We start from the raw sequence: 72,089 nt of genomic DNA, 5'->3' as shown, positions 1-72,089 counted from the left end.
CTCAGAGTTAAACTCATCCAGTCAACAATGAGTAGTACCACTATGTATTATGGGTCTAATACAAAATTTAAGAGCAACTTGCAGCACACTGAATAGGAACAGTATACAGCCCCAGACCTTTTTATAGAAATATCTATTATTCATGGAATAATGTTAGTTAATATATTTGCATATTTCTTGTAGACAACTTGTGAATGGAATAAGAGGCTACATTCAGTGAATACGTTATTTTGCTACAAATCATTCAGTTGTTTGTAATGCCAATGTAGGCCCTGATCCACTGAGCATTTAACTTAGTGGAACTACTCAGGTGCTTATTGTTACACACATGACTAAATGTTTCACTGGATCAAGGTCCTGTTTGATGATATCCTCTCCTTTAGGTTGATTTAGTTCATTCTGATGCTGATTACAGAGTATAGAAGAAGTGTATGGTTTTGTCAAAAGTCTTGATGGAACATTTTTATTCCATCAAATCAGTATTTTCCAGCAGAAACTGTTCATCTGGAAAACTTTGAACCAGCTTTCCTTTGGCACCAGGCAGCTCTGGGAGGAATTTTGCCTTCTCACTGGAGTTCTGTGCCTCTGACCCATTTCCAACCCAGGGAAGTGCCTATGTTTCACAGTTGAACCCTTTGTGTTTCTAAATAATCAAGGTGCTTTCAACCCATATGTGGACATGGATTGGTGCACTGATCTGTGTAGTACTGATGAAGGGTATGGATTTCAGTGATTGTGGCCTAGAATAACTGATTTTTTTTCTAAGTGCATTTAAACTTTTTTGTAGTATTTGATATCCAGCTATTAGATTAATTAGGTTCTCTGCTTGATCATAGGTGACCAGTGCTTAATTTGTAATGAAAGAGGTGCTGGAGCTCAAGCAATTAGGTGCTAGGGAGCAAGCAATTTTTTACATTCCTAACTGATGCAGCAAGCCCAGAGATGCCAGGGCTATGAACTGCCAGGCCTACCGGTGCTGGGGCTCAGCCCTGGCAAGCCCTGGAAAATATTAAATGCTGTTGGTGACATTTGGAAGAGCCAGTTTCTGGTTTCCTAGTTATCCTGCCAAAGCTTGTGTTTGATTCTGCTCTTCTCCTGTGTTCATAATCCTCTTTCCTGAGAGAGATTTCAAATAGGTTTCAGAAGGGTCTCTAGATCCTGAACATACAGCAGAACCTCATCTGCATGTGTGTAGGTGTTACATTCTGATTTGTCTCATTTGAATCCCTTAGTTTGAGATTCACCTATAGACATATAGTACAGAAAGAAAACTGCCAAATTAAATAATAAGGGCTTAAAAGGGCATCTCAAAATTGGTGTGCCTTCTAAATAGAAGTTTTTCATTTAACCCAACTGACTATCATTGAGTACTGAAGACATCTGTCCAGTTCCATGGATTTGCAGGAGCCCATTGATTAGAATTTAGGAGAATTCAGGTTCAGAACCCATATAGCTTGTTTTTTTATTTTCCCAATAGTCTGTCTTTCAGGGTTTCTCTTCTGTTGTGTGGTCCTAGAGTAGCATGTCTCTTACTCTTGACATGGTCTGGAGGAGAAGAAGAAGGCTGTTTGTTTTTACTCCCGACACAGACATATGCATTTCCAGAAACCTTGACCCAAGGATCACTGAGAAATCTGCAAGCAAATTGTCAACTAAGCCACCTGAAACTTTTCATTTTCAAATAGTATGATTGTTTACAGCATTTCATTCTTAATTCTCCCTTCTTGCATATCTTTTTCACCATCCATTTTAAAAACAAAGTTTCCCACAGTTTCAAGTTACTTTATCATTTTAGAGTCACATTTTCCATTTTCTATTCTTTATTTTCTGTTCACAAAATCGATCAGACTTGCTAGACAGCACCAGCAGTATCCTAAGCTCTAAAACACTTCTTCATTGCTGAGTGGGAGGGATTCAGCTCCAGACCAAGAGTTACAGATATTATTTTTGTATTTTGTTAGGAAAGTCACTATATGCTCTGAAGCTAATAGCGGTGCCTAAACAGAAGTCAATTAACTTGTGATGGCCTAAGTGTCCTCATTGAGGCATTTCTTTGGAAAGTTAGGGACTTTCCTTTGGTCATCTGTTTCAATATTACAGTCAAAAACAATTAGGTGCTAAGCTCTGAGCTAATGAGTTTGCTTATAATTTTTTTATTGCAAGAATAAAGGGACTCAAGTTAGAAAAAAATGGATAGGAGCATTTATTGGTATGTAGGAGGCAACACACTGAAGTATGCACTGCAAATTATAATAATTTATTAGCAAACATACAAACTCTGCTTGTTCGCCCTCTGTAATAACTGAGGATCATGACAAAACTATTGATATTGTCCCTGTTTTATAGTCAAGTTTTTTTAGATGCTGTTCAATATTAATCAACTTTTTATAGCCAGTAGGGGTAGATTTTTAAACAATGCTTAAGTGACTTAGGCTATGTCTATACTACAAGCTAGAGGTGTGATCCCCCTGCTTGTGTACACCTATGAGAGTGTCAACAGCAGTGAAGCGACAGTAGCTCAAGTAGCTTCAGCAGACGCAGGCTTGAACTATGTTGAGGACATACCTGCCTGAAACTCACGCCTCTCCTGCTGCTCCCTGTGCTCCTGCAGCTACACCGTTATTTATACTCACGCTAGCTCAACGAGAGTGAGCATGAGTATGTGTATGTGAGCTGGGGAATCACACCCCTAGCTCCTAGTGTAGACACAGCCTTAGAAGTCTAAGTCCTATTTTCAAAAGTGATCTAGGAATTTAGGAGCCTATGTCCCACAGATTTAGTAAGCAGATACTCCATAGTAAGCGTTTGCAGTCTCTGACCCTTGTTTCATTCTGACATGTAGCAAGGCAATAGTATCCAAAGGAGTTCTATGGTGTTTGTAACAGTAATCGGACATCTTTTTGATCTTTTTTGATGAACAAATTAACTTCACACTAAAAACAAAGGCATACACAAAAGCACATAAATAACTTTACGTGTAAATTATCCATAATGTTCATATGAACATTGTCAATAAAGCTTTCAGGATCTGTCCCATAATTAAAATATATTGGCTAAAATTTTCAGACATGATTAAATCTCATTGAGTTTTAATGGGAATTAGGCACCTAAGTCACCTAAATGCTTTTGACAATTTTACCCATTGTCCTCAACTTTGGCATGCTAGGATTTTCTGAAGAAATTACCTTGTGAGAGAGGATAGTACTTGTCTTTTTTATTAATAATATAGAGTGATAAATTAACATCCAGATTGAGTTAGGTAGCTGCTTTTTATCTTATAATAAACTTAGGATATGACTAGTTAGCTATGATGGCTTTGGATATTTCAAAACAATTGTTTATAGGGAATCTTGGTTAGCTGTCTGATTTTTCACGAACCTAGTTACATTGCAAATAATAGATGCATCGAGAAGTAAGAGTGCAATTTATTTGGTTTCCAATGTATTTCAAAGCAAATGGCAGTTCATGTCCCAGGCTTCTTGAAGGAGCTATATTTACTCAGAAGCAGAAAAGGTATAGTTTGAATGGACTCTCAGAATTATGGGAGTTTAAGACACAATGTAGTGCAGTGAGAATAAATTATCTGTCTTTTGATAAACTAGAATAATGGCTGGTACTTGAAAGATTAAAACTCTTTTCCCCTGAAAAAATACAAAGCAACCCCCATTGGCAATGTATAGAAAATGTATTACTTTCAGATAAACTCTCATGGTCTAGGGAAAGCCTTTTGGTGTGGAAGCATCTCTGAAGTTGAAAGAGAGCTTTCCAAGTAACATTACCCCATTAGTTTAAAAAGATATTCTGGCTCTTGCATTTTGGTTCAGGATTCATCTGGTAAAGATGAGCATCTTACCATCTTTGCTATAGCTCTTTCAAGACCTGTCAATTTTTAATCTCTGAAAATAAAATGTAAAAAATCTTAGACTGCAGAAACTTTCTTTGAAAAGCAAAACTCCCTAAGCATGACTAAGATGCAACTAAATTAAAGATACACAGAAGACATCCACACATACACAGAGTACTCTGTAACGCAGGATTTACTTTTTCTCTTTTATTTTGTTGGTCTCATAGTCTAAAATAATAGTCATTTTGCTCTACCGTATCCATTTACAAAAACATAGTATTTTCTCCCCTCATGCAGCCATTTGAGAAAGCAGCAGGTAGCTCCATGGCGCTATCCTGAACCATCTCTTCAAGGGTCATTCTTCAAGTAGGCCTGCTGCCCCTTAAGCAGTGTCTCCCATGAGTGGAAACTGGAGGCTAACTGTCCTCTGCCCCTCCCCATCCTTCTCCCTGCATTCAGCAATAACAGAGCAGTACAGTTTCCTTCTGCATCAATCCATATGGCATCTTTGGGCCTGAGATATCTCAGGCTGCCCTGGGATTTCCTTACCAATCTTTATGGTAGCTGTAGGTATCTCAAAGTGTATACAGTAGTAGCACAAGTAAATATTCTGTCTATTTATACCATGGATGTGAGAATGTGACCTTGAGATCTACTTACTAAATGGAGCAATTTATGACTAATATGATAATTGATCCTGTATCCCCAGTCATGTTTGCGTGTGACATCCACATATTAATGATCTGAAAACCACACACATTTGGTAGTCATTCTGCAATATTCATTTCGCTCTTTTTATTCCCTGGAATTCACTCTTTTTTCCTTTGTAGATTTCCCTTTAGCAGTTCTAAATAAAGAAAGAGAAACATAGTAGCACATGCAGAATGTAATTTGCTGCTTGCTGAGAGCAAGCACAAAGCCTAGGGGCCAGCTAGGTCACTCTTAAGCACTGTCTTGCTTTTAAAAAAATATTCCCTAGTTACTTCATATTCAACCTGCATAGATTACCATAAAAACTGTCATTACACTTCTTTTGACCTGATGGGTACTACAATTTGTTAGAGCACATTGGAGAGGGATCAGACTACAATTTGAGAGAGAAGCAGAGGCAATTTTCTATAAGAGTTTCTGCAGAAGACGTGAAATACATTTAATGAAAGGCTTTTACCAGCAACATATCCTCCATTAGACTTCATCATTAATATTCATCTATAACATTTTACTAATGGCATATTTGTTTTTTAATGCATTTAATTAGCACATATTTATCTTGATTAACTTATTGTGCAATTGAACTCCATACATCCCAAAAGCAGTACACATATTTTCAGCTGAGTGTAAAAAGAGGAATGTTTTGCATGCCAAAAACATAGGGTGTCATGTGTGTAAAATGTAGGGTCCATTGTAGAATCTCTTTAGTAGTATCATATAATAGTCATGCCCATAGTTGTGGTGTACACCAGCATGATACACCTCAGATTGCCTCATCAACCTGACTGAGTTTATATCCTACCCAACATCAGTTTTTATGTTCAGTCTGTGCCCTCTTGATTTCTGGGACTGCAGAGGTGTCAAGACTAATCTCATCTTTCAGTATAAAGGTGCATTAATGGTTCTTTGTGCTGGGGAGGTAGCCTTGAAATATAAATAATTTTTTTCTGTTCTCTCCTTCCTTCTTTTTCCCCTTCACATTTACCTTTTTGTCCTTGTTAATCACTTTCTTGCTCTCTACCATGTTACGTGGACTTTCTTCCACTGTTTCCCTTTTTCTGTCTACCTATCTCCTATATCTTTTCTCTCTCTACAGAAAGATCTGGGACTTGATACTCCAAAGGCTAGTGTCACTGGATTAAACTTCATGGTAATAATAAAATCATGCAGAAAAGACTATTCCTGCCTAATCACTGAGTTTGGCTTTTAAATGATAATAGTAAAGAATCAGTGACATGTTTTACATCTATGTACAAAATAGTAAAGTAATGATATTTCTGTCCATTTATCTGTCTGTAGAAAGCAGGTGTTGTATCTGATTTAGTCTCTACAAAAGCATTCACTGTTTGTGCTACATGATTAAATAAAAAACATATGTATAATTTTAATGTATATAACACTATTCTGTACCTATATTAGTCTTTTTTTATCTTCTGGTGATATTCTCTATTCATATGCCAGAAATTAAATTTAAAAGGACAAATGTGGTATTATTCCTGTTGTATTAAAGAAGTTATAACACTGTGTCATTGTTAATGTACCCATTATATGAATTTTTAATGACTTACATCAAGAATAATGGCTGAAACTAAACATAGATAAAGCCAGTGGGGGAAAAAAAACCCACATGAAGTCCTAACATTATTCTAGTGAAACAAATTGGAATGTTGAAGAGGATTTTTTAGCAGTGTTGTTTTTTTGATAATGCTTTACTGAAACTTAAGTGTGTTTGTGTGTCTGTGTGAGAGAGAACTGAAGAATAATATGCAATTAGAATACACTCTTTTATACATTCTTGCTTAAATTATATGTTAATGGATTTAGTCACCGTGAGTGAAGGACTGTAAATAAATACCTATATTTTCCAATGCATCTAAGCTAATTAACTCTGCTTCATGAGCAGTGACAGTAAGTTTAATTCTCTTTTCTTAATATTTTATATACTTACACTGCAAAAAAATACCACTGATGCTCTTATTTTCCATATTAGTATTACTCATCATTAGGTTAAAAAGATATTTTACAGTTAAACACAATTTCAGCCCTAATATTTTCAATTAATTGTTCTACTGTTTTCTTCCTTGAAGGCTAATCATTGAACACTCAGAATCCCATTTCACAAAAGGAATATCATGCTACTTCCATGTATTTTCCACAAAAATTCATTCTAAAATGTGGATTTAAAAAAATCAAATTAAGTGGGACTTTATTTTCACCAAAGTTGTCTCAGACTTCCAAAGGAGCTCAGAAAGAGACCAGAGCTTGCATAACAATCTGAGCACAAAATTCATTCATGTAATTAAAAGTGGGGGAATGCTTTAGCTTAAGTCAGAGAGTTCTGTGGGCTGTCTCAATTTCCATTCTTGAGTATGCCTCTGTCCTGAGGGAACTCTCTTGACCAAAGTCTGTACAAATACAAGAGGATTGTCTCAAGTACCCCAACCTCAGATATGATCAAGGTTCTCCCTCATCTCGAATAAAATGTCCACAGTTTTTCATCAATCCGAGATTTCCTTGTATATTATAGAGTCACCATTATTTATGTAACTGACTCTCTGCTTTGTTGTCTCCATCCTGGTCTTAAATTCAACAACTATATCATTTATGTTGACCACTGATGACTTAATTTATCCAGTTTCACTTCTGCCTGGGACGTTCTAATTTATTTCTGTACCTTTCTGTCAGCAGGACACAGCAATGTCTCACCACCTCCATTGGTCACCATCACTTGAAGAGTCTCAGAAAGTGCCTGCTGGAGGCCAACATGGGAATGCTGAAAACTGCTGCTAGTGAGAAGGTCTCTTTAAAAAAAAAAAAAAAACGGTCAGTCTTTTCAGAGTGAAGTATGGAACTTCTTTTCAAGCTAATTTGGGTACATCCTTTCAAGTCTCTAGATCAAAATGTTTTTTTGATATCAATGGACTTTGTTGATTTACACCAGGAGACAGGACCTGACCGTATGTTTCTATCCAATGTGTGGTTTCAGAGGAACAGCCGTGTTAGTCTGTATTCGCAAAAAGAAAAGGAGTACTTGTGGCACCTTAGAGACTAACCAATTTATTTGAGCATGAGCTTTCGTGAGCCACAGCTCACTTTGAAGTGAGCTGTGGCTCACGAAAGCTCATGCTCAAATAAATTGGTTAGTCTCTAAGGTGCCACAAGTACTCCTTTTCTTTATCCAATGTGTATATTTTGTTTTTAGCACTGGAATCATTTTAAAAGAACATTCCTTATGAGAATTTCATTTCTCATTGTATACCATTTCATTACAAAAATGTTCTCTTTCATAACAGATTTCGGGTGAGGTACCACAGTAGATCAAACAGCTTCAATTTTCTTATCTGGAAATCAGAGTTAAAATGCTCAACTACAAATAGAAATGAATTGTATCTTGAGAAATGAGGATGATCTCATTTTGGATTCCAGTGATTTGTCTATCAGCTTCTCCCCTTCCTCTAATAAAGCAGATGATCTTTCATTTTGCAGGTGCAATGAAAGTATATATATGTGCTTATATAAAATAGAGCTAGTCAAAAAAAAAGGGAGAAATATTTCACAAAAAACTTTGAAATTTCAAAGTTCCTTCTCTGTGGCAGAGTTTGAAATGGATCTGTTCTCCATTTTCTCTGATACAGTATTTTTCACTGAGTTTTTCCTGCAATCATTTTCAAAAATTCTGATTACCAAAAATCTGTGTTTTTTTAGTAAAGAAAACATTTAATTTAAAATTGTAAATAAAAATGTGGGTAAAAATACAGAAATACTGGAAAATTTTGATAATGTCAACAAATTTGTGTGAACAGTTTCATTTTTGGAAAAAAGCCATATTTTGAACTAAAATTCATTAGTGGGAAAACTTTAACCAACTCTAATAACTTTTCTTATTCATGCTGCTGTCTGTGTTAAAACAGCTAAGTAAACCAAAGCAATAATCAGAACCCTGGGCCTGCACCTGTAGTGAAAAAAAAAATGCCTCAGAAATAGAAAGAAAAGCTGGTGTAGGTAGATGGTGATCAGAGAATCACATGTTGGTCTTTACTACGTCACAGTTGCCCTTCCACAAAGGACTGCCTACAGGGCTAAAAATGTAAAGGATTTTCAATAAATTACAGCTGCCTTTGGGTGTTTTTTTTATGGAGCTTGCTTGTTGTGTATCAAATGTCACAGAAACCAGAAGGCATTAAACTTGCAGATAGATCTATAAAGAATGAATCTGTTCAGTTCCTAGGATCAGAGGGGCACAGAGAAAAGCATCACAACCACGATATAAATATGTTACAGCTTTTCAAGCAGTTGCCTTTTATCTTATATGAAGGGACTAGCTGATGGAAAGTGACAGAGAGAAGATGGAAAAAAAAATGCTTTGTTGTTTGCAATAAGACAAGCAAGAAAAACTAACCAGGCATCAAATAACTAAATCACTAAAATAAGAGATGTTGTGGCTATTTATAGCTGTACTTATTTGCATGTAGATACATATACATTCTGCCAGCAAGTTCCAGTTAGTGTAGAATACAGCTGTCCACGTTGTGAGCAATCTTGAGCAACATGAACACAGGTCTTCCCTCTGCATTGACTTCCTGTTTGCTTCTGGGTGCAATGTGGAGTGTTTGGGGTGGAGGCTGACAGCTTGTGACCCCCCATGTAATAACCTCGCGACCCCCTGAGGGGTCCCGACCCCCACTTTGAGAACCTCTGATTTAGATTATCATCTGGGAGTCTGTGCTACTGGTTCTTAAATTTGCACAAAATTACAGCTGGCTTCAACCCAGCAACAGGTTGGAACTAATTTCTGGATGATCCACACAGAAACAACAATTTAAAGTTTTAAGGCAGGAAAACACTATATTCTTATATAGCCACGTTATTCATAAATGCCAGCATGGGGAAAAAGTTGTCAGAAGAAATAGAAAACTGAAAGGAACAAGGTGGGAGGAAAAAACATCATAAAAATTAAGTAAAAAAGGTTGGGTTTCTTCACTGGAAGACCAAGTTAATCATCCAGAGTCTGATCCAAAGCACACTGAAGTCAGTGGAAGTCTATCTGATTTCTTCAGTGGACTTTGATTAAGGCCATATTATATTGTATCTGGAAGCTAGAGTTCTGCAAAAGCAGAGCTGCTTATATTTTAAACTGTACTTTAATACATTTTACAGGGGGAGGTATAGTTTTATTTTTGAGAAGGATTGAAAAGTAAGATTTAACCAAAATAGGAAATTTAAATTATAAACTCATGGAAAAATTAATCCACAAGATCATGTTATTGTTTATATTAGCTTTTGGACTAGAACTACTTATTATCAAAAAAGCATCTCTCTGATTAAAGTCCTGTTCAATGTGCTATACTTACAGCAATGGAGGTGGGGAAAAAAGCCTTCTTCAAAACTAGAGAATTCAGTGGAGCTATTCTGGATTCATGCTGGGGAAACTAGAATAATATTCTAGCCTCATACTGTAAACAGAACATTTTATCCATAACAATATGCAATAAGTTTAGACATAGTATTCCTCACATCAAAAGCTAAGCACTTTATTTTCATTACATTTCTAAGGTATTTCCACAGTTTATAATAGCGAAGGTTTTAGATGTTTTCCTGGCACTTAGTAGCTGGCTGAGTTAAAGGCCTGCTATTTTCCCGCCAGGTATTGATTGTTAGAGTTCAAGTGAATTTCAGATGACAAATAGGGATTATGACTCACTGGAAATTTCAGATTAGTGTAAGAATGACTAACTAACATTTTGGTGAAAGGGAAGAGAGAATCAACCCTGTACCTGTGTAAGTTTTATATTGATGGTTCTGTGTTTATCAAAGATTAGCAGCTAGGATATATTCCAAATTAAAAAACCAAAAACTAACAAAATTCAGGGAAGTAAAATGCAGAAGAGAAAAATTGGCAAAACAAAATTGTAATATTTTGCAAAATTCTGCTGCTCTGCTCAGTTCACCTAACTTCTTGGATAAGATTCCTAAATTATAGACCATTTCTACCTACATCCTTGAAGTCAAAGGGAGTTTTGCTTTGACTTCAGTGAATGCAGGATCAAGCCCTAAGTGCTTAATGAAAGCTAGTTTACACTGAGTGCCAATTTCTTAACCAAAACATTTTCAAGGCTTATAGTACAGTATATGAATAGAATCACTTATGCAAAGCAATTACCTTGTTTACCTTATGCTAGCAGTTTAAAGCTTAACTCTTCTGTGTTATATACAGTGCATTGTAAATGAAGTGATGATCTACACAGGATGGCACATCATAACATTATTTAAACATTATGTCCAAGATGTATTATATAAAGTGTTTGTCAGCAAAATTTTCTTTAGTCCCTGCAGTCTTCTTTACACTTGAAAGAGCAGATGTTCATTCTGGCTGATGAGGTGAGAAATAATCACTGGTTGCATTCAAAGCAAAATAACCTTGGATATACGGTAGGTATTGTACCAATTCCAAGTCCACATGCTTACAACTTTTATTGCAAAATTAGTGAGGTATGATAAACAGTACCAATAATAACATATGCAGTGGGAATTCTTCTTCTTAGTGTGTGCGCAACTTGCCTCAGGTGGCACGTGACCAAGATTCATCACCGAATTTGGTCCATTGGTTGGATCATTATTTTCCCCGGCCCAGCCTGGATACTGACGGGGCCTGTGGCATGCTCTACTATGAGCCATAGGCTTAAATTCTTGTCCCTTACCTTTGAACATTCCTCTCAAAAAAGATGATCTTGCCAAAAAGTACATATTGGTTCACTGTAAAGTGCTGTGCTTGCAGGAAGGAAATAAACGTTAAGTTACTTAACATGGAAAATTCATTTGAAAAAATGAGGTGCTGTACTTAAGCAGGGCTATCTACATTAGGGCTTTTGGCGCATAATATGCATTAATCCAGGAGCAGCCCCAGGAGGCATTCAAAGTCATAATTCTTCCTCAGCTTCTACCTTGTTCAAGGAGAGGGAATAATTTGCTGCAGGCTTAGAGAAAAAGCAAATTATGATTGCCTCCCACCCCATGCCACTTTAGCTGTACTGGTCAGTAAGTCAGAGGGATGGAGTCATTCCCTGCCCATCCCTACTCACCTAAACTGAGGGAGGAGTAAGCCAGTGCGCAACACCTATTTATTCAGCATGCCCAGATGGATAAGTATGTGTAAGTATAAGGTGGGGCTCTTACACTGTATGATTGCATAGCACAAGTCACAATTTACCTCTAAGAGAGAAGAAGATTGAAAAGTCCAAAGGAAGACATTTAACTTGATAGAAGGCATTAGTAGTAATAAAAACAGTAACATTTCACACATAGAAGGCAATTTCCATCTGAAGATTTCAAAACCCTCTCTCACTTTATGGTTAGGCTGCTCTTTTGGTGTGTATTTATGAACTTACTCAGGGTTGTACATAAAAGGCTAAAACTGGCCAAAAATTTTCCATCTCAACTTTTTTAAATGGAAAACTGGATTTCTAGCTAAATGAAAATTTTTATAGCAAGTGTCTGCTTTCCTCAAAAAAATACCCCAAAAATGAAACATTTTCAGATGAAACAATAAAGTAAGTTTTCAGGTTTGGGGGTTTTTTTCCTCAGAAAATTTAAAATTTTCTGAATGGGGAGTGTGACAGGGTATACCAGCCCTGCAGTGGTTCAGCAGGGGTTAATCCCACTTTGTGGGCTGAGGAGGTCTTGTCCCCTTGGCTCTGCTAGGCATGCTCTAGCTGGAACCCGGATATAAAAGGGAGCAACTCAGCTCTGCACTGCAGGTTCCTGCAGAGGGACTGCCAACACTCCAGGACACAGAGGCCAGTCAGACTCTGACAGCTAGTGACCCGCAGACACCTAACACCATTGTGGGAGGAGAAGCCGTGGGATCCCCGAGACGACTAGCTGTGAAGGAAAGGGTAGGAAGTAACCCAGGGAAACTTAATGGGTAACCCGTCATAGAACTGGGACTTGGCTCAGTGCGTTTCAGCAGGATCCCCGCTGAGCAGGTGGCAGACAACCCCACCACTGCCAAGGCCCTGGGGTGGGACCTGGTGGAGTAGGGAGGGCCTGCGTTCCCCTTCCCTGCTGCTACCAGCCCTGAGGTAGTGGCCCACTTCCCCAGCCACCCCAGCTGTCTGGCCATGCTGTCCCTGCCACTCAAGCCCCATTGACTATGGCCATTGAACCACCCAGCCCTGTGAGGAAGGCAGCCATATTGACTCTGGTCACTGGGCCATGCAGCCTTGTGAAGAAGGGCAACTCTACAGACTCTGACCACTAGGCCACACAGCCCTGTGAAGGAAGGGATCCATATAGACTATAGCCATTGGGCCATGCAGCCCTGAAAGGGAGGGCCTCCATATTGACTCTGGGCACTAGGCCACGCAGCCCTGCGAGGGAGGACACTCTATTGACCCTGGTCATTGGACTGTACCGCCCGGAAGCCAGGGGCTGTCATACAGCCTCACCTGTGGGGACACAACATCCCTCCCCCCCTTCTTCCCCAGGGGTGCTGAGGTGTACCAGCCCTGTGACAGGGAGACAGTTTTCCAGGTATCCACATAGCTGTCTTTTAAGAATAGAGATAGAATCTGAGGAAGCAGAATCGGTCAACAAAGTAGGAGGAGGGACATCAGAATAATAAAGGCAGGTGAGATGAGGAAATAAAATCAACAGTAGATTCTGATATGGGGAACTGATGAAAGGGTAAATGAAATAACTACATTGTATAATAGTTAGGGGGAGAAGTTCTCCCATCTGCGTAGCTAGCATCTTCACTAAGTGCTACAGTGGCGTAGCTGCGCTATAAGTGTAAACAAGCCCTGGGTCTGTCTAGTGCTTGACCCTAGTGTAGGCCTGCTCCTGCCATCTCAGATTTGGAGACTCCTGGGAAGTGCTGTGTGTTCTTTGAACTTGGTCAGCAGCTGGAAATTTTCTGAGATTGTTGCTGTTTTGAGCAGAAGCAGCAATCAATTTAAGCAGATGTCTTCTATTTTTAGCAGCAAATATTATCTCCTGTTGCATTTTCAGTGATGTCATCTTCCTGGATCCAGGAAGAAAGGAGAATGAAACCAAGCACCACAGTCTCTAAATCAATATAGTCAACACATTTTTAATATGTGAGCTCATAGAAAATAATACCTTCCAGGATTTAATAATTTTAACTTGAAAATTACACTTTGGAACAAATTCTAATCCCAGATGTGCAATGTGTTTAGGTAACAGGAAAAATCTACCATCAGGGAGTACTGAATGTTTCAAGATTTGCAGCAGTGGGCACCATGCACTTCAGATTCTCATCTCGTCCTTTGATTCTTAATTGCCTCCAAAATACCTGCCAAAGAATAACAGCTGTAGAGAACACTCAACAATAAGAGCAATTTATCAGTATGTACAACCAACAATCAGCAAGCTGAAGTTCTTGAAAGGCAAGAATCAAATGATATTTCCATGGTTCTTTATTTTCTTTTATTCTTCTTCTTTTGCTATAATACCTCCATAATATTGTGGCTTTTGATTCTTCTGAGTTTTAAATGGCCACGGAATTCACATGATTCCTTTTAAATAACAATATTACATCCAAGCCTTCATTCCTCACTCCCTTCTCTTTGACTCTTGATAATAGCACTGTCCTGTCTACCATCAGTAAAGGTTGTTGAGGTGGCTTCCCAACCCTGACTTCCTCTTCCACATTTTTTGTTATTATTCACCTCTCACATCCAGGTTCTTTAAAAGTCCTGTGACTTTGGGTGTGTCTACACTGAAATGTAAGTCATCTGATCCATGTTAGGGAACTCTGGTCTTGAGCTTCTGCATTGTATTTTAACTCTATGTTAAGATTTTTTTTCTAGCCCATGCTCAAACCTAGGGCTCTGGCAGTCACACTGCAGTGTGCAGACCCCAGTCAAAGTAAAGGATGTTCCCTAACATCCTTCCATACCCTGAAATGTGGCCGTTGTAGCCCTAGGACCATGTTACACTGAGGGAAAACTTTGCTGCCCACCTTGCATGTTACCAGGAAGCAGCTCGATTTGCAAAATGCTTGATCAGTTTGCTCTCTATTGCAAACCCAGGAGGCTTTCTGATAGTGCTCTTGCAGACTGGTGATCAGAAGAGAATGGGTTAACGCTAACCTGAGCTGCTGCCATTCACAAAGAAGGTGGGGTGGCTTCCATTTTTGATACAGTGGACTGCAGATTGTTGGGATAGAGAGGACTAAGGAAATTGTCCCATGGAATTGTGGGATACTTCTGTCTGACTCCCAGAACCCAAGTCAAGTGGGTTTGCATGTACACAGCAAAGCATAGTGCTCAAATTCTGTGTCCCATCTTAACTCAAGCTCAGACCCTCCAGCCCTGCAGAGTCCTGGAACTCTGGGTCTAAGCCCTGGGTTAGGACAACTGCAGTATAGACACCGGTGGGGTGGAGGGGGGGTTAGGTTTGAGCCTGAGCTCAAGTGTGGGCTTAGGTTGCAGTGAAGACACATCCTATAACATCTCTAAAATCCATTACTTCCTCTCTGTTTCAAATAAAAATCTGATTCATGCCTTCATGACCACATGCCTACTGACTACTATAATCTCCACATATCTACCTCATCACCTCTCCAGATTGTCCAAAATACTAGTGCCAAAATCTTCTCCTGTCATTACATCACTTCCCTAGATTCTATTTCTTTTCCACATCAATTTCAAGTTCCTTTACTTTACCTGTTGGGCATTACACATCTCCAATTGTCTATGTGTATGTCTCTTGCCACCCATACACATTATCCTTTAATTGTATTGTTCCAACCAATTTAGACTGTAAGTTCCTCAGGGCAGTTCGTGTTTTGTAAAGTGATGTGAACACTTATAGTGCTATCAAAGTAATCATAACCACAACCCACAGGGCATCACACATGTCAAAGCATATTGTTGTCCACCAATCACTAAGGATAGCTGTTTTTATATAGTGAAGTGGGACTACAGGGCCTGAAAAAGAAGAAAAAGTCCTGAATTATGAATCTCATCAAAACTGGCCTATATAAGTAGATATAGGTAAATGAGGCAAAGACAAAAACTCAGTAGCTTTGCAAGTGAATCATTCCTAAATATATACAAATTATTTGTCTCTGTCAAGATAGAATAAGCCATTCCACAATATTATTAATCTGTGATACACACTGTAAGTATGAAAAGGTATCAGGAGAAAAGAACATTTCATTTACTTCTACTGGAAACCACTGTCAGGATTCAATAAAACATTCAAAAAGCTATAGCGCAGTCCTGAGCCATCTTCAAAATGGAATGTCCTACCAGGAATATTCCCGTTTCATTCTGTCCTTTCTACTAAGGCCAAATCTTTCTCTGATTTTCTCCACCATATAGCTGGAGTGACTCGGGTTAAGCCAGTGAAGTTACTTGTGATGTACTGAGAGCAAAATCTTGCCCAAATGGATATGCACAGATTTATCTAATGGCAGAATGGGGTGCTTTCTACGAAGGTGATAGCAAAGGGAAATTTTGAGGTGACATAACTTAGCATGGGCTCAGTTCTCATTTCACTTACACTGATGTATCTCAGGCATAACTCCATTGAAATAAATAAGAGATAAGATGGTGTAAAACTGCTGGAAGTGAAGGAAGATATTACATAAGTCATACATGCGCCTAGGTTTTTTACACCCTCCTCCATCTCCCCTGTTAGTATAAATTAGTTATTTTGCATACTCACTGGCCAGTCTCTCCATTCTGCTGCATCAAGATGGCTTTGAACCAGAAGATGGGGAGCTGTTTGCCTTGCACCACAGCAGCAGATGGACCTCTTGGATACATGAGGTTCCTTCTGGGCTGTGGGGATATACGACAGGACATGCAGATGTGTGAGTATCATGCAGGCTTTGTGATGTTGCATCCCTGGGTTGCTGGGGCCCCTTTTAAGAGTACAAGGCAGTTCAGTGCCCATGTCTATATAACTCATGAGCTCTTTGCTGAGATTACCAACATTGGTGCTAATTAGCACTCATTGTGATGCTGGATTTTATTATGTGGATACCTGTCCACAAGGGACTAGTGATAACCCCAAGCTGCAAATGCATGCAGATCCAAACATTCATAGAATTCTGGGGTGGTCACATCCAGCATTGTGGTTTAGGCCATTATAAAAATAGGGCCCAGCCTGGAAGTTTAGATTTGGATTCAGATCCAAATTTCTCCAAGTTCAATCTGTTTCAGCATTTCGAGCCATGTACTTGGAACTGAAATGAAGCAAATTAATTTCACATAGGCCACTGAACACCCTCGCCATGCTACCACTCAACCACAACCAATCTTCAACAAGTACAGGACCTAGAAGAAAACTCCAAATACCAATCCATTGAGCTACTCACTTTACATGTACATCCTGACAGAGTAGTTGAGTTTAAGCAGAAGCTGACATCAAGTGATTAGGAGCAAGAACCTGAGGAAAATGGTGAAAAGAAGGAAACAACACAGACCTTTTAAACTGTTGTTACAGCAGTAAAAAAGTATTTTCTTTACTGGGGTAACAGACAGAGGGAACAGTTAGCAGCTGACAAGTCCTCTCCACTTTTGCTAGTCTTGACTTTTAGGTATAACATTGGAGGGAGGATCTAGAAAATGCCCCGGAGCTGTAATAGATATCTCTGCTAAGACCTCTGCTAAGCAATAATGGTAGCTAATTTAGTAGTGCCTAGAGCTGATTGTAAAATCACAATCCAGTTACGTTTTATCTGACCAGAATCTCTTCGTCTATCTTGCTATAGCTAAGGGTACATTACATTGTTTGGGAGTCTGTCTTCCAATTCCATTTCAGTCACAGAGAATTTTAAAGTATGTATATTGCTTAATCACGCATACTGCATGAAATTGCCTCTGGAAAAGTGAGACGTTGAGAGATTTCGGAATGAGAAGCTGCTGTATGTCAGTTTTCAGTAGGGCTGCTAGCACTAATAATAATATCAGTAACTTGTCTTGATAGCCTATTGTAACTGTCCCCAGCTCATGGGCAATTTTCAGATAACATGCAATACAATATTGTACTGTCTCTTTACTTTATGTAGCTCTATGTCAGGTGGCAGATGCTAAAACTCAGGACCCTGCACAGAGATGCTGAGTTATTTCTGTTGACATCCTCACAGCCAGGTCAGGAGGGTCCTGTTAGCTTCCAACCCAGACACAAGGAAGGTTTGAGAGGTGTCTGATGCTGAGGCGGAGGAAACTGGGGCAAGGAAGGAAGGATCCTGAGGGTAAAATCAAGCAACTAGTTTAGGCTGATGTGTACAGTAAGTTTTGTTGTTACTAAACAAAGGAAATCTCCAGAAAAGAGGAGAGTTTTGAACAACTAACCCAGGGGCTGCCAATATAATGGGGTGAACATGTGTTGAGAACAGGATGTATCAGCTCTTACCATTTCACTGAACTATGAACAGACATTGGTATTAATCAAATATGAAGTACTATTAGTTACCCTGCATAGTTAGCTGTTGATCGCCTCCCTGCAATGGACAAAGATAAGGCACCATATTGATTCTTTTAAATCTGCAGCAGCCTTTGTGGAATCCTGGCCCCTTGACTTCAATGGAAGTTTTACCATTGATTTCAATGAGACTGGGATGTCACCCATGGCCTTTTTTCAAATCTAGTGTGATTGCCACTAGGTATACGTACATTACATCTGTTCTGGGGTTTTGCTGTCTGGAAATGTTTTTTTTTTTACCCTTTCTCTCTCTCTCCCCCATCTCAATCAATTAATGTCAGTTTCTTTACCCTTTTTTTAGTGGAAAATAAATGTAGTAATTAAAATGTTGTGTGCCACAACATTCCCATTTAACAAAAATTAAAAATATGAATTTTGCATTTTTTGCCATGTCAAAACCAGGACTTTTCATATTTGCTTTCCAGGATAATCTTATAAATAGTTAATGCTCTAGGACCTAGTCACAACATCATTTTATGATGAAATTTTGGTGGCAGCCCAAATAAATAGGATTCCTGGAACATCAAATTCCACATTCATCTCCACATACGCAGACACAATGAAGTTGTGCTACTGCAGCATCTGATGAAAATCAAGACTGCAGTTCATTGGACAAAGTCCTGGACAGGAAGCTGGTACCTGGGGTGGGGGTTGAGGTGAGTAACTGGAATAAAAAGGATCAGATTGCTAGCTGATGTAATTTTTCCATAGCTTCACCATCTGAGGATCTGGCCCCTAGATTTAAGGCACTGACTAAAGGACAATTTCTCCAATACTGTATCTTTGAATTTCTTCATTTTCTGGGCTCAGAGCCAATCCTTACAAGATGAATTCCTATTTATGTGTTTTAATATACTATTATAGTATTTAATATAAAGCTAATGTATCCAGCAAGTAGCATTTAGTCTACTTATAACTTATAGTTATTTCTATGAAATATAGAGGTCTAAGAAATTCAGAATAATAATATCCTGTAACATTTAAAAAAAACAGATTATTGATGTTCTCGTAGTATTGCTGAAAGTATATAATAATCTTGGCTCTTTAAGTCTAAAATGTATCATTTTAATTGTCTGGAATTATACCCTTTCTGATTATATTAATGAATAGTAGGTTTCTTTTTCTTTTTCTTTTCTTACTTTATGTTGGAAGAGAGAGGGTTATTTGTAATGATTAGTTTTTCAGAAAGATAAAAAATAATTATTTCACTCTAATGTTCTTTGGATATCACCGTATTTTATATAAAATGAAAAATACTAAAGATAATACATTGGCCAGAGAAAAATATGGCACTGAAGTAAATGAGGTCAGAGAGTACTTGGTAATGAAGTGGAAAATTAAGAATTTAGACTATAACTCATTCTTTTTTTGCAGTGTCCCTGAATTCATACACCTTTTGGGTGTATAAATTGAGAAACAAAGAGAAGTCGGAAAGAAAATTAAAAATACCTTGTGTCTCAGCAGGCAAAAGAATGTAAATCCTACTTCACTCTACATCTCTGTTGAAGTGTTAGAAAAAAGATTAATTATTTTAACCCCATTATTAGATTACATTGATGTACTTGATAGATTCATGTTTGCCTTATGATTGATTCTCTTAACTATAGGTAGAATTATTTAATATGCTTAACTATAGGTAGTTATTTCCCTTTCCTACAGCAGTCATTAAAAATTGAAAACAGCTACATTAATAACCAGATCACATCATGCTTCTTTTGGGCCTGATCCTACATTCCTGGTTCACCCCCCACCCTCCAAATCCAAGTAAAATCCTCAGAAGTTTTGGATAAGTTAGGATTCTTTGTATATAAGAAAGCTTTCAGAACTCTCATGCATTTATTAACCTCTTGAGCTAGAGGTTAGGTTATAATTGCACAGCTGCTTCTTCTGCAAGAGAGTACTGAAAGTATACTAAACTATCAATGTCACACATTAATTGCTACTCAGTAGTTCAAAGCCACAATACTTAGAACTAATTCATTTCTTTCCACTTTTCTTCCCTGATGATGTAACTTTGTTCAAGAATAGCCTCCTTCCATGGTTTTATATATATATATTTTTAAAAAATCTGTTAATGGGGAATTGGATTTTCAACCCAATAAATAGGGCTAAAATTAAACTATACATGTCCCATATCATCTGCTCCTCCTGCCTCATCTATTTTATCACTCTGCAAGACCATCTCCTGGCAATGCTAATTAATTCAAAGTGGAGTGAGTAGTTGGCTTGACTGAAACACTTAGAAAGAGACAAGAATTAGGCAATCCAGGCATCCACACATACATAATATAAACTGGCTTTCACAATTTTATAAATAATGAAACCCTAGGGTAAATTTTGGCGGATAATTCCTCTGCAGAATTTGGAAGTGGCTTGTGTTCCATTTGGAAAGTGGGCAGCAATAATGAAAGGAAAGAAGAAAAAATTAACAGTGCTAACATTTCCCTCCCCCGTTACTCCCCCCCAAAATATTTTCTCAGCTGCCTAAGTGGACATGAGAAATATTAGGCTTTTATTCAGTTACCATTAACATAATAGCACTAGAACTGGCATTACACATGATATCCTGCATCTCTCACTTGGAGAATATAAAAAGAAATCTGGACATTTCAATTTCTTCACACCCCTGAGCGAGGTCATTATACTGATATAAGTTTATACGGTATACCTGGTTCCTCTCGCAAAGCTCTGGCAATGTAAGCCCCTTGAGGCAGGGACCAACTTTTTGTTCTGCGTTTGTACAGCATCTAGCACATTGGCATCCTGGCCTCTAGGCACTAGAGTAATAAATAAAGGGTTGCCACGGCTTACTTCCACCATGAAGCAAAGGGGAGGCAGGGACTAGACTGTGACTGCGGGAGTCACAATGTAGCCCCTCCTCTTGTTCTACACAGAGCACATTGCAAGGTGCCACCCAACCCTTTTTATAAGCAGCATAGGAATGGATTAACATGCCATAAATTTGTGTACTTTGGTAGTCCCTTCCAGCTGAGAATGTCCAAGTGTCTTACAATTACGATTTAACTGAGCCTCATCACACTTATGCTCTAATAAATTTGATAGTCTCTAAGGTGCCACAAGTACTCCTGTTCTTTTTGCGGATACAGACTAACACAGCTGCTACTCTGAAACCTCATCACACTGCTACCCAGGGCTTTCAGAACCCAAAGCAGTGGTAACTTAACTGTTGCAGTCTAGGCAGTGTCAGGAATAAGTCTGTGGGAACACAACAATTCTCTCTGATGAAAGATTAATTCACGTAAGCGTGCTCTTATTTAAAACTACAATGTATTAGATTTAAGCACACCCAGACATAAGCTAAAGGTTACTACTCATCAACAAACATTCCTAACAATCTTAGTCATAATAAGATGCTATATCTAAGGTGCCCAAACCTCAATGTTTACATCCATATATTTTCTTTCAGCCTCAAATTATTGACTCTTTTTCTCCCCTCCCCCCATTCTGATTAGCAGACCTGCAAGCCTACAGCGAATTTTGACCTTGCTTCCAAAAGCCCCGCTTATTCAAATTAACCCTTAACTATGTGGTGTTCTATTTTATTAATTCATGGTGGCTGAATGCACACAATATGGTTGCAGTTAGCTTGATCAAAATCTGGGGTACACACACTCCCGTCAAATCCAGGTCAATGTCACCTGTTTGAAATAAGTGTTATTTTCGCCATATCATAGATGGAGACGTTGATGCACAGTGTGCTTACGAGATTTGTCCAAGGTCAAAATGGAAATTTGTGGCAAAGAGCGTGGTTCGCCTGATTCCAAGTCCTGTGCATTAACCATATGACCAGCCATCCTGCCACAGAAAATATCCAGCTGACAACAGAGAAAATTAAATTAAAGTAAATTAAATTAAAGTAAAACTAAAAGAGACTCCATTCTTCTGGAATTGCTTCTGACTGAGGAACTTGTCAAAATCAGAAAGCATTTTGGTACGTATGTGAGTACAAAAAGATAATGTCTTTCTCAGGGTTTTTCACTTTTTTCACTATGTTTGGACTTTTGTGAGTAAGATTATTAAATAATTTCCTTCAGCTTCAATACAGCATAAAATAGATAGTAAAAAGTGACTTGTTTGTCACTGCTATACATTTTCTGATGATGGGCCTGATCAATAACAAAGAAACAACAAGGGGGGAAAGATATGGGAGAGTTTCTCTGGAATGTATTTTTTTTTTAAAAAGTCCGATTGGTGGGGAGAAGGGAAGGAGAATTAGAGACATTAAAGAATCAAGCCAACTATTTGTAGCAACCCTGATTTAAAGGATCTCCCGACTCTTGGTAAAATCCTGCCTCCATTGAAATCAATAGCAAAACTACTATTGATTTCAATGGGACCAGGATTTTGTTCTCTGTGCATTTTTTCCCAGTTTTCTTTTATTGTTGCTTATGCCTTTTAGTGCTTTCTTATATTTCACTGTGTCTATCTGTCCTGTAAATGGCTGGCTGAGAGCCAGGTGAATTCTGAGTGAGGATTAATTTGTGCAGTCATGCGCTCAACATTTATTCTCGCCAGACTGTATCTATCTTAGCGTATCATTTAAATGAAGTAAGATCAGTGAACAAGGAATTGAGCTCCATGACCCAGAGTCTCAGGTACCATAGGTCTGGAGCACCCACAAGAAAAAAATGGTGCACGCTGAGCACACACCAGCAGCCCCCTTGTTCAGCACCTCTCTTTCCCCCCATACCTCCCACCTGTTGGTGGCCCCGCCAATAGTGTCTCCCCCTCCCTCCCAGTGCTTCCCGCCCGCACTGTTCCACAGCATGCAGGAGGTGCTGGGGGAAGAGGGAGGAGCGAGGGCAGGAAGAGGCAGGGCAGGGTAGGGCTTTGGGGGAAGGAGTAGAGTGGTGGGGGGTGGGGCCTGGAGCAGAGTTGCAGGGGGTCAAGCAGCCCCTGGCACAGTAGAAAGTCAGCGCCTCTATCAGGTACTATTCATAAAAAATAAAAATAAAGGCTCCATCAGCGGAGAAGAGAGATGTATTATTAGCAATTTCTGCCTAATAATGCCATCAGTTAGAGATGGTGGCGAAACTAGTAGCATTATGATATGGGATCAGCATGATGCTTTCATAAATTGTCAAGACAATGTGAAACTATACAAAACTTTCAAATACATTTGGAAGATATTTCTAAGTCTAGTTTGTTGAAACGGGCCTTTTATGTCCTCATCCTAGGACTAGTCTACTACAGGGATGTGAATTGCAGAGCTCACTGAAGAGTTGTACTCCAACTGCCCCATTTGGATACTGTTGGCATGAACTTAAAGATGCCTAGTTCATGTTAAGGTTGTCCTCTTTCAAATAGGACTTTTAGTTTGTGAGAGCAGAGTCCACACAGAGCAGTTCGAGTACAACCCTTTGGTGTGCTCTGCAAAATACACAACCATAGTCTGCACAGTGTAGCCACAACTCAAGACTTTGTGATTGGTTCATGCAGAAATAATTGTTGGAACTGGCTAACCTGGCTATATTTTTTTCCAGAGTGGAGCTGTATGAATCATCGAATTTTTTATTTATTTATTTATTTTTGGTTTGGGCAATTTTGAAAAAAAAAATGTTTCAGGTCAAACTCAAAGCTTTTTTTTTTTAAATTCTGTTGAATGAAAAAGTTTTCTTTAAAAAATAAAGCACTGTATTCTGAAATGTTTAATTTTGATTGTGAATGCTTTCTTACATTTAGAATGTTTTAAAATTAAATTTGAATGACATTGATAAAAAAATCTATTTTTAAACTGAAATTTCAAAAATAAAATTTGTTTTGAACAGAAAAAATTAAAAGTTTCATTTTGAAAACGTCCAAACAAAACATTTTGACTTTTTTCCAGTTTTGTTTGTTTGTTTTTTGCTTTCACACACATAATTTGGCAAAGCTCACATGAATTTGTGAAACATATCAGTGTCACTAAATTGGCAATTTCACACAAAAATTTTGCCCAGCTCAACTGGAGAGCAACCTGCATCTTCTTTAAAATGATAATACAGGCAAGTATATTTTAAAAAGTAAATAAATATCCACAGATTAATGGAATAATATAAACACTTTCCAGGACTGATATCAAATAAAAATGAACTAAATGTCTAACATTCAAGAAATCTGTTTTCTTGTTATTTTAATAATTAAGAATGAATTAAAACTTGGAATAAACTTGGAATAAAAGCAGTCTTGACAGAATTTATTTTTTAATAATTTTGACAAATATTTTAATTTTTTTAAAATTGATTTAAATTTTCACAGTTGCAGGAGATTAGGGGATGTCAGAGAATAATTATTTAATGAAGTAGACATTAAATTCAAAAAGTTAAAGCTTTATATCTGTTAAAAAACAAATTGTCAATGTCACATATCAAAATATACAAAGTAAATAAATATCTTCAAATCAAACTCTAAAAAGTTCTCAATCATATTGTTCTTACTTTGGATATCTGTAAGTTTCCATTATTAGAGTAACCACTAGGTCCCTTTTTTCTAAGGAATAGAAGATTGTATGCAACGCACTGGAAATAAACCTAGGTTAGCAACATCATGGACATATTCATCTCCTCTTAAGAGCATAGAATAGGTTAAAATATTTCCACCTGGGAAGTGTTTGAGGAAAGGGAGACTTTGCAGGTGTGGAGGGTCAGAAAGATATTTAATGTAAAAGGAAGCCAGGAGAGATTTTGAGCTTTGAAGTAACAGACCCTGAATCGCATAATAGCATGAAGAGCTGTGCTATCAGGTGCTTGAATGTTGTGCTTTTTTCTCTCTTAACGCCAGTCACTTTTAGTTCAGAGCAGCTTTTAGTTGTTGGAACAGCTTTTCAGGAAATCTATTTTCGTACAGTTATTTACTATTATTATTTTCCAATTATATCATATTTTCAAGGATAGCTGGAAAAGAGACAATGAAGCATTCCAAATAACTGAAATGAAAATGTACTTTCTAATTCAATAATACTAGGAATGAAATTGATTTTATTATATTCTGACTTTAAGTCTTAGTTTCAGTTCAAATAATCCTTCGATAATAATCCCCTAACTCTGAAAGTGATTTGTTATAGCAATGTAACAGAACAATTTATTTTAAATAAGTAAGATATTAAAAAGCATTCAAGGATCTCAGACTAAAAGCTGAGACCATGGTACAACAGATGTTAAATTTGTTAAAACAATATTGATATTAGAGAAAAGCATGTGTATGTATGTAGGAACTGCAAAAAGTTCAAAACTATAATTATTGCTCTCTTTTCCTTGACAGAAAAACAGACAGACACAATTTCTATCTATCTTGGTGTTTTCAGCCATCTATGTGCTGCATGGGCAAATCAGTTTGGCATGACAATGTCCATATTAGAATCTATTAAAGAGCTCACCTAGGTTCTGTATAGCTCTGTCTTTTCTTTTAATTCTTTTCTTTTAAAATACTGTAGATTCACGGGATATTTTCAAAGGCACAAATAGGACTTAGACACCTGAGTTGCAATAAGATTTGGATGCCTAGTTGTTTTTTGTGCCTTGGAAATTGCCCTGTGCAGTCATTGTAGGAAAGTTTTAGCAAACGTACAGGTTGCATTGTCCAGGAGACATGCATCTTCTCTGGGAGATAATGAATGGAAAGGTGTGCCTGGGTCCTATGTACCGTGGTCCTGACCTGATGATGGTTGGAGGATCAGGACCTGGTCCTTCAATTGACATGAAAAGAAAACAGGAAGTCAATGAAGAGTATGAAGTACAGGGGTGATATGCTCTTGGCACTTCATTCCAGTATTATTCTATTCTGTGTAGGTTCTTAATTCACTGAAGAAGACCATCTCAGCCCACTATCCTGAGGCTTTCTCTTGTCTCCTTTGAAGCCCGACCTCCGAAATGCATTGCACCACTCCTGTGAAATTTCCTAAGCTCTGCATACACGTGCAGAGCCAAAAGAACAACAGGTTGTTAGGGTTTGCATTACAAAATCCAGTGTGCATGTTGACTCTTTAAACCCCTGTACATTTGGCTGATCACAATAAATTTTCACCTGATCACAGAAAGGCCCAACAGAGGTGTAGGGCCCATTTCTCTGCCAAATTTCAAGTTACTCCTCTGACTCCAGAATTGGCTACTTGCCAGATTTCAATATCCTACTCTAAGCACCCAAGTCACTAAAGCTATTTTTAAAAAAAAAGTTAGGAAATGTTTTATTAAAAAAAATCTTTAACATTGACAAAACCCAGGATCAATCACAGAAACAGTTCTCTAGTTACTCGGTAAAATTTCTAAAAAAATTTGGCAGGATTAAGGATGAAGAAACTCCACCCTCAATCCTGCATTGAGCATAATGTGGATGATCCCAGGTGTCTGTACTAGTATCTTTTATATATAGATGTGATGTGAGGTCAGATAACAAAAACACTTTCAGTGATAGGTATTCACTCAGGGAGCTATGTTCCTATTTATTGAATCTTAATGATAGCTGTATCTATTCTTGTGTTTTCCTTTGCTTTCATTGGCTTGCACTAGCTCCATCTGTTTTACTATATTCTCCTCCCCATTTGTGTCCCTGTTATCTCAAATTACACAGTCTACTAAAAATTCCCTGCCTTTGCTCACTTCAAACATGTGCCACCAACTCAGCACACATGTTCACAGCTGATTAGTTTGGATGAAAAATTGAAGTGTTTTATAATATTTGGTGTTGCTACTGCCAACTGGCGTCTTTATATCCTTTCCACCCAGGTAAAGAATATAGTAATATATCTGAACATAAAGTAAGGAAATGCATAGGAATCTCAAGAGTGTATCTTTGTGTGTGTGTCACTCTTGGAAGATGTCAGTGGGAAAGGAGTTGAATGAAGCCATAAACATATACAGTACCTCCTCGCTTAACGTTGTAGTTATGTTCTTGAAAAATGTGACTTTACGCGAAACGATGTTATGCAAATCCAATTTCCCCATAAGAATTAATATAAAAAAGTGGGGTTAGGTTCCAGGGAATTTTTTTTTGCCAGACAAAAGACATTATATGCATTATATACATATATAAGTTTTAAACAAGCTCTAATCAGAGGATTAACCAGGGACCTGCTCATGAGCTTCATTTAGTTTATAAGAACAGATGATTCACTACTGTCATCTGTGTTTAACCAAGTAGACCTGAGCAAATGATTCACAACAAATACCATATCTAATGACTTTATCCTTTGTTTCTACTTTCAGAATATCCAATGAGGTTGTGATTTCCTCAGATGAATTTGTTCTTTGGAATTATTTTAGGTAATTGTTTAAAACATTATGTATTGTTTGTGAACAATTCATTGGCCAGGTGGACATGAGCTGGAAAGGTTTGAGTATGGTGTGTATTGTGACTGGCTAGATAGGAGGCCCGCAAGGAGTAGGTGAATGTGAAACCAACATGAATTTACCCCATATCTCCCCTAAGGGTTGTGGAGGGACTATGAAACGATGATACTGGTTTGAGGTTTGCCTTGGAGGAAGAAGACAGATGCCTCCATCTCCAGAGGAGGGCTCAAATCATGTTCACTGAGCAGAGACAGGTGTGCCCATCAACCTTGGGGAAATAGGGAACAAGACTATCAATGTCAGAAAGAGAATAAATAATCAACCCTGCAGGTGGGGAGTTGAGAACATTAAGGGTGAGACCATCAACCCAGGATGGGAAATTGGGAGAGACCATCAACCTCAGGTGGAAGGTGAAACCATCAATTTCGGAGGAGGAGTAGAAAGTGGGATCCCCTACCTCAGAGAAAGGGGATAGGTGAGACAGTCAACCTTATGGGGAAGGAAGGATGAATCTGGTCCCTGGCATTGTAATCTCTGACATAATCTCTACATTATTTTAATCACTTGGTAACACTTGGTCCCTTGAGTCTGATTGGTGACTGAGCCACAGATACCAGAGTAATTTTCATTTTAATACATTTGTTGTGGGTGCAGTATCAGATGCATTACATTTCAGCATATTCACTGTCCAAGATGCATTCAGATATGATTTATAGGGTTGGTTGTCAGTCAAGGAACAGAAACAATACCTTACACAGCAAAATACTCTCTTCCACTCTTCTTTTCCCAACCCATGAAAACAAATCCCACTACAAAGAATCAATTATAAGATTTAATTTCAAAATATGACTGATCCATTTATCAAAGAATGTGTGTGTGCTTTTGCTCTCTGCCTCTGTAGTCTCTGGCATAATTCTCATCCCCCACTTTGGAGAATATCTTAATTTATTGTCCGTAATGGCTTATTCCCCATCATTAAAACTAAGCTTCAAATTTAATTTATTTATACAACTAGAGAGCAAAAATTCCATATGCTCAACTGCCGGTTAGTGCCATTTGCCTTTGTGTGAACATCTACCTTAACATAGGATGAGTTGAGACTTGCAGTCATAGCTTGCAGATTATCCAAAAGATGGTTTACCACAAATACCCTAACTAAACATACCTACCCTGATCCTGTTCTCACTCATGCTGGTTTTAGCAAAGATACATCTCCAGTGAGTTGCCCCTCATTTACGCTGTGGATGTGAGATTGTAATCAGCCACACTAACTAGAAGAGGAAGAAAGCACAGAGCTTTTTTGAGTTCATTGTTGGACAAAGTAGCTCACTTAGTAAACCAGATTGGCCACTGTCTTGCATTTTGTGTAGTCATTCATGCAAATGCAAAGTAGGTGTAAAATGCTACCTCTCTGATCTGGTAAGCTCTTACATCCACTTGGCACAGGTAAAAATGATTGCACAAGGTGAAAGACAGTGGAGAATCAAGCCCATTGTTAATAAAGCAGAGCTTTTCACCTTGGAAACATGGGGACAGTGTTTCAGAAATGCTCAGTAGCTCCTATTGTGACACACATGGCCAGATTTTCAAAAAGGATCCACACGCTGAGCTCTTCCGAAAATCCGGCTTACAGTGTGTAGTTTTGGTTTTTGCATTTCTGATTTTCTCTCCTCTGGTTTCTGTAAAAACCACTGGATACTCAGAGATCTGCAAGAAAAAAAACAGAGCAAAACCATAAACATTTTCCAGGAGCTCCTAGAAAAAAACTAATTTCCTTCCAAAACTAATTTTGTGTTAAAATGGACATATTTCCCACTGGATTTTTGCACCTCACAAATTCTCTGATGTCTCAGTTAACAAGCTGAGGCTGTGTGGTCAGTTTAGCTTTTGGGAGTGGTATCTCTAGGAATAATGACATGGAAGGGTATCTGTCTACTCTGCAAAGAAAAACCCATGGCACTGAGCCCAGGACCATTGACTCAGACTTGCAGGGATTAAAAATAACAGTGTAAACATTCCCACTTGGGCTGGAGCCCTAGCACTGAAACCCAGTGGGAGGGAGGGTCTTGGAACCCAGGCTGCAGCCTGGGAGGGAACATCTACACTGCTATTTTTAGCCCCGTAGCCCAAACCCTGCAAACCCAAGTCAATTGATCTGGGCTCTGAGACTCCGCATCATGTGTTGTTGTTTGTAGTATAGACATATCCTAAGATAGCACCTGCAATCAATTGTAAGTAGCAAGAGGGGGTGGTTCTGAATATGAACTCCAATCTAAACTTTTTGAAATCTAAACACTTTGAAATGTGGCTATCAGATGTGTGATTAGAGTGTATATAATTTGCCAAACTAGATTATCAGAAATGACCACTGTGACAGGGACCGGCCAGATGGCTACAGGAGGGTGATAGAAGGCAGATATATTAGCCCCAGGTTAAGTAGGTCCCTTTCCCCTGGGTTAGATAACAGGGAAGGTTCCAGAACAATCAGGAACTTTCTGGAAACAATTAAGGCAGACAGGCTGATTAGAACACCTGCAGCCAATCATGAAGCTGCCAGAATCAGTTAAGACAGACAGGCAAATCAGGGCCCCTGGGTTTAAAAAGGAGCTCACTTCAGTTTGTGGTGTGCATGCGAGGAGCTGGGAGCAAGAGGTGCAAGAAGCTGAGAGTGAGAAGGTGTACTACTGGAAGACTGAGAAGAGGAAGGTGCTGTGGTGAATATAAAGCAGGTACTGGGAGGAGGCCATGGGGAAGTAGCCCAGGGAGTTGTAGCTGTCACACAGCTGTTACAGGAGCCACTGTAGACAGCTGCACTCCACAGGGCCCTGGGCTGGAACCCAGAGTAGAGGGTGGGCCTGTCCCTGTCCCTCCATCCCCCCCTGTCCCTCCACCCCCCCCAACTCCCTACTTGATACCGGAGGAGTTGACCTCACCTGTGGGTTCCACCAGAGGGGAAGGTCTCTGGCCTGTTCCCTGATCCACTAGGTGGATCAGCAGCGACTGCGGGGATTGTTCTTCTTCCTTTTCCCCATGCTGGCCAGTGATGAGGCTAACTGAGTGAACGGCACATTTGAGCCACGAAAGTGGCCAAACTGAGGGTTGCCGTGAACCTCTGAGGCAAGCAAATCTGCCAATAAGCGCAGGACCCACCAAGGCAGAGGAGGAACTTTGTCACACCACCTTCATATTTTTCAGGTGACAGACATTCAGAAATGAATCCATCAGTGATGTTTCTTATTTGGGGCCAAATCTAAATAACACGACATTTGGGATTTTTGTTTACTTACCAATTGATTAGAAAAATAGATTTAAGGCTGTAACCTATTAAGTTATCCAATGACTGAATTATTCCAAATGTAGGAAAATACATTGGAATTTGCTATACCAAATTAGACCATTGCTCTGGTAAACAGCCTCCGCCAATGATCAATACATGATGCTTTAGAGGAAGGTAAGAAACAAAAACAAATAATAAACCGACACTGCATACTCCACAAAACCTCTAAAATGAAACTGTGGCTGTCCTCGTTGGATTGTACAGAAATTCCTCCAATCAAAAATGAATATAGTTAAGTATTTCTCACATAGATCTGGATTCATCATCAGAAAGTTCAGAGGCAGATACAGATTTTGGTGTGCTCAAAGAATGGAAAGGGTAAATATTCAGTATACATTTTATTTTAAACTAGAAGCAAGCACATTCTTAAATATCAAAGCAATTATCTTACTTGAGAGGAGGAAAAAAATATAGAACATTCCTGACTTCTTCAAAATAGCCTTACATGCACATTGAGAAAATGCCTAAAAGGGACTTCAGTCAATCTTGATTTATTAGTTGCTCTTGAAGAAGCATGTTTCAGAGATCTTGAGCTAGCAGTCAATAACATCACTCTTACTGACTCTAAGGTACTTCCGGAGCTCCCTGGGCTCTATCATTTAAATACAATTGGTGCAGTACAAGTTTCAGCTCATTTTAAGGTATCATCTGATATGAAACATACACAGTATTCCCTAAGGCTGATCTCTTTGTGCTTTTTTTATCACTCTTTGAGACTCAGCATTTCAGGGTTTTCTGATGGCAATATTTTTAAGCCAAATTCAGCAAGAAATGTTTCCTGAAGATATAGACTTCTGAAAATTATTGCTTCATATAGCAGCTGAGCCCCCTTACTTACCAACCACTGTCCCACCTCCTTTTTGATTATTGCCCTCTTGTCTAATGCTCTTGCTTCTAGGTAATGTAAATAATAAGGTTGCAGTTTTGTTGCAAATCCTTATTTCAAAAATATATGCATCCATCCCTGTGCCACTTGTGCGTCACAAAAAAGGAAGAAGGGTGATTTTTGTGGTTGAAGTACTGGCCTGGGACTAGAAGATCTGGGTTGAATTCCTGGATCAGCCACTGACTTTCTTTGTGACCTTGGGCAAGTAACTTTAATCCTTGTGCCTCACTTTCCCATCTGTAAAATACAGGCGATGCTAATTCATTTTCTGCACACTTCTCTGACTAGATCTTGGATCTTTTTTCATGCAGTTGAAAGAAACTGACTCTCACAGATCATTTCTCCCACAGGCAGGTTACATAGCTGCACAATTTAGGGTCTGCTTCTAAATTCTGTGAAGAAACTAAAACTCCTTATTTATCATATTTGAAGTGATCCTCAGCTATTTTAACTGGCATAGCTACTTTGGATTTCAGTGCAAGTACATGAATTTACATCAGTTGAGGATCTGGCCAATATATCTTTTTAGAGCCTCATCTGAAAATCTGGAATAACCATTGAATTGAGTGGAATTACTACGGATTTACACCACTGTAACTGATATTAGAATCTAGGGCATCATATTTTTCTGGTGAAGACAAAATATACAAAAGGCTATGCAGCAAATCAAATAACTTAACATTACTATGCGCTGACTAATAATATAGGAAAATATATTTAAGCTTTGAAAAAGAGTTCTAGAAATGGATCATATTATATTAGAACGCACATATTATAACATTCATTGCAGTGGTAGAATATGAACTGCATATTATTGTAAAAGAAAATCCAATTTGCTGCCTACTGCCTTCAATTTAGTTTTGACAAGTGCTCAATCTTTTGCTGAATTTTGCTTTTTCCATTTATCTTCTGGGGAATGTTCTGTAATGTCTGCTTAGGGCAAAAACAATAATCTTTCCATTTAATTTACTGAAAAAGCTCATGTCCTTTCTGTGCTTACTAGCTGCAATAAATATGAAAACAAATCCCTGTTGCTAAAGATCCATTTGACAGTACAAAACAGATTCTGACTTTTTAATTTAGGTATAAAACTGCTGATAGCATATGAGGGATGCAGACTTACAACTATGTAGCATTTATTTATGAGCAGTTGCAAGGGAATGATCTACAAAATCATGTATTATGTTTACTAGTGATGGATGAACCTCAGAGGTACAAAGAAGACCTGTTTGACCCGCACAAAGAAACCTAAAGCATATGAAATTTACCAGCTATGATTAAAAACTTGAAACTCAGGCCAAGTTTACCATGAGCTCAGCTAAGGTTTGCCAGTGTTTCATTGAACTAATTTTGATTAAATTGGGGTCCATTTCTAATTTAATTCACTTTGAAAACATGAATGGTGAAATCCTCAAGTTTTTCTACTGAGATTTGCTTGGAGTAATACTATCCATTCAAAGCCAAAACTCAAAGTTAAGCTAGATTTCACACTGCTTTAGATCTGAGGTTTGGTTTAGAAATAGTCACCTGACCTTATCCACAACTCACTAGTCTGGAAATCAAGCGAACAGGATTTCTCCAGCACGTTCTGAGTTCCAATATATTGAAAGTGCAGTCTTTCTAACATTTTTTTCAGTATTTTCATTTCTTGCCCCCCAAAATGTTGTCTGTTCAGATAAGCTCCTTCATATAGTTTAGCAAAACTAATCAGACATTCTTCAGCCTCAAAAAGATTTAAATTTAATTCAGTCTGGCTCTACTTCCTAAAGTAGCTTTCCTAATAAGAAAATGAAGTGGGTGCTATTAAGTCTAACGCAGAGTCACAGAAAGAGCAGCCACAGATTTAGCAACGAATATACAGAATGAATAACTGCCCAGGGACACAGTACCACTCCAAAGCTACTTCCAAAATACCTATTGATTTTCCTGGCACTAGGATCACATCTTCTGTTAGGGTGTGTTCCGAGCTCTGGGTATTTGGAATTGTTTCCTGAGGCCTGGTCTACACTGCGGGGGGAGATCGATCTAACTTACGCAACTTCAGCTACATGAATAACGTAGCTGAAGTCGACGTACTTAGACCTCACCGCGGTGTCCGCTCCCCTGTCAACTCTGCCTGCACCTCTCACAGCAGTGGAGTACAGGAGTTGATGGGAGAGCGCTTGGGGGTCGATTTATCGCATCTAGACTAGACACAATAAATTGACCCCGATGGATCGATCACTGCCCGCTGATCCGGCGGGTAGTATAGACATACCCTGAGATAGCTTTCAAGAATTCCACTTATTTATTATCTCCTCAAATTTGAAAGAGGCAGCAAAGCCTACAGAGGAAACAACAAGAGTAGCAAGGCTAGTGCTGCTGCTTGTGCAGAATCTAATACTGTCAGACTGATATTTCTCAGACCCTCAGGGTATGTCTATACTGCAATTAAACACCCGTGCTGGCCCATGTCAGCTGACTCGTGCGTGGGCTGCAAAATTACCGTGCAGACGGCTGGGGGTCAAGCTGGAGCCCGGGCCTTGAGCCCCTCCTGCATTACGGGGTGCTGGATCGCAATGTTTCTAGGTACCGAAAAGTTAGGTGCCATGATGTTCAGCATTGCAGTGCCTGGGTCCCACACCAAATCCTTTGGTCCTTGCTCTGGTAAAATTCCCAGTGTCTGCAAATGCCCTTTGTGAGCAAGGATTGCAGGGTTTGACCATCCAGGAGCTATTCAGCAATCCTCATCGTCTTTGTTTTTCAACTTATTTGAAACAAATATATCTGCCACATCAACCTGATTTTATTCACCGATGAGCACTTTAATTCTTTTTGCATTTGTAAGACATTCAAACACTAGTTATGGGTGTAGCATAGGTATCTAGGATCAGACTATTTCTGAACATCACCCTTAGGAATCAGTACATTCCTAATCAAATGCAGTTTTTGTTTTGTGTTTGGTTGTTTTCTGGTTTTGAGTAAAGAAGTTATTCCTAAGCAAATTTGTGCTTCAGTTTCTTCTCTCATCACAATAAAGACCAAAGGTAGAACCGAAGGGCCATATTTGGCCTCAGTGTATTTACAGCATTGGATAAATTTGTCCTGCAGTCTTAAAATGTGGTTAATCATTTATCATAAATCCCAGTTCCACTAATTTCCGCCATCTTATGCCACTATTATATTTAGAAACATAGAATGAGAAAAGTTCTTATATGAAAATCTACTCATTCATAGCTGTCTGAATGGCAAGAAGCATGCACATTTGGGTAAGGCGGAGGCTTGGGAATTAGGACTAATGGGTTTTATCCTGGCTCTGAGACAGACTTTGATCTTGAGCAAATCTCATGATGTTGTGCAATTTCCCAGTCTATAAAATAAATGGTCCAATACTGATATTCCTCCCTTATCTTTCCTACCTACCCTCATGGCTCATTTCACAATTTTTCAATTTAGCTGACTTCCAAGTGTTATCATTCTCTTCCCCCACAAAAGGAAAGATGGTGCAGTGATTAGCCCACTTCTCTCAAGTTCTAGGCTAGTGCCTAAATTCCCTGCCCTGCCAAAGACTTCCTTTGTGTAACCTTGGGCAAGTCACTTAGCCTCTCTCTGCCTCAGTTTCCCATCTGTAAAATGTGGATACTAAAACTTCCCTAACTCATGGGTGTGTTGTAAGGATAAATGGATTAAAGATTGTGAAGCATAAATAACAGTGCTGTTGAAAATCAGTCTCATTTTCAGAAATGGCAGACACCATAGTGTGAAACCAGACAGTCTGAATACTTTAAGCAATCCAAATTTTGTTCCACTGTAACCTGCAGAAAGTAGTTGCTACAAATGCCAGTATTGCCCTAAGAAATGAGGTGATGATATCTCTGTTTGTTTGTGCTGGCTTCACATGGCTTCACCATGTTTATTCCCCCCGTTCATCACACGTTCTGGTCAATTGCTGGAAATGGCCCACCTTGATTACCCCACTACAAAAGGTTTTTTTCTCTCCTGCTGGTAATAACTCACCTTACCTGATCACTCTCCTCACAGTGTGTATGGTAACACATATTGTTTCATGTTCTGTGTATATACAATCCCCCTACTGTATTTTCCACTGCATGCATCCGATGAAGTGAGCTGTAGCTCACAAAAGCTTATGCTCAAATAAATTGGTTAGTCTCTAAGGTGCCACAAGTCCGCCTTTTCTTTTTGCAGATATGTGTGTATCAGATCATTTAAATGACTGTTAATTGTTTCTTTTCTACACATCAGTGATTGAGACACAGCTATGTATCATGGTGTCCGAGATAAGGCATATATGGTTAAGTATTCTCATTGACATAATTGGGTTTCTCCTTGTTCTTTCACACCAAGCCCATACAGTGACAATGCTAAGGGTTTATCAGCTAAGACCAGTAAAGCTCTACAGTATGTAAAAGAGGATTATTATTTGTATTGCAGTTGACCTAAAGGAATTGTGATGGTGTGTGCACCCCACACCAGCCCTGATAGTGTTAACTGTGTCCTGAGAGGCCAGTGAGATTACCTGGCACCACCTGAGAGAGGGAGAACCAAGGTTAATTGAGAGGGAGGCCCAGTTGGGGAAGGGCTGGGCCAGTACAATAAAATCAGGCAGCTGACAGTAGAAGCAGTCTGTAGTCACTTCTTGGGAGGTTGTTATTGACAAGGAGAAAGTCTAAGGGGAAGACTAAACCTAGAGATCCTGAACTGGTGTAAGGAGTCTGTCAAGGAGCTACAATGGATGAAGTGACCATGGGCAGTACAGCAAGCTACCATGATAAACCCAGAACCAGGCAAGGAAAGACAGATATTTGGTGGGAAGGAGCCCAGGAAAACAGCAACAGGATGGGAACTGGGCAGACCTGGATTGCCTAGGTCTGGAACCTGGTATAGTGGGTATTGTTTCCCTACCAGCCACTGGTACAGTGGTCTACGGTTCTGAGCTGGGGCTAAACACCCTCTGGAAAAAGCATTTGGATTGTAGCCTGTTAGACTTTGGAAGGGATAGACTAAATGGTGACCTAGCAGAAGGGCTGAGTTACTGGAAGAGAGACTATTGCAGAGAGCAAACGGGGTAACTCAATTTCCTGAGAGCGACTTTCCTGGATCTAGACAGGAGGTGGCGTACTAATGGTGAGTAGGAACTCCGTTGCAGGCCCCAAATGAGATGGGGCCCAGGTGTGCCTAGCACTGTGCAAACACATAGTAAAAGACGGACCCTACGCCAAACACATTACAATCTAAACAGACAAAGGGTGGGAGTGGAACTGGAGGCATAGATAGGGAAATGACACCCAAGATCTCCCAGCATGTCAGTGGCAGAACCAGGAAGCCAACCCCTGCTTGCCAGGGTCCCATTCCCATGCCTGAGACCCTGGAACACATTGCTTCTACAATGCAAGAATATTGTTCTCGCTCCTTTTCCCCATATGCCTTAGAGTCTGCAATAACCTATCTGTAGGCAACAGATTAGCACCCATTTCAGTTCTTATATAAAGAGATGAAGGCAAAAATGGATTGTTTATAAAATAATTTGGTCTTGATAAATTCCTAGGTAATGTTTACTGGTTCCAATCTTTGAGGATTGCATTGTTTACAGTGTTGAGTGTGAAAGTATCTGTCACTGAATGATCCTCTTGTAATCGAGGTCATCATCTTCACCTCAGAAGGTTTATATTACTAGTTAATGCTATTATAACAAACTGAAAGAAAATAAATGAACAGATTCCATTGCTGTACATAGCCATACTCATTATGGCTAATTCATACTCATTGCACAATAGCAAAATAAACTATTAAAATTAATGAATATATACAGTATTTGTACTTAGCTCAACCACTGCAGCTAGTAGAGATGGCTGACTACCACTGGCTACACAGGGAGAATGCGGTGAATTTCTTCAGTTGAACCTAATCATTAAAGTTGTAATCTGGCTTTAATAAGGCTTGAAAAAAGTTCCTAAACCGAAAACTTCATTATTAGCCAGAACAATCACTGTACAGAGAAAAATTAGGATTAAAAGCTGTCACAGACCACTCTTTTCCATGGTGGAGTTGGAGAGTCTTTAAATAGTTCAACAATGACCATTTAAAAGCTTAATTTGAATGCCTATCTAAATTGGTGGCTATATTCCCAACTTAGTGTGCTGCCATTTAGTTAATAGGTCATGATAACATGGAGGAAAGACAGAATTTGAAATAATTACCATGTAAAGATTTGTTTGTGGAACAAAAGTACCCAAATAAATGAAACCAGCCTGACTACCTCAGGTTGTATTGAGTGTTTTATTGTTCATGTTCTTCAGTGCTACCATAGAGTGAAAATATCTGGCAAGATGAGAGATGATATGTGAGGAGAAGGTGGGGTGATAGAAAAGACTTCATCATCCTTGAGCAGCAGCTGCCCAAAAACAGAACTTGACAATTAGGGTGGTACATTTTCTTTTCAATAGAGTCTGGATTTTGGTTCTTTGTAATCAATGGGAGTTGACTTCAGTGGGGTCAGGATTTGGTCCAGACAGTTTGAATAGAGATCTATCAAAAGAATTTACTGACTATGTAAGGACTTTTAGTCCAAATCTCAATGTACAGTAAAGTTTCCTCCTGCAGAGTTTAAATTTGGAGAAAACAGACGTAAAAAAAAACAAAATACATAATCCATGAAGAAAGGAAGGACACCCATATGCTGTGCAATGTCCTGAATCTATTCCCATTGAACTCAATGGAAAGGTTTTCTTCAATTGGCACTAGTATAGTGGGTTCCTAAAAACTGCTGTCCTCTAGCTATGCATACCCTGTAGGAGCTTGCTGTCTGCTCTGGCTTATTCTGTCCTCGGGGGAAGAGGCTTAGTGTCATATTTTCATGCACAGTCTGCCCTTCTTTGACCATCATTAACACACTGAATGTAGCCATATGTGCAGGTGACTCCATTCTCGGACTCCATTCTCCTGTAATCTACACAGCTTTTGCATGACCAAATGGGCATTCAGTGTGAGGTTTTAAGTAGCGCTGGTTGGAAAATATTTTGGGTGTGTATGAACACATGTCCTGTGGGGCATGGTGGGGGAGAGAGGGTGTTACAGAAACCTTCAACTATTAATCAAACTGAAAACCAAAACAAATTTAATCTTAAAGGGAGTTTTAAGAGGTTTTTTTTTTTTTGTTTTGTTTTTCCCACCCCTTCTTCCCCCATCCCAATGGAAAGCTCAAACTTTCTGCAAAAAGCAGATACTTTCCAGGTAATACTTCATTTGTTTAAAACCCAGTTTTCAATAGAAAAAGTTTGATTTTTTTTTTTGACCAGCCCTACTTTTAACCTTGACCCTGCTAAACCAAATATATTGAGATGACCAAACTAGGAAATAGAATATAGAAAATAAGAAATAATATTACAACAATGAAAAATTGAGGCTTGAAATGTTTCTGTCATAGCAAACTGTAACAGATTGTGCTGACCCCTTTAAAAACAGATGCGGCAAGCTTGTCTGTTTGGGTAGGCCAGGCATTGAGTGTGGTTATGGGTTCCAAAGGAGATTCCCATATGACCAAGAAGCCTGTGGCTCAGTATCGGAGGAATGTGCAGGAAGCATGAGGGGAGGCCTGTGGAAGAGAAGCACTCACCCATGAATGGGGGCTGTGGAAAGGCTGTGAAGAGGCCGGAGAAGGAAAAGGTCTGAGACCCATAGCACTAATATTAGCTGGAGGCAGTGTTAGTACCTCTGCCTATTTAGGGGACCCAAGCTGAGTTTTCCAGGAAGAGTGGTAGGATGCCCCTTCATCCCCTGCGTGAGTGGCGGTGTTACCTGATCTAAAGATATTTGGTGCTTTTCTTTAACCCCAGCTCCTGGGGTCTGAGACTATGTGAGAATCTAAGCTTTCATTTAAAAAGTAGTTTCTTGCCTTCATGGTTGTGTAGAAAAGCTTGTAAATGTGAACCCTAAAGTGTAAAAAATCAAAAGGCAAAAGAAAAGAACCTAGACTTTGGCTTAAAAATCTCATGATTTTTAATATTAGTCTCATGATGTCTCGGGGCCTGACTCATGCATTTTGGCTGCTTGCAGTTGGCAATATTGTAAAAGGGGGAAGCTAGTGCAGCTTTTGATTGGGAAAGTCTTATTGATTGGACCTGAGGGCCAAGAGAGAGAGACACTGTTAAGTCTGGGGAGCATAAATGATTGAGGATCACATATCAAGAGTAGATAGTAAAACTGATTTAAATTTTTCGTTTAGAACATTTTGGGATTCAAAATGGCCTCTTCTCTAAAACTAAAATCTTGAAAAACTGTCTTTTTTAAAAAAAAACAAAAACCCAGTTTTATTGTTTGGGTTGGGGGCAAAATCAAATCTTGAATTCTATTTTCTTTCCCCCCTCTTCCCTTTTTTTCACCTTTTCCTTTATTCCTTTTTGTTAGTTAATACAACAAAATTAAATGAAAGATGCTTAGGGTGTGTTTTTCGTTTAATTTTTCCTTTTGTCACTCTGTAACCTTTCAAAACTTAGTCACCTTTGGAAAATGTACAAAATGGCAAAATTCTAAATCTCTACTCTTCAACTTTTCAAAAGTTGTAGATGTACTGAAAAGCTACAGAGTGGAAACATTAGTTTCAATTTTCCTTTCACCAGTAACTGTAACACTTCCAAAGTACCAGAAGTTTGAAAAGTTAGAGTAGCAAAGGAGAAATGAAGAGAGAAATGGCTGCATGTGTGGTGGACGTCAGGAACTTGCACGTCATTCATTTTATCACTCAGTGGCAAAAGAGATGGTGGGGAGGAGATGAAGGGAGAATTCTAGGAAAAAATAGAAATCTTTGAAAAATATTTTCTTAAAAGTTTTTCAGATTTTTTTTTCAATGTTAATTTTTGTTTTGCAGGACTTATTTCAAATGTCATAAAATTTTCACAATTTATTTTTGTTCTTCCTCTATAGCCAGCTCTGCCTAACAGAAAATGAAAGCCCAGACAGGATAGAAGAAACTGTTAGCCCAGGAAGTATTATCCTATATCTAAAGGACTATATATTGTTTTTTGGTTTTATTTGGTTAGTGTTGATGAGCCCAAAAAAGGGGGCCACTCTTACTGAGGTTCATCTGAGGGCTAAATCCAATTCACCATCATAACACAGATGTCGGGGGAACCTACGGTAATGGGAGTGGTAAGAACCCATTACACAAACACACACATTAAAATGTTGAATTCAGTAAGGTAAGGATTCTTCTGGACAAACCATACTTGTTACATGGTTTTGATAAATAATCTCCAAATAAGCAAACTGCTGAAGAGCAAAGTATAACATGTTGGAGGCAAAGACCCAGCTTTTTTGTTTTGTTGTTTTAAAATTCCATCTCTTGCTCTGTGATTAATAATTTGTCAAAAGGCTTGAATTCTAAACTCTGAACACTAAATTAGGAATTGGAGCTGTGCAAAATAATGTGCTGCAAACAAAATACCCAATGGTCTTGCATGCTCTATATGGAAAGGCAGAATTTTGCCATTCAAAAGGAGCAGGAAGGAACTGACCATGACTAGAAAGGAAAATGGAAAGTCTTGCCTGTTAGGCAAAGGTCAACCTCTCCTGTTACCCTATACAAAGTGGGAGAACTATTTAAATAATCTTTGGGCTAGAAAGAAAGTGAGAGCAACTCCCCAGCCTGGTGGTTTGGGTACTCACTTGGAATGTGGAAGACCTTGGTTCAAGTCTTTGCTCCATAGTAGGCGGAGTGCGGAGTTAACCTAGGTTTCATTTGTGGGCCGTCTGACTCCAGTTCCACTGATGGTGATACACCAGGTCTTTCGTAGCCTGACTGAGTGCTCTAGCCACTGAATGCCTACCAGATTTGGTGCTGCATGCAAGCTAGGTGCCGAAAATTCCTAGTCTGAGGATCCTGCTGAGATTTAAGCATAAGCTAAGTGCCAGGGATCAAGACTTAGGCAGCTTTACACATTCTCACTGGCAGAAATGTAGGCACTACAGGGTTAGATGGCAGCTAAGCAGGGGTTATGAGCATCTAAATTTTGGACTTTGCCACTGAAAGTAGGAATTAAGTGCTTAAATGTTTTTCTGGATCTAGACCTAGTGACAGAGGATGTGGAAAAAGCTAATATACTCAATGCTTTTTTGCCTCTGTCTTCACAAACAAGGTCAGCTCCCAGACTACTGCACTGGGCAGCACAGCATGAGGAGGAGGTGACCAGCCCTCTGTGGAGAAAGAAGTGGTTCAGGACTATTTAGAAAAGCTGGACGAGCACAAGTCCATGGGGCCAGATGTGCTGCATCCGAGAGTGCTAAAGGAGTTGTCGGCTGTGATTGCAGAGCCATTGGCCATTATCTTTGAAAACTCATGGCGATCGGGGGAGGTCCTGGACGACTGGAAAAAGGCTAATGTAGTGCCATCTTTAAAAAAGGGAAGAAGGAGGATCCTGGGAACTACAGGCCAGTCAGCCTCACCTCAGTCCCTGGAAAAATCATGGAGCAGGTCCTCAAGGAATCAATTCTGAAGCACTTAGAGGAGAGGAAAGTGATCAGGAACAGTCATCATGGATTCACCAAGGGCAAGTCATGCCTGACTAATCTAATTGCCTTCTATGACGAGATAACTGGCTCTGTAGATGAGGGGAAAGCGATGGACGTGGTGTTCCTTGACTTTAGCAAAGCTTTTGACACGGTCTCCCACAGTATTCTTGCCAGCAAGTTAAAGAAGTATGGGCTGGATGAATGGACTATAAGGTGGATAGAAAGTTGGCTAGATTGTCGAGCTCAATGGGTAGTGATCAATGGCTCCATGTCTAGTTGGCAGCCGGTATCAAGTGCCCCAAGGGTCGGTCCTTGGGCCGGTTTTGTTCAAGATCTTCATAAATGATCTGGAGGATGGTGTGGATTGCACTCTCAGCAAGTTTGCAGATGACACTAAACTGGGAGGAGAGGTCGATACGCTGGAGGGTAGGGATAGGATACAGAAGGCCCTAGACAAATTAGAGGACTGGGCCAAAAGAAATATGATGAGGTTCAACAAGGACAAGAGCAGAGTACTCCACTTAAGATGGAAGAATCCCATGGACCGCTACAGACTAGGGACCGAATGGCTCGGCAGCAGTTCTGCAGAAAAGGACCTAGGGTTGACAGTGGACGAGAAGCTGGATATGAGTCAACAGTGTGCCCTTGTTGCCAAGAAGGCCAATGGCATTTTGGGATGTATACGTAGGGGCATTGCCAGCAGATTGAGGGACGTGATCGTTCCCCTCTATTCGACATTGGTGAGGCCTCATCTGGAGTACTGTGTCCAGTTTTGGGCCCCACACTACAAGAAGGATGTGGAAAAACTGGAAAGAGTCCAGTGGAGGGCAACAAAAATGATTAGGGGACTGGAACACATGACTTATGAGGAGAGACTGAGGGAACTGGGGATGTTTAGTCTGTAGAAGAGAAGAATGAGGGGGGATTTGATAGCTGATTTCAACTACCTGAAAGGGGGTTCCAAAGAGGATGGATCTAGACTGTTCTCAGTGGTAGCAGATGACAGAACAAGGAGTAATGGTCTCAAGTTCCAGTGGGGGAGATTTAGGTTGGATATTAGGAAAAACTTTTTCACTAGGAGGGTGGTGAAACACTGGAATGCGTTACCTAGGGAGGTGGTGGAATCTCCTTCCTTAGAAGTTTTTAAGGTCAGGCTTGACAAAGGCCTGGCTGGGATGATTTAGTTGGGGATAGCTCCTGCTTTGAGCAGGGGGTTGGACTAGATGACCTCCTGAGGTCCCTTCCAACCCTGATAATCTATGATTCTATGATTCATTGTGTCTCTCCTAGTGCTCTGGTTGAAGCAGTGCAACTCCACACTGATAGAGCCTAGTGCAGGGCCGTGGCTGAAGAGTCATGACTTACCACTATACAAAGAAAGATTTGATCACTTTTTAGGACTTAAACATTTTGTTTAAAAATACGTTCACAGTTCACAAGCACTGGAGTGGAAAACAAGATGTCAATGGCCTGTGAAACTCAAAAATCAAAATTTTCCTTAGAATCCATTGCAGGAGTCCAGGATTGGCCCAGTTAGGAAGAAATTGGCTCTATTTCCTCCAGTTAAATTGGCAGAAGGTTACATTTGTGTGTGTGAATTATAACCTCGATGATCAGCTCTCCAAACACCTTGCAGGTAAAGTGCTATTGCCAAGGGCAGGTCTACACTACAAACTTACGTCAGTATAACTATGTCACTTAGGGGTATGAAAAACCCACACCCCTGAGTGACTTTGTTATCGACTTAACCCCTGGTGTTAGACAGCATTATGTTCACGGGAGATAGGGTGACCAGATAGCAAGTGTGAAAAATCAGGGTGTGGTCGGGGATAATAGGTGCCTATGTAGGACAAATATCCCGAATATCAGGACTGATCCTATAAAAGCAGGACATCCAACAGAAGAGCTGCTCCCATAGACATAGCTACAGCCTCTCAAAAAGGTGGATTAACTACTCTGGTGGGAGAAGCTCTCCATCGGCATAGGAGTGTCTTCACTAAAGTGCTACAGCAGTGCAGCTGCACCACAGCAGCTTTTTAAAAAGTGTAGGCCCATCCTACGTTTTTAAAACTACACTCTGTGCCATGCATGCTAAAAACAGAATAACAAGAGCTGTGTATATTACAGAAAGCGAGTTGGTTCAGCTTTCAAGAGTATTCTGAAAACTAGACCAACCATTCATTTTTGTGGCAACTATAAGATGACTGTCTTCTAGGACTCTGAATTGCTTCAGTACCCTGTGCCATGCCAGAAAAATTGGTCATGAAGTTGAAGTGAGGACAGTAAATTGCTGAAACTTGACCTCTCACAAATATACCTGCAAACAGTCAAAGAAGAAGAACTCACCTCTCCAACACACACATAATGAACCCTCCTCTATGGTATTTTGCTGCAAGAGAAATGTGGGGCTGGATAAAGTTCTCAGTTAGCACATTGAATACTAGTCAAATGTGCTAGTTTAGAACTTTATCCAGCACTGCATGGGGTTTTTGTTTTTTGTGTTTTGGGTTTTTTTTAAGGATGTTCCTGATTTCCTATTCTGTGTGAGAGTTTAGGTTAAGTACTGGATACTTAGACAGGTAGCCCACTAATTAACATTAATTAGTGGGCAGAGGAGGGGGGGGGTTGTGTGCATGTTTTTTGTTTTTGTTTAAAGGCAATGCTCGTATTATTTATAAGTGTGACAATGGCTCCTTCGCAAACAATTCACATCAGACCTGACAAACTCAGTAGCCCAAACTCCTCATCTCTTAAAGGATATCTATCTACAAAAACTTGTAGCTTGTCAAGATTCATAACCATTGCAAGGTTATATATGGTAATATTTGAGGAATAATGTAACTATATTGAAAGTATGCTTTATGGCCTTGGATATAAAAGTTAGTCACCTGGGGATAATATGTCTCAGTGATGACCCATGACCCTTCTCTGGCCAGCTGGCAAGGTAATGCTAGGTTCCGAAAACCATCACAATATATTTTGAAAATCAATAAAAATATTGAAGTGCTTTTTCATGAAAGCTTCTTTTGAATATCTTTGATTCATTCTGAAGGAAGACTCCATTGTCATACATGGAAGCTGTTATAAAACCTCCTCAACCAAAAATGTAAATCTGTTTCATTCATTCCTTGGGCTCAGATTGCTACAGAGCATTTATTCCTAACAAATTTCCTGAGCAAGCTATTATGAAAGAATTTTGTCAGAGAGTAAATCGTAACCTGTCAAGCAATCTTCAGAAGATTTAACATGGATTTTAGCATAGGTGCTGGTATAAGGGTGTGGGCGGTCTGCTGTGGCTTGAAGTGGTTTCAATTATAAACAGGGTTTAGTTTGGTTCAATGACTCTCAGCACCCCCACTATAAAAATTGTTCCAGCACCTCTGGATTTTAGTGTCCACTGATGCTATAAACCTATAGCTTTTCCACTGGATTCTTCTCTTTTTGGGACTCTGCATCCGTTGAAGTGAGCTGTAGCTCACAAAAGCTTATGCTCAGATAAATTTGTTAGTCTCTAAGGTGCCACAAGTACTCCTTTTCTTTTTGCTACTAAACACTCTAGAAAGCCCCCTGCCAGTGACTCATCAAGCTCCATAACCTTTCAGCACAATTATGCATACAGCAAGAACTATTTAGTAACCCTTTAGCAATCATAGAAACGTAGCTGGAAGGGACCTTGAAGCCATAAAGTCCAGCACCCTACATTGAGGCAGGGCCAAGTAAAACCAATTATTTAAGGGGTTGAAAACTTTGACATATGAACATTGACTATCATGGATTCTCATGAAGGTTTTTAGCTACATTAAGATTTCAGAAGCAATACAGTCACCTACAGGACAGGTTGAAGATGCAATAGGGTCTGGTTCTGGGGCATCCCCCAGCAGAAGACCACACAAAGTACTTGTGATGAGGCAGTGCCGGGGGAGGAGCTGTTTCAGAGCCTGCTGGGATACAGGGAATGATGTGGGGATATATCCCTCCAAAGATTTGAATGTACATCTCCACTGATAGATTGCAAATCTTCTGAAGATTGCCTAGTATTAGTATTTTCAGCATCAGTATTTTGTCTACCTTGGGGCTGTGTTACTCTTACATTAAAAATTGCACATAAGAGACCACATTAAACTAGTCCCTAAATCATACTTTTGCTACTTTGGGGCTGGTTAACATTCTATTCTAGACAAAATCTGTGTAAAACCATATAGAAAATCTGCCTGAGAGTGCTCAGATTGGAAATGGCACGTTGCACGCTCCTTGTATTCTGAATAGGGTGAGACTGATTTTCTGCGCGCTCCTACGCGGAATGTGGCTGTGGGGTTGTGACTATGGGCTCCTGTATTTATTTTAACAGTGCTGAAAGTAGGATCTTGCTTGTGGTTATGTGTATTCTTTTGCTATCTTGATGTGTTAGACAGGGTTAAACATCAGGAAATGTAAAGATGGAAAAAGGTGCATTATTATTTGCAGGATCAGGACATTAGTCCCTATTCTCATTCGGTCTACTTCCATTAAGGTCCTTGTGCCAATTTAGCAGGGTTTCCTTGTCCATTGGGTTAATGAGTTTGGTTTTTTGTTTTAGTATGTGTTTTGTTTTTTAAAAAGATGTTTATGAAAAGCTTTGCAATTCTAAGCAGCTACTCTTGCTTGTTATGTCACAATCAGCCTATTTAACAACCTTCCCCCCCCCCCCATGCCTAGAAAAACGATTCCCAGTTTCACTTTAGACTGCAACATTTTCACAAAGCTTTATGCCCATCTTCCTAGTGTCAGTGTCTCATATCAGCATTCATCAACGTAGCTTCCACCATGGCCATCAAGCAATGCCTCTTATCAACTAGGGAATAACCAGCTTTGAGATTTGGGCAAAAAGCTGCATTTGTCTCTGCTACTGTTATCTCTGCCCATATTAAACAAGGCCTGTTGATGATTTCCTCTGCATGGCTGCACTTATGGGAAAGCCTATGCAACTTAAACCAAGAAACATTAGGATTTTCTATTTTTTCCAACCCTGATGTAGAATTTAATAGGCAATTACACACAAGCTATAGAATTCTATAGGGTGGTCTTTCCCCGCCCCCCCATCACAGGGTGCACGGCTGGCCCCTCTTCTTCTGGGCCTGGTTACCCTCCCAAATAAGTCCAGGGAGACTTCAGCTCTGTGCAACACCCATGTCCTTTATTCTTTAAGTGTTTTCCCACCACCAGTGACCAACTATATACAATCCTTACAGGTTTCTTGCCTACTGCAGGCTGGGTCAGTAACCAACGCGAGGGCTTGGGCTTCTCCCTCCCCCTCCCCAGCCTTGTAGCTCCTGCCTATCAGGCTGGCAGATGTTGCCAATCACCAGGCAGACACAAGGCTTTTTAACCAGCCCCAATCTATCCCGCTTGATTGGGGCTGTTTCTCTCTAAGTTGTCTCCTGTATGCATGACGTCTCCTGTATGCACACCCCAGATTGCTCCTCTGCTTCCTTCTAAACCTCAGCAAAGGGTAGAGCTGATTATGTACTATGAACTTCCTGATTTTTATAAATATTCTCAGCATTAGTATTTTCAGTTGCATACACTGGTAATACATCTCTCTGAGCTACAGTGGCAAGACCTGACACAGATATCAATGTGATTGAATGCAGCTGTTACCACCAAATTGCAGAGATGATTAAGATATTGGAAAGATCTAATTGAAAGCTTAGCAACTGGTTTCTAAGGTGATTTAGAATTAACAGCTAATAATGGAAAGCTTTGTGGGGGAGATGTGTGTATATTGGATCTGTCAAGCGATTAAAAAAATTAATCTTGATTAATCACACAGTTAAACAATAATAGAATACCATTTATTTAAATATTTGGGATGTTTTCTACATTTTCAAATATATTTATTTCAATTACAACACAGAATACAAAGTGTACAGTGCTCATTTTATATTTTTGATTACAAGTATTTGCACTGTAAAAAAACCCAAAAGAAATAGTATTTTTCAGTTCATCTAATACAAGTATTATAGTGCAATCTCTTAATCATGAAAGTTGAACTTACAAATGTAGAATTACGTGCAAAACAAACTGCACTCAAAAATAAAACAATCTAAAACTTTAGAGCCTGCAAGTCCACTCAGTCCTACTTCTTGTTCAGCCAATCACTCAGACAAATATGTTTGTTTATATTTGCAGGAGATAATGCTGCCCGCTTCTTGTTTACAATGTCACCTGAAAGTGAGAACAGGCCTTCTCATGACACGCCGGCATTGCAAGATATTAACATGCCAGGTGCTCTAAAGATTCATTTGTCCCTTCATGCTTCAAGCACCATTTCAGGGGACATACATCCATGCTGATGACAGGTTCTGCTTGATAACAATCCAAAGCAGTGCAGCCTGACACATGTTCATTTTCATTACCTGAGTCAGATGTCACCAGCAGAAGGTTGATTTTCTTTTTTGTTGGTTAGCGTTCTGTAGTTTCCGCATCGGAATGTTGTTCTTTTAAGACTTCTGAAAGCATGCTCCACACCTCATCCCACTCAGATTTTGGCACTTCATATTCTTAAACCTTGGGTTGAGTGCTGTAGCTATCTTTAGAAATCTCATATTGGTACTTTCTTCGTGTTTTGTGAAAGTGTTCTTAAAATGAACAATGTGTGCCTGGTTATCACCTGAGACTCCTATAATATGAAATATATGGCAGAATGTGGGTAAAACAGAGCAGGGGACATACAATCTTCCTGAAGGAGTTCAGTCAAAAATTTAATTAACACATTATTTTGTTAATGAGCATCATCAGCATGGAAGCGTGTCCTCTGGAATGGTGGCCAAAGTATTAAGGGGCATACGAATATTTAGCATATTTGGCATGCAAATACCTTGCAATGCCAGCTACAGAAGTGCCAGGCAAATGCCTGTTCTCACTTTCTGGTGACATTGTAAATAAGAGGGCAGCATTATCTCCTGTAAATGTAAACAAATTTGTTTGTCTTAGTGATTAGTTGAACAAGAAGTAAGTCTGAGTGGGCTTGTGGGCTCTGAAGTTTTACATTTGTTTTTGCACTTTCACAACAAAGAGAAAAGGAGTACTTGTGGCACCTTAGAGACTAACCAATTTATTTGATGCATCCGATGAAGTGAGCTGTAACTCACGAAAGCTTATGCTCAAATAAATTGGTTAGTCTCTAAGGTGCCACAAGTACTCCTTTTCTTTGTGCGAATACAGACTAACACGGCTGCTACTCTGAAACAACAGAGATTCCACTACAGTACTTGTATGAGGTGAATTGAAAAATATTATTTCTTTTATCATTTTTACAGTGCAAATATTTGTAATCAAAAATATACACTTTGATTTCAATTACAACACCGAATACAATATATGTGAAAATGTAGAAAAACATCCAAAATATTTAATAAATTTCAATTGATATTCTATTCTTTAACAGTGCAATTAAAACTGCGATTAATCACAATTACTTTTTTAATCGCGATTAATTTTTGAGTTAATCGTGTGCGTTAACTGCAATTAATCGACAGAGCGCGAACCCACACAGGTTCATGCTAATCATAACAATTATTTCTTGTATCAAAGGAAACCTTAGCGTTTGGTCTGTGAATTTTTTTTTTTTTAGATAGCTCAGGTACAGTATAAACTTGTTTCAAGTGGGGATAACTGTTAGGAAAAATTTAGGAACATAAAAATATAGCTTGAAGTCTTTTGTAGTTACTGATGGGCTCTTCAGTAGCCTACTTAACTAAAGAAAATGAAATTGTACTAGGATAATCAATTTTATTCAGACAATAAATTAACATTTTAAGAGTGAAATCTTAAAAGAACCTGAAGAAAACCTCACTGGTGTCAAAGGTATAATGTACAGTTTGTCTTACGTTAGACACTCAAGAATACTCAGAGGTCAGCAAAGTATAGATAATGCTAAATGATGTGTTTAAGAAGGGGATTTGGCCATCCATATCTTAGATTGCCAGATACAGAGTCTGATTCTTCTTTCACTTTTATTAGCATAATTCAACTAATTGATGTCAGCAGAGTTTCACTTCTGTAAAACCTGGAAAAAGTGAGAAGGATCGGCCCACTGTCTGTGGAACTAGTGAATAGGGAGAAAACACTGTTGGTATAGATGTGAAGCACTATTATTTCTGTAGCAAATTAATGTGGACAATTTCTTGAAAACAAGAAGAAATATGGTAAGTCTTGAAAAATATTTTGGCATTCCTATTTACAGCTAGAAGACACTGCACATAAAGGGAAGATTTAGAGATGGTTGAATAGTACAGGGAAATTATTCCTAAATTCTCAATTTCATTTTGAGACAGTCCTGGCCACTTCTTTCTCCTCTTTTTTTCTTTTATGCAATGTGTGTGTGTCTGAAGACCGGGGAATGACTTTTTTCTTGTGTGAATCCCTGTATTCATATGCAGGGTGTACCTGTTTTAATATTTGTCATCCAATCAAGAAGCTGAAAAAATGCAGTGTGATTTAGGAGACCAGTTCTACACACCTAGTGATAGCTAATAATTGAAACTGTAGTCTAAAGCAATTTCTTTTCAGCCATATTCCAGTTGTTTGTAATATGTTTGTCCAAGGTAATATCAAACTACACATACAAATTGTGAAAAATCAGTTGGTTTGCAGATAATTCTTATATTGGATAAATTGGCATAACTTCATTGACTGGAAGTTGGGAAATAGGATTCCATTAATGATGCACAAGAAAGAATGAAATTCATCTCTCTGTTGCTTGGCTGTGTTAGTGCTAGAGGAAAAATCATGGCCATCCTGTAAGGAGCAGATCTATTGAGAAAGATGGTGCCATTTTTAAGAATCACTTTTTCAGAGTAGAACTGCTGCAAAGAGATGATATGAAGCATGGATGTGATGCAATGTGTGAGCAGCTATTGAACTGCATAGTGAAATGTCTTCTTAGCTAAATTCCTCCATATGTAACTTGTCCAGGGATGCTATGGCTTGCTGGATTAAGTACAGAAGTACGTTTGTGTCACAGATCTTCTTTGTGTATTTTTCAGACTTTTTCCACATTAATAAAAATCTTCAGAATTGTTGTTAAATATTTAAAGAATGCAGACTAAAGGGCATAGTCTCATGATGGTGATGTGCCGGGATTTAAATGTGTAACTCCAATTAGTGTTAATGGGGATTTCTTAAATAAATTCCTATGCAAACAGGTAAGAATATCCCTGCTCGTATTTTGGTTTGAAGCAATTTCACTTTTTGCCTTTCTTCATTTCACTTTATATGTGCATTTTATATGTGCAATTCCTTTTCTCTTTTAATGAACACTGTCAAGAACCTCATTTCCCTTAATCTGAACCAATTAACGATTTTACACTTTCCATTTGCTGCAAAAAATGACTTGGTTTATATAAATGATAGAGATGTACATGACTTTCACAGTTTGACTACATCTTCCCCATCCTTACCTTAATCAGTGTGAAAACTACTGTGAAAAATTGACTTACTCTGCATTAAAGTATAGCAAAGATGTTTAGGTAAGAGTCTGCAAACTAATTGTTTTTCACCAGAATTGGGCATCTAGACCAGTAGACCCAGTCCAACTTCCATGGAAATCAGTGGGAGGCTCTCTTGGGAGTTGAATCAAGCGCAATGCTACAATAAAAAAACTGAGTAGATCTATATTCCATGAGAAATGACAAGGATTGTTTTCTTTTGGGTATTCATATCAGGAAGGCTTATCCCAGTTACTTTTTTCAGCCTTGTGGGAGGCTTGAATCTGGCATTAATCAGCGGTCAAAATTTCAGCTAATGTCAGGTTGTTTGTTGGGTTTTTTGGTTTTTTGCCAACCCCTTTTTTCAATTTTTAAAATTATTTATCTTAAAGTAATATCACCTGGACTATTTTATCTTCTGAATTTCTGGCAAAGTACCTGATGTTCACACAAGTATATTTTGTGTACACAGCCTTACTTAACTCCATGGTTTCTATATTTTCAATATAATTTGAAACAAACCAGATGGGTGAATGAAGATGAGTCTCTTCTGACCTGACCCATCTTTACTGGTTTGAGTTGCAGAACCAACTCCCTTTTCAACCTTTGGGGCCATTGCTCTCTGTGCTCTCAACTCAGAGTTTGGATCCTCAGCCACTTTATCACTAAATGGGTCCACAAAGAGACCGCTGTGAATCAGCACTCTTCCCATCTCAACTTTGCTTTGGACTCAGCACAGTGCTTATCCAGAGAGGCATACAGGCCACATCCAGGAAACAATTCAAGATCTTCATGGCATATCTGACTAATTCTCATCTTATGTTTCACATGGTGTGATTGTTATTTTTCAAATAATTACAGATTGGCAGAAGGAAAGTGGTAGATGGACTATATTTAATTTTTAACAAAATATCTCATGAAATCTTACCCATGAAAAAATTCAAGTTGCCTTTGATAGGAATAGTGTTCACATATTGAAACCTGGGTGAAGCACTATAAGGAAAGAAAAATCAATGACAATAGAGTGAGATTTTTCTGGAAGCGTCTAAGGTCTCACAGGGATCGGTAAGAAGTCAGGAAAATTATTTGAAGGGTCTTAGAAACAGACATATGGACAAGAAACTAACAATGAGATTCAGCATGGGTTAAATATCTTTGGCACATAATTCAGTGAAGATTTTTTTCTAGCCATTTTGACCAATTTTTTTTATTCCAGATAATTGTGCTCTTTTGACAATATAAAAACCAATGATTTTGTCATTAACTGAGCTGTCAACAAGTTGCATCTTCTGTATTGAAAAGGCCAACATAGTTCTGAGATAGTCCAAGGAATGAACTGTTTTTGGACTTTGCTCATTTTTAGGAGGTCTGTGTCTTCATCCTTTACTAAACAATAGAGATTTTTCACAGATCAACAATAGTTTATTCAGTCAGAATTCTCAGTGTCTTCTAGTATTTTATATGTAAGATTTAAATAAAGGCTCCCACTTATGATTCTAAGTTTTCTGCTGAGCTTTAATTATTTAATGTAACCTCCATAGTAAAACATCTAAGGACAAAAAGAAAAGGAGTACTTGTGGCACCTTAGAGACTAACCAATTAAGACAACAAATAAATTGGTTAGTCTCTAAGGTGCCACAAGTACTCCTTTTCTTTTTGCGAATACAGACTAACACGGCTGTTACTCTGAAACCCATCTAAGGACAGTTGTCTAAATGCAGTCTGGCTGAAGAGTCACAGACACTTGTGTGGTTCATTACAAAGTCAGATTCTCTTGGGCATTTATGTGGACTAAAAATACCTGTGACATTAACATATGGTTCATGGCAAACAAATTTGAGTGCAACTAAATCTTGAAGACAACCTTTGTAAAATCAGGTCACCTTGAAGATAGACTTGTAAGTTAATTTGGAATTTGAATAATCAGTGAATGACATTTACAACGCTGATGCCATAGTTGAGGTTGACTTGCCATTTCTATTATAAACTCTATATGTCAGTGATGTATCAGCCATTTTCATTTGCTTGAAGCATAGGCTTAAAAATTATAGGCTAAAAGGCATGTTTTGCTTAGCATTGGTTTCAAATTTATTTATTAGGATGCAGAGGTATCAAAAAGAACCGAGTGGTGTTAGAGGCATTTGAAACTCGAGAGAATTTGTGTAAGCAATTAGATCAATTTTTATATCTCATAAGAAAAATAAGCATTGACATTTTAAAGGGAAAAAGAAAAGGAGTACTTGTGGCACCTTAGAGACTAACCAATTTATTTGAGCATGAGCTTTCGTGAGCTACAGCTCCTTTTCTTTTTGCGAATACAGACTAACACGGCTGTTACTCAGAAACCTGTCATTTTAAAGGGAGATTCTCAAAATTATCTGCTATACATACTCAGTAACGTTAATTTCAGAGCTCATGATACTATCTGACAACACTGTAACAGAATGCTGTTATTGAAGAAGTTTGATTTTTAAATGAAAGTCCGAGAATGCACTTAAGAACCAGTGAAACACATTTACATATTCTCATTAAGTGACTAAACATTTTATCAATAACAATGCCAAAACTGTCAAAGGTAAGGAATTATGAAACTGAGGATGCCCATCATTGCACTTATATATATAAAATACATTTACACCATTGAGCCTATTATTGCAGAATCTGAGAACAGTGTGTCATATTATGTCAAAGTTGTGATAAATGGAGATACTTATGGAATAGAATTTCCACACTTCAGCTGCTAATCCTAGATTCTGAGGTATACACTTGTATAACCATCCAGTTACCATTTTATTCATAGGAATATGTGGTGAGATTTCAAAAGCGCTCCACATTGGTCTAATTCTGTTTCCATTAGAGTCAAGGGACTGTTGCGTTAGATTAGACTACAGAATAATCTTTGAATTATAAGAAGGAATATAAAATTTGCTTTTGATTTAATGAGAAAGGGAATTCTATATATCTGACTTCAGTTACTTCAGCTTGTCATTATGTTGATTTTAATAAAATAGATGCCATAAGAAAACTCTCTTAACATTGACATATGAGGATAGATTCACTGCCAGGGCTTGGGCCAAGAGAGAGCCAAACAGAGCCAGTAAGATGTAACCATCTCTCTCCTTTGTTTCACCCAGTGGTTCTCTACCACAGCAAAGATTCTGCCCTGTCATATCAAACCAAAAAGGACTCTTGAACTATCCAGGACAATTTAGAATTTCATATTATGCTATGTTCCATTGTTCTGTTTTACCCATTGTGGCCTGAGCTAATTAGAGAAACTCTGTCTATGCTGCAATCAAAGAGCCATGGCATGACCATGGCTGGCCCAGGTCAGCTGACTTGGGTTTGTGAATCTCATGCTACAGGACTATAAAGTTGCAGTGTAGATAGTTGGGCTGGAGCCCAGGTTCTGAGACCCTCCATCATTGTGGGGTCTCAAAGCTCAGACTCCACCCTAACCATGTACACGGCAACTTCTAGCCCTGCAGCCTAAACCCTGTAAGACCAAGTCACTGACCTGGGCTCTGAGACTCTGTGCTGCTGGGTTTTTTTACAGTAAGGTAGATACATCCAATATAGCACTTAACTGGATCAAAAATTAGCAAAACCTCTAGACATATTTTCAGGTCAGATGCCAATTGTCAAACAGGAAACTGGCATCGGGCAGTTCAGGCAAACAAGAAAAATGCATCTATAGCGCTTGTGAAGGTCAGATATGGAGTAGCCAAATTATATTAAATCAAAGTAAAATCAGCAGTACAGAGTTAGAGTCACATAAAACAGCCTATCTAAGGATGTACTGCAGGATAAAAAATTGAATCTAGATAGAACAGTTATGGGTAATGCCAAGAATAGCAGTTTTCTTTTTGGCATCCCAGAAGCTGGCATATTATACTGCTAATTTTAAAATGAATGATGGAAAATGTGATCTGACAAATAAGTCCACAATGGGAAGTTTTAGAAAATAGTATTTAGTAGGATTGGTACAACAGAATACCCTTTTTTTCTTTCTGTGAACTAGTATTGGTTTGATAACTCCAGCACACATGCATTGTGAGCTTTTTCCCATTTGTGTGGTATGCAACATTTGATGTTCCTTTATTTATTTAGAACATTGTATTGTAAATGTTTATATAGCATTGTATAGAAATGCACTGTGAAGGAAAACATGGCTAACTTTGGCACAACCCCAAAATTATACAGCAAATCATCATGGGTGCTGATTCTGCTCTCACTGAGGTCAATGCCCAAAGCTCTCAATGGCATCAGGATCAGGCCCCTAACTATTTTTTCCTTATGCTATTTCTAAGTTAACTGGAAAGGTAGAACTATATCCTGCTCACCCGACTCATGCAAACACTCCCATTTACTTTCGTGGGACTAGTTGTTTGAGTAAGAGTTTGGCCTGTAATCAGAAGTTCTTGTTTTCCAATTTTGTGGTCCTCTATTCATTTCTTTAGCAATAGGAGGACAGAGCAAATCTATGGTATGCTTTATCAGTTAGTTTAATCAGGTAAACACTTATCTCTGTCCTTCATCTGAGAGAGAGAGAGAAAAGGAAAACCTCCCGGGGGGGGGGGGTTCAGATTTTTCTTCTGACCTGACATGTTATACCAATTTCCCTATTGTACAATGGGCTGGGAAAGATGATGTTGTCTTTCTTCACAAAATAACAGAATACACTGCCACAACAGTGCAAGCTGCAGGCAACCAAGGATACACTGCACTTTAAAGGAGGGTGCAGTTAAATGGTGGTAGGAACTATATTAGGTGGACTGTGGGAGGGACAGCCACCGCAGTTATAAGCCAAATACTGCTACCACAATTTACCAGTACTGCAGTTCATTGTGTAACTTTGCAGTTTTTTAATGATATTTACAGAAGAATGTACTTCTTATGCAAGTCTCAAGGCTGACATCCTGAGAGAATCAATTCCTCTGTTTATCCCGATACGCCATAAAATGTGGGGAATGGAAATATAAACTTGCCTGCACTGCACTGCTCACTTGCCCCATCCTTGATCTGACAGGTGGTGTCAGTTGGCATGCACATATGTTCTCTCCATATGCTGTAGCAGCCCTGCAGATAGCTGTCTCAGCAGACCTCAAAAGTACTATCCAGAAAGACCATAGACTGTCCAGTGGCAAAGGCACTCAGCCAGGTTTATTGCTGATAGTCTCTACATGAACACTATCACATGTATGCCGTGACAATGGACTCCACTCAGTCAGCAGCATGACTTTCTGCTGACCCTTAGGCTGGACAAAGGTGCCCCTCCTATGATTTCTCTCTCTTTTTTTTTTTTAAATCTATCCTCTGGTACAAATAAGTTCCATACTACACTCCTGATGTGGTTAGTTACCCACCCTACACCTTGTACCTTCTGGTTCAAACACAACACCTCCATCCGTCATTCTATCTTCTTATCCTTGTCTTTACTTGGGGTTGGTGTTTTCCTGTACCATCTCCCAGGTTTGTGTTTGTCATAACTCTGGGGTATACCTATACTAGCCTTCTAGAATATGTTTACATGAATACCCGTATTTAGTACTTATTGGGAGTTCCTGAGTTTTAGCAACATTACGTGCCTTTACCAAGTTCATGTATTGGACAGTGAACTTGTAAGCAAGTGTCTGCTTTATGATAGGTCCTGGTTCATAGCATGGACTAGCTTTGCTGACTGTGGTTCATTTTTCAGGTCTTGCACCAGGCCCAGTGCTCCAGCCTCGCTTGCTCTATTACAATAGGGTTTACCTTTTGGGGTGACAGAGCACTTTGGTCTCCAGAGCAGGGGATTCCTTGGCCTTCCTGCTAACAATGCTAGAACAGTTTGTCAGTCATGGGGTCGAAAGAGCCCATCTGCCACTTTCTTTTCAGATGCAACTGTGGTATCTAAAATGTGTTTAATGGGGCATTTGTGCATTTAAAATGTACTTCTGTTTGATTACATTTTTAATTCAATGAAACTCTTTTAAACTTGAAACAGAAATAGGGTGATGTAGTTTGGAGAGCAGGAAAATTTCTTATCCTGGAAGTAGTTTAGCAGAGTTCACTGACTCTGAAATGTCGGCTAGAAAGCCTGATCCTTTTTCTCTGCAGTATCCATACCAACGCCTATGCTTCCTGCTTCTTTTGAATATCTCCAAACACGAGGTTAGCTGTAGAACTTTTCTGACAATCCTTTTTTGTTCTTAAATCACATTTTGACCCCATCAATCTGCATTCATTTTTCACCCGCTCTTTTGTGTAATTGGGGTCCCCACCTCAGCTCTAACTACCCCACATATGTTCATCTTTTCAATTTTCTTCCTCTTCTCCCCCACTTCAGTAACACAGGGTTAGAGTGGTAGAGTACCTTCAATTCTACTTGAGACTGAATGATTTCAGAGCTAAGCTAGCTTTGCAAGTTTATAACTTTTTCTCACTGCAAGTAAATACATGCATAGAGACTCTATCTACTATACATATATTATGCAAATTTGAAAATGTTTAAATCAGAGTGTTACTGAATTGAAATCTTTTATAAAGGATGCAATGAATGTATTTGACAGTTTGGCAGCTGGTGAATGCCAGTGAAGGGAACAAAAAAGAATCTGTATCAGACAAATGTAATATTGCAAAATGGAAAAAAAATAACAGGCAGAGAGACCTAGAAGGATTCACTGGAGCAAGGGGTCTGTAACAGATAGATCAAGGGAAAAAATACTCTAAATTAGTAATCTAGCTACCACGTTGTTTGCTTTTACCTATGGGCATAGACAAATCACTTCTTCCAGTAGAAATAGCTGACCCAAAAGGTTACAAGTAGAAGATACTTATTGTACATGAATGTTCCTCCTTGAGCTAGTCCACAGTGACACTGCATTTCATAGATTCTGAGGTGTAAAGGGACCATTATGATCCTCTAATCCAGTGTTTCCCAAACTTGGGACGCCGCTTGTTCAGGGAAAGCCCCTGGCAGGCCAGGTTGGTTTGTTTACCTGCCGCGTCCTCAGGTTCGGCCGATCGCAGCTCGCCGCTGCAGGCCAATGGGGGCTGCAGAAAGCGACGGCCAGTACGTCCCTTGGCCTGCGTCGCTTTCCGCAGCCCCCATTGGCCTGCAGCAGTGAACCGCATCCAGTGGGAGCTGTGCATGCCAATGGGGGCTGCGGAAAGCAGCACAGGCCAAGGGACGTACTGGCCGCCACTTTCTGCAGCCCTCATTGGCCTGCAGCGGCGAGCCGCGATCGGCTGAACCTGCGGATGCGGCAGGTAAACAAACCGGCCCAGCCCGCCAGGGGCTTTCCCTGAACAAGAGGCATCCCAAGTTTGGGAAACACTGCTCTAATCTGAGATCCTGTGTAACGCAGACCAGAGAATCTCATCCAGTAATGGCAGCAAGCTCATAATGTCTGTTTGATCTACTGTTCCTTCTAGAAAGACATCCAATATTGATTTAGAGCACTGATGTGATGGAGAATCCACTACATCCCTAGGTAAGATATCTCCAATGGTTAATAACCCTCTCTGTTAAGACCATGCACCTTATTTCTAGCCTGAATGTATCTAGCTTTAGCTTCCAGGCTTTTTCTTTTTCAGGTACTTCCTCAAGACCCATTCATACCTTGACACAGCTGAAAGAAATTAACCAACTAATTTATGGTTGATAATTCTGATAATTGGGCTCCTTTGAGGTGCCTCATGTTGGGCGTCCAAAAATGAGGCATCCAAAATCAGTAGTCACTTTTGAAAGGTGACACCTTACATGTAAATTTAAGTAAATTCCCAAAAGGCCAATTAGAATAAATTGGTAGAGCTGGGTAGGAAATGGCTTTTCTGTCCTGGGTGAATTTTCAAGATTTATATATTTTTTTAAAAAATCCCAAATTGGGATAAAAAGTCAATCTCAAAAAATAGTGAGGCATGATGTTTCAACAATTTCGAAACTTTTATTTTCTTTTTAATCGTGAGATTCATTGAAACAGACACTTTCCTATGAACGATTTCAGTTTTGACACACCAGCATTTTCCAATGAAAAAACATTTCAAAAATAAACATGTAACAGAAATGTACTTGTTGAGAAAATTACACAATTATCCATCCAAATCAACCTGTTTGTGGAACAAGGCTTGCTTGATTTGAGTTGTATGCATTATTTTTTAAAGTATCAGCAAAACAAGCAAAGGTAATTATTTCATTGACTTTATAGGAAAAACTGAAGATGTTGTTTCATTGTGGCATAAGAAATATCACCTCTCCTTCTTGAAATCAGTAAATCTATTGTTATTAAAATAGTCAGGTTTCTCAAGCTATATGTAATTCAATAACAAGATATAGATACAGAATGGAGAGTAGGGCTGGAGTTCATAACATACCAATCAGGAAAATAACAGTCAGGTAGTGAAAGGGGATTTGAAATTCTACCTTAGCGTCTCCACTCAGTATTTCCAGGTTTTAGAAGACATCAAGTTAGAAATAGCTGCTGATTTCTCCCATTTCTTCTCTCCAAGAACAGCCGGGAGGAACACCAAGAGAAGTGAGAGTAGTGCTCCTCGCACACTGGACAGCCACGCATCCAGAGCAGTGCACCATATCGATAGACTGATGCTGCCGCTGCACAAAGGTTGCTCATTAGGAAGTGGAAACTATAAAGATTGGAACAGTATGCATGTCTAGTAAAACAAGCCGTAGCCTCCCTTTTGAAAGGCTGCTGAAAGAATGCTCTGAAATAAGTGTGTGTTTGAAACGCAGCTAACAGTGGGCATTACAGATGAGCCAGAAATAGATCAACAGAATTAGGAATGTTAAAAGGAAATAAAATATGACTTATCTAGCAGCCCATCCTACTCCTGATAATATGATAAACTCGTGAGGCCCGGCTCTCTCCCCCCACTGAGGCTGACACGAATTATTCATATTCTGCAGGGATTGAATCAAGTCCCTGAAGCTCTCATGAATTTACATCAGTTCAAGAAATTCTGCCTTTAGAAGGTCACTTAATCAGACATATTATGTTGGCCAATGTTAAACTCAGGTTTTTTTTAAGGTTGCCCTATAGCGTGAAGTAATTCAGGGCTGTTCACCAGTCTGCTGGCACCTTGATTCTGAACGCCATTATCAACACACGCATTATATTAACTCAACCTCTGAGAACAGGTCCTAGAAATTGACTCAGAAAAAATCACCTAAATCCTTTCCTTAGTTTTAAATAGTTTCTTCTGTTCTAAACCTTTTTAGCTTTTAGAGCTCTTCCCACACCAGAATGAAAAACATTCCTAAAGAAATTAGGTGCAAGGCATTTTCACATCTGAGTAGCTTCATCCACTTCTTTGTCCTTGGTGTTCTTGAGTTATCATGCTTTCCTGCAGTCTCTCAAGGACTTCCATTTACCTTTAGGTCACACACTGGCTAATGCACCAAAGAGCATGGCAATGCATTGTTACAGATATTACCTCTGGGGATTCATTAGTTTGTCTTAGTCACCTTCCTGAAAGATTGCCCAACAGCATTTTCTATTTACGTTTCCTAGAAAATTTTTTCTTCTCAAAATATTCTTCTCTATGTTGGGAAATCCTTCAACCTTAATAAAGAAAATCTAGCCATGCACCTATGTATTTGGCTGCAATCAGTGCAGTGTATATGAGGTGGCAGGTTTGTAGAAATTTTTGGTGGTGCAGGCCCTAGGCTGGGGCAGGGATTTGGGGTGCAGGGTGCAGGCTCTGGGAGGGAGTTTGGGGATGGGAGGGGCTCAGGGCAAGAGTAGGGGTTGTAGGGCTTTGTCTGGGGCTGGGAATGATGTGGTGTGGGAGGTTTGGCTTTGGGTGAGAGTAGCATTGTGTGGGGTGACGGCTCTGTCAGGGGTTGCGGGAGTTAGAGAGGCTCAGGGATGGGGCAGAGGGTTGGGGTGTGGGAGGATGAGGGCTCTGGCTGGGACTGGGGATAAAGTGTTTGGGGTGTTGGAGGGGCTCAGGGCTAGGGTTAAGGGTGCGGTGGGGGGCTAAAAGCTCTGGCTGGGGGTGTGGGCTCTGGGGTGGGTCAGGGCTGCTCCGGGACAGGGGCCAGAGAGGAGGACTCCCCCCAGCCCTTTACTTGCCAGTAGCAGCGAGCTCTGGGGGAGGAGCCCCCCTTTCCCTCCCCTGCCAGCAGCACACTCGCCCCCACCACTGTCACTGCATGTGCTCCTTGGACCCCTCTCAGGTCCAGGAATCTCCATCGCCTCCCCCATGGTGGGTGCCGAGGGGTGCTGCATGCACCTCCTCCCCTGCTGTTGCTCCTGACTGTAGCCTCACTGGGGGTGAGGGATGGGGCTGCCTCCTTCCCCAGCATGGGGCAGGAGTGGTGACTGCGGGCGGGGGGGGGGGGAGTCCCCTGTGCTAGTGGAGGGTCCTGCCAAAAAAGGGAAGGGTCTGAGGTGGAAGGGCAGGCTCAGAGTCAGTGTGCCCTGGCAGTGGAGTTGGGGGGCACTAGGATCCTGTGGCAGCAGTTGCTGCAGGGAGGAAGCATGGAGCTGCAAGGAAGAGGCAGAGGCAGGGACGCTCTGCTCCAGGGCCTGGGGAGGCTCGGGGGGGCTGCAGGTGGGGCCGGGGGGGGGGGACACCCGGCCCCAAATATTGGTGGAGCTGGGCCCCTGGGCTCTGAATATTGCTGGTGCTAAGGCACCATGTGGAGATATAACTCACCGCCCCTCTGTGCCTTACAGCCTTCTCAGTTTCAAATCCAAAAGTTAACAAAATCCTCTGCCAAAGATAGCAGTACAGCTGTTTTCTATGAATAGATAGGGCCAAATCTTGTGAACCTTCTCTTTATGAATTATTTGTAAACTGAGTGTTTGTTCACAAACGACTAACAAGTTTTAAAACTTGGACCTATGGATTTCCACATAGACTATGTGGAATTCAGTTCCGAGAGTCACATGACAGTTTCTGTCTCCCTGATTGGATGATCAAATATCTGTTAATAGGAACAGTGCCTGAAGTCATTCAGGCATCGAAAATCTCAGGGAGAGGCTGAGAGCATTTTAGGGAGAAAGACATAAGGAGAAAAGCAGGCCTTGGAGATGTTAATGTTTCTCTCTTGGAGCCGACAGAACATTATATTTATCTGTGTGTGTCAACCACAGATTTTAAAATAACTGGATTAATATTTTGGATTTGAAAGAAATATAAATAGCTGGCTTGGAGAAAGAAACGCTTAAACCAGAAGTATTAGCCAAACTTTAAATTCAACATACTCTGGTTTTATTCCCACCGAGTAATTGCATTTATAGCCTTGGCCAGGCAAGCACTTCTTCCGCTGTAAGTGCACTAGCTCAGACATGAATATACCTGCTCAGACAGACATTTTTGCATGTGTCATAAATATAAAGGGAAGGGTAAACCCTTTGAAATCCCTCCTGGCCAGGGGAAAGCTCCTCTCACCTGTAAAGGGTTAAGAAGCTAAAGGTAACCTCGCTGGCACCTGACCAAAATGACCAATGAGGAGACAAGATACTTTCAAAAGCTGGGAGGAGGGAGAGGAACAAAGGGTCTGTCTCTGTCTGTAGTCGTCTTGGCCAGGGACAGAACAGGAATGGAGTCTTAGAACTTTTAGTAAGTAATCTAGCTAGGTATGTGTTAGATTATGATTCCTTTAAATGGCTGAGAAAAGCATTGTGCTGAATAGAATAACTATTTCTGTCTGTGCATCTTTTTTGTAACTTAAGGTTTTGCCTAGAGGGGTTCTCTATGTTTTTGAATCTAATTACCCTGTAAGATATCTACCATCCTGATTTTACAGGGGGGATTTCTTTATTTCTATTTACTTCTATTTTTTATTAAAAGTCTTCTTGTAAAAACTGAATGCTTTTTCATTGTTCTCAGATCCAAGGGTTTGGGTCTGTGGTCACCTATGCAAATTGGTGAGGCTTTTTATCCAACATTTCCCAGGAGAGGGGGGGGTGCAAGTGTTGGGAGGATTGTTCATTGTTCTTAAGATCCAAGGGTCTGGGTCTGTAGTCACCTAGGCAAATTGGTGAGGCTTTTTACCAAACCTTGTCCAGGAAGTGGGGTGCAAGGTTTTGGGAAGTATTTGGGGGGGAAAGACGCGTCCAAACAGCTCTTCCCCAGTAACCAGTATTAGTTTGGTGGTGGTAGCGGCCATTCCAAGGATAACGGGTGTAATATTTTGTACCTTGGGGAAGTTTTGACCTAAGCTGGTAAAGATAAGCTTAGGAGGTTTTTCATGCAGGTCCCCACATCTGTACCCTAGAGTTCAGAGTGGGGGAGGAACCTTGACAGCATGAATAAAAGCTCCCCAAATATTTATGGGAACAAAAACTAGTTGCTTGAATGTTTTCCGAAAAGGGAATAAAAACCTTTACAGACATGTTAATACTAATGGAGGACTGGAAGACTATTTGTTTAATTGGACGGTTTTATTTTGTTCAGGATGGGAAGGATTCTCATTGATTTGGCCAAATCATTCTGTCAGCCCAGGGAAAACTATTGACAATGGGGGAAATAGAGGCAGTTGTTATGTCCTAGTTACTCCTCTAAACAGTCTTATTGAATGTATACAAAGAGTGTTCATTAACATGAGTAAGGGTTGGGAAATCAGATCTTTACACCTTCAGGACTTTTGTATAGTTACATATCTCTAGCAATTAACCATTGGCTTCTCTTAGTTACATGGAATACCTGTTCTTGAACCATTGCTAATTTAATAAGTTTCCTATTTCTCACATAAAGCTGTGTTTTAGTGAAAATATTTCAAAGGATCATTTTATGTAATCACCAAATTTCTGGTTTCCAGCAGCTCTATAAATTTGTGTGGTGCTTTGTCTTTTTTTAGAGTCGCTATGTGCAGATAAGGCCATCTGTTCCCTTCTGATTTCCATCTTCCCAGTTTATCTGCTTTTCTTGTGTTTTGGTAGCCTAGCTCAGAAGTCAGTGAGAGAATGTCAGTGCTTGACATTACAGGATTTAGAGGAAAACAATGAGAGCAAAAGAAAAATCTTGTATAACAACCCAGAATACATGGCATGGCTCTTTAAACCCAGGGTTTGTTAACAAAGAGAAATGGAGAGAAACCACAGATCGCATTAAGGAATGGAGCAAAATCCCTGCCTCATTTGCTGCAAATATAATGTTCTACATTTTCTCCCCAAATAGCTGAATGTTAAGGAATGCTGCTGGACTTTAGCTCTATTTCTTCATTTGCAAATTAAGTGAATGATAGGGGAATTCTCAGTAGTGTTCTTGGAAATTTTAGAAGCCCCCTAAATAATGTCTTTCCTAGGAGCTTCTGACAGACATTCCACATTGCGTGTGCAAGAAATAGAATAACCTGTTTTTCAAGAAAAGCTCTCCCCGATATGTATTAATGCATAGGAACATTAGCTGTATAAAGTATACTTGAAGCTCAGAATGAGTGTTTGTTTCCCTTTAGACCTCTTCAGCAAAACCTCCAGCTTCAGTGAAGCAGAGCTTCGTCCAGATGAGTGAGGAAGACAAAGTTGGCTTTCAGGGCAGCTCTACGCTACTGCTCGTGTCAATCCCTAACTTACGTCATTCATGGGTTTGAAAAAGCACCTCCCCCTGCTGCAATGATGTAGCACTGTAGTGTAGACTTGACCTAAGGCACCTTTCTGCCATGCCCTTTCTTCCCCTCCCTTAGTCCTTGGGCTGACTGACAATCGAACCGTTTCCTGCCTTGAGTTGAGCATGCTAAAGGGTACTGTAGCTCATGCTAACTTGTGTGCTCCTTATGGGTTGTTATGCTGGTGAGGATTGCTGACATGCTCCCTCTGGATCCTAAAATGCTCCCTCCTACACTCTTCAGTTCCAGATATATGCCCCTCCCAAACTTCTAGAGCAGGGAGTTACTTTAGAATCAAGGATGGTTGCTTTGTTAGCCCAGGCTTCCCTTAGCTACACCTTTGGGGCAGGTTTGAGGTCCACAAAGACTTTATTATGAGCCAGGCTTGAGCCCTTGTTTTACTTGTACAAAAATATACTTAACCTTTCAAAATAAGGAGAGCTCATAGATAGATTGGTCACAGCCCAAACTCATAGGCCTTCACATACTTGATGATTCCACATGTAGCCTGCACCCAAATTATTCATGAGTGATAGAACTTTCAGTGTTATGAGAGTCATCAAATAGGAACCAATAAAACTTTTGTGCCTCACTATCATCTATTCTGTATATGCCACATTTTACAGGAAAAGAGATCGCTGCAGGGTCATGAGATGCCAGACTTTAAATTTGTCACTGTACAGGATGACACACATCTCTTCCTGGGTCTCAGCCCGGGTAATTTTGTGAGGAACTTTCACATTTGGGTCCAGCAAAATAAATATTTTTGTCAGACTCTTGGTTCTTCAATGTGTCTGTTTGCAACTGCTCTGAGGTTTGGAATTTGAAGGGAGGTGCATTGGCAGACAGAATGCAGATGGGGGCAGTCAGGTTCATAATGCAAATTTATCTCCTCAACATCACAACTACCCAGAGGGTATGAATGCTAATATATTTAGAGCTAGATTTACCCCTAGTTTGTGCAGACTTCTAGTGTAAACCAAAGCACAGGGTGCCAGCAATGGCATAGTAAACCAATAGGAGGTTCTGGTAAAGGAAATGGCAACAAGCACCCTCTACCTGGGTCCATAGAGGGGTCAGCATAGTCTAAAAGATGGTGCTAGCTGGGCAGGGCGTGTAGCATGGCTGGGCTAGTCAGGATATGCTAATTCTGCTAGAAACACTGAGAGCTCTAGAGCAGCCTAACACTGATAATTCTGGAGGAGGATAGCTTTATCAGGGTACTTATACAGCCCTCATGATCACACAGTAATTAATGAGTGAGTGTGTGTGTGTATTACTAGCACCCCTGTGAGGAAGTCTGTCCTTTATTCACAGGGCTGAGGCCTAGGCTACAAAGTTACTTGCTAACAGTCAGATAAGAATCTGTGGCACGGCACAGAATTGAAGCCCCCAGGTCTCCAGAGTCCCAATCTGTTGACTTAACCACTAGGCCGTCCTTCCTCCACCTCCACCGCTTTTAGAATAGGTTTCAGAGTAGCAGCAAAAAGAAAAGGAGTACTTGTGGCACCTTAGAGACTAACAAATTTATTTGAGCATAAGCCTTCGAGAGCTACAGCTTACTTCATCGGATGCATGCAGTGGAAAATACAGTGGGGAGATTTTATATACACAGAGAACATCAAACAATGGGTGTTACCATACACACTGTAACGAGTGAGATCAGGTAAGGTGAGCTATTACCTGCATGAGAGAGAAAAAACCTTTTGTAGTGATGATCAAGGTGGGCCATTTCCAGCAGTTGACAAGAACGTGTGAGGAACAGTGTGTGTGTGTGTTGGGAGGGGGGGGGGAAATAGTTTTACTTTGTGTAATGACCCATCCACTCCCAGTCTTTATTCAAGCCTCAGTTAATGGTGTCCAGTTTGCAAATTAATTCCAATTCAGCAGTCTCTTGTTGGAGTCTGTTTTTGAAGTTTTTTGTTGTTGAAGAATTGCCACTTTTAGGTGTGTAATCGAGTGACCAGAGAGATTGAAGGGTTCTCCGACTGGTTTTTGAATGTTATAATTCTTGACGTCTGATTTGTGTCCATTTATTCTTTTACGTAGAGACTGTCTGGTTTGGCCAATGTACATGGCAGAGGGGCATTGCTGGCACATGCTGACATATATCACATTGGTAGATGTGCAGGTGAATGAGCCTCTGATAGTGTGGCTGATGTGATTAGGCCCTATGATGGTGTCCCCTGAATAGATATGTGGACACAGTTGCCAACGGGCTTTGTTGCAAGGATAGGTTCCTGGGTTAGTGTTTTTGTTGTGTGGTGTGTGGTTGCTGGTGAGTATTTGCTTCAGGTTAGGGGGCTGTCTGTAAGCAAGGACTGGCCTGTTTCCCAAGATTTGTGAGAGTGATGGGTCATTCTTCAGGATAGGTTGTAGATCTTTGATGATGCGCTGGAGAGGTTTTAGTTGGGGGCTGAAGGTGACAGGTAGTGGCGTTCTGTTATTTTCTTTGTTGGGCCTGTCCTGTAGTACTTCTGGGTACTCTTCAGGCTCTGTCAATCTGTTTCTTCACTTCAGCAGGTGGGTATTGTAGTTGTAAAAACGCTTGATAGAGATTTTGTAGGTGTTTCTCTCTGAGGGGTTGGAGCAAATGTGGTTGTATTGTAGAGCTTGGCTGTAGAGAATGGATCATGGTATGTGGTCTGGATGAAAGCTGGAGGCATGTAGGTAAGTATAGCAGTCAATAGGTTTCCAGTATAGGGTGGTATTTATGTGACCATCGCTTATTAGCACTGTTGTGTCCAGGAAGTGGATCTCTTGTGTGGACTGGTCCAGGCTGAAGTTGATGGTGGGATGGAAATTGTTGAAATCATGGTGGAATTCCTCAAGGGCTTCTTTTCCATGGGTCCAGATGATGAAGACGTCATCAATGTAGAGCAAGTAGAGTAGGGGCATTAGGGGATGAGAGCTGAGGAAGCGTTGTTCTAAGTCAGCCATAAAAATGTTGGCATACTGTGGGGCCATGTGGGTACCCATAGCAGTGCCGCTGATTTGAAGGTATACTTTGTCCCCAAATGTGAAATAGTTATGGGTGAGGACAAAGTCACAAAGTTCAGCCACCAGGTTTGCCATGACATTATCGGGGATACTGTTCCTGACGGCCTGTCGTCCATCTTTGCGTGGAATGTTGGTGTAGAGGGCTTCTACATCCATAGTGGCCAGGATGGTGTTTTCAGGAAGATCACCGATGGATTTGTCATTTCCTCAGGAAGTCAGTGGTGTCTCAAAGATAGCTAGGAGTGCTGCTGGTAGCATAGGGCCTGAGGAGAGAGTCTACATAGCCAGAGAATCCTACTGTCAAGGTGCCAATGCCTGAGATGATGGGGCGTCCAGGATTTCCAGGATTTATGGATCTTGGGTAGCAGATAGAATACCCCTGCTCAGGGTTCTAGGGGTGTATCTGTGCAGATTTGTTCTTGTGCTTTTTCAGGGAGTTTCTTGAGCAGATGGTGTAGTTTCTTTTGGTAACCCTCAGTGGGATCAGAGAGTAATGGCTTGCAGAATGTGGTGTTGGAGAGTTGCCTAGCAGCCTCTTGTTCATATTCTGACCTGTTCATGATGATGACATCACCTTCTTTGTCAGCCTTTTTGATTATGATGTCAGAGTTGTTTCTGAGGCTGTGGATGGTATTGTGTTCTGTACAGCTAAGGTTATGGGGCAAGTGATGCTGCTTTTCCTCAATTTCAGCCTGTGTGTGTCTGCAGAAGCACTCTATGTAGAAGTCCAGTCTGTTTCAACCTTCAGGAGTCCACCCAGAAACCTTCTTTTTGTAGTGTTGGTAGGAAGGTCTCTGTGAGTTAGTATGCTGTTCAGAGGTGTGTTGGAAATATTCCTTGAGTCAGAGACATCGAAAATAGGATTCTAGGACACCACAGAACTGTATCATGTTTGTGGGGGTGGAGTGGCAGAAGGAGAGGCCTTGAGATAGGACAGATACTTCTGCTGTGCTAAGAGTAAAGCTGGATAGATTAACAGTATTGCTGGGTGGGTTAAGGGAACCACTGTTGTGGCCCCTTGTGGCATGTAATCGTTCAGATAGTTTAGTATCCCATGGATTGCCGAAGGCTTCATTGGCAGCAGTCAAGGTGTATCTGATCCTTTGGGTTCTAGTCTCTCTCAAAATGCCTTTCTAACTATTATTAGTATAGGCTGGAGTTCTGCAAGTAGGCTGTGGAGAGGAGCATAACCCCCCTTGTTAGGAACTGAAAAGAAGAATCAAATATGAAACATACATTCTTTTAAATATTTCAAGCTGCTCAGGAAACATGTTTTGAAATAACACTGTCACAAATCTAGTTTTAAAAAAATTCTTATGAACAGTTCTCAGTTAATGTAGATCGCCATGCCATACAGCATTTGCCCTCTTACTAATTGCCACTAATTACATGTAATTGACATTAATAGCTCTAATAGTTTGAGTAATGGTTATAACCTGGCTCTTGACAGAGTGCTTAGCTACTTCTTTGTCATGGAGAGATGACCAAGATGTGTGTAACATTTACAGAGCATGGCATCTTTTTTTAATTTTGGGGAGTCATTAAATTAAGGCACTGATCACAGGTGTTTGCACCTGACCTGACATGACTATGAACACACACATCTTAAATATATTTTCACTCTCATCTAACCTAATGATAACCTCTTCCTGTACTCTGTAATGCTGAAGTAGGCACATGTTTTTCTGAATTGAGCTGAGACCATTAAACTTTTTCTCAGTTGTTGGGACGCAGTTTGGGCAGAGTAACCTATTCTGACTAAATGCCTTCTGACGGGGCGGACTAGATCCAGAGGCCCCCTGTGAGAGGCCTCGTGGCCCTGCCTCATCCTGCCCCAGAAAAAATCAATGGAGAGGTCCTCCAAGCTGCCTATAGAGGCTGTGTGTGACAGCTAACGAAAGGGGGGTGCAGAGAGCAGCCAATCAGGGCACAGCAGGCTCCCATAAAAGGAACTACAGGGCTAGAGTGAGTTCAGTCTGCTTGTAGGGACCAGGGGAGCAAGCGGTGTTTCTGGCTGGCTGTAGGAGCTGAAAGGCTGGACAGAGCGCTGCTAGCAGGGCTGGCTGCATGAGCTGCAAGGGACTAAGTAGGTACTGTAGTTACTGGGAGTGATTCAGCAGGGAGCTGTGATCAGCAAACTAAGTCCAAGAGGGGTGACTCATCAGGAAGACTGCAGACGCTGAGGGCTCAAGTAGAGGCAAGGAGTACCCAGGGAAGAAGCCCTCAGGGCACTGCTCAGTTCCAGAATAGGAGCCTTGCAACCTAGCCAGACCAAGTGAGGGTACCATGATAGGCCCTGTTGGGCTGTTTACAGGCTGAGCCCAGGAAGGGATGCAGGATGTTTTGGGCTGTGTACCCCAGAAAGGGTTTTTTGTTTCGCACACAGACAGTGTATGACCTGGCCAGAGGGCTGAGTCACCGAAGACTCTCCCGATGAGTGCACCGGCCAGCGAGGAGCCCCATAAGTGAAGGCAATTGAGGGAAAACTTCAGATATGCACTTTTGACCCGGGAGCATTCATGAGAGGTGAGTGCACCCCATTACAGCCTCACAACCCACCACCTTCTTGTTACAAATTTAAATATTAAATAAGCAGGCACTTCCTACTGAAATGAAAGCTTATCAGACATTTGTTTAAACATACAGCGATTTGCAGACACTGCTTCTAAATTGGGTACACATGGCTGCACCAATCGTGGAGTGCGGGATGAAATATACAAACCCTGCACTAGTTGGAAAGGAGTTTAAGAGCAGCTATGAGCTCAGGCAGAGCCGCCCCACTTGTGAAGCATGCCAGAGTTGGAGGGAAAAGCACAGCTCAGAGGGCCCTGGATGATGGACAGACATCTCACTTCAGCTCCCAGAGAGGAGCAGAGCAGCGAGTCAAGGCTTCTTGTGAACGTGAGCAGCAACACAGATGGCTGAAGAATCCTTGAGGGACAGAAGGACTCATGCTGCTTTTTATTTGTTAGTTCAGTTTTCTTTCCTTTGTCATGTCAGGAACTGCAACCAGAGCATGGCCTGAAGGCAAACTGCTGCTGACAATTAAAGTGCCCTTAGAAGGTGGGCCAATGTAGGAAGGGGTCCAGAGAAGAAGTAAGAGATCTGATGGTAACCATTCCCTATAGGGTCCCTGAGCTGGAACCCAAGGCAGAGGGAAGGACTGGGATCCCCTACAGCCTCATCGAGGAGCCTAGCATGAAGACCCTAGACAAGGAGATAATGGACTATTGGACCCAGGCTGATGACCTGACATGAGGACATGGGACCATTCAGCTAAACTCTGATTTATCCCCACAGGGTAGAGAATGAACATGACCTGGCCATAGGGCCGAGTCACAAAGCAAAGGGGACTGCAAGTAGACCTGATCGGCGCGTTAGGAAGGCTGTGTGGGGGGATCTACGATGCTGCGCCCAGCCACATGGTGAGTCACTTTGTCACAGAGTTGAAATATGAATTTTTTTCTAGCTCTGGAAAAAAAATCACAAATAAGAAGGTGCATGCACGTAGAGAAAATATACAGCAGCTCACTGCAGAAGTTACAGTATATGCCTTTTAAGAAACAGCTTTTGCAAAGCTTGGCCTAATTTTTTTGTTGAAAGTATTCATTGTATATTGAAAAAAAACAAAAATGGCACTTCATTCACAACTTACCCTTTTTCTGTGCAGTGCAAATTAAAATGGCTATATTCTAAACCTCTGAAAATTGGCCTAATGGACACCATTTAATCTAGTGGCCATTCAGTCACTTCACAGCAGCCATTCTGCTTCACGCCCTAGCCACCTGGAAATTCACAGCAGTAGCTGGATAGGATGAAAATCCTTCTGCTCCACAGTCATGGAACCCTGACCTTGGTGCTAAAAGAGAAAATCTGTTAGAAATACAGAATACATGGTTGGCAGTTATGGCTCTTTCCACTAGAGGGCAGTCAGCCATATCATCCCACCTGCTATATTGACACAGCTGCTGAGCTGAAGAGAATCTACTGCTGTGCCCTCTAGGGAGGGAAAGATTGTAGATTCTCAAAAGGTTAGGCCAATGGCGG

General features: G+C 40.1%; 2 long non-coding RNA genes across 3 annotated transcripts; both read right to left on the bottom strand.

Annotated features, from left to right (window-relative positions):
- Positions 1-4,036: 4,036 nt before the first annotated feature.
- LOC142073269 (uncharacterized) lies at positions 4,037-7,346 on the bottom strand. The gene is made up of 2 exons (XR_012670072.1): positions 7,230-7,346; positions 4,037-4,691 (listed from the first exon to the last, which is right to left on the bottom strand). It is a non-coding gene; the product is annotated as an uncharacterized LOC142073269 (long non-coding RNA).
- A 6,314-nt stretch (positions 7,347-13,660) lies between these two features.
- LOC125642591 (uncharacterized) lies at positions 13,661-60,320 on the bottom strand. 2 transcript variants are annotated; one of them, XR_012670071.1, is made up of 5 exons: positions 59,892-60,320; positions 28,812-29,001; positions 16,902-16,972; positions 16,247-16,362; positions 13,661-15,504 (listed from the first exon to the last, which is right to left on the bottom strand). It is a non-coding gene; the product is annotated as an uncharacterized LOC125642591 (long non-coding RNA). The 2 variants fall into 2 exon arrangements; XR_007358443.2 differs by lacking the exon at positions 16,902-16,972.
- Between the last annotated feature and the right edge of the window lie 11,769 nt (positions 60,321-72,089).

The sequence above is a fragment of the Caretta caretta genome, chromosome 9 (genome assembly GCF_965140235.1).
Source record: "Caretta caretta isolate rCarCar2 chromosome 9, rCarCar1.hap1, whole genome shotgun sequence".
Taxonomy (NCBI): domain Eukaryota; kingdom Metazoa; phylum Chordata; order Testudines; family Cheloniidae; genus Caretta; species Caretta caretta.
This window is presented reverse-complemented; position numbering and strand designations above follow the sequence as displayed.